Genomic DNA, 72,089 nt, shown 5'->3' with positions numbered 1-72,089 from the left:
TTTTGCCTTCTCTTCTCTCTCTCTTTTGCTTATGTTAGCCACCAAATATGCTAGTCACTTGCTGTAGCTCCACCTCATACCTTTGCTTTACCTATAAGCTTAAATAGTCTTGATCGCGAGGGTGCGAGATTGCTGAGTCCCCGTGACTCACAGATTTCCTTCCAAACCAGATGCAGGGATCGATGATACCGCTCCAGACGATGCGCTTGAGCTCAAGTGGGAGTTCGATGAAGACTCTCGCCGTTACTATGTGTCTTTCCCAGATGATCAGTAGTGGTGCCCAGTTGGGGCGATCGGGGACCATGTCGCATTTGGGGGTTGATCTTTATTTTGGTACCATAGTCGGACCATGAGTGTATTGGATGAATGTAATGACTTATTTATGTATTTGTGTGATGTGGCGATTATAAGCCAACTATGTATCTTTTCCCTTTAATTATGTACATGGGTTGTTTGCGAAGATTACCTCACTTGCGACATTGATTTCAATGCGGTTATGCCTCAAAGTCGTGCTTCAACACGTAGGAGATATAGCCGCATCGAGGGCGTTACAAGTTGGTTATCAGAGCCTTCCCCGACCTTAGGAGCCCCCTGCTTGATCGAATCGTTGGCGTTGTTGAGTCTAGAAAAATGTTTTGAGTCATTTAGGAATTAAATATCAGAGAGTTAGGAATTCTTTTTACTCCCTAGTCCCTTCATCGCTCTGGTGAGGCATCCTAACGTAGAGTTTTGACTCTTCTCTTCTCAAATTTCACTAAAAAAATTTCTAGGATCACGCGGGTATCTTGGAATCGTTCCGATGGTTTTGTGACAAGAACATTGTTCTCGGTGCCTCCTGTCATTTAGGGGTTGTGGCAGTGTCCCGGGGAGTTGAGCTCCGAGGTGTTGTCGTCACAATTTTATCGTTGAGATTCTGGAGTACCTGAGTTTCGCCGACATCGAAAATCTCTTTTATGCAGTTGTTGGTGAGATAACCTTGACGCCACCCAGTACTGGGGCGGGAGTTCGGGAGTATTGCCATAACTTGTATAATGGATGCTTTTCAAAGGTTGAGGTAAATGATTTCCGAAGTTTTTCTCGGTTATGTGTTGAAGGATGGATACAGCTGGATGTAGGATTTGCTAGCTTTGGTTGAGATATTATGCTTCCCCTGTATCCCCAACACCTGATTGCATAACCAAAAAGGTTCGGGAGTTTCATAGGTGGGAATTCTTGTATCTCTAGTTCTTCTTCTGCGGATATTTGGTTTGGGATTGGGTAATCCTCACCAAGTATTTGCTCTTGTCCGTACCTTGTTGTTTTATTCTTCTACCTCTTTCTAGTGGCTTCTCAATTTATGGAAATGTGACCATTTCAATTGGAATGCATTCGTTCATTTTCTTCGGATGTGAAGACTATATGTTGCAATTTCAACCCGTTTGATTTAGCTTCAATATTTGTCTGTGAATATGCTAACGGATGTCACCCTCTTCAGGATGGCTCCTGCTAATGGCAACATTCAGAATCAGAATCAGGATCCACCACCACCACCTCCACCTTCGGAGGCATGGCAAGCTGTGATGTCCGCTACCAATGCAAACAGGCAGCTGATCATGCAAATTCTGCAAGAGCGCAACCAGGGCCATGGCAACAATCAGAATTAGTTTGCTACACTCAACCAGTTCCTCGCTAATCAGGAAAAGACCTTCATCAATTGTGTTGAGGCAACAGACGCTGATGATTGGCTCGTGGACATATGCAAGCATTTCGAGTGCAGTAGCGTCAGGCCTGAGGACTTTGTAAAGTTTGCCTCCTTCCAACTCAAAGACCAAGCTGCAGAATGGTTTCAGCAGTACAAAGATTCCAGAGGAGGCCGTGTGATTACCTTGGATGAATTCCGTCAAGACTTCAAAGCTCATCACATTCCTCAGAGTGTGGTTGAGAGCAAGCGTGAGGAATTCCGCAACTTGAAGCAAGGCACTATGTCTATTTACCAGTACAACATCATGTTTCAGAAGCTCGCCCGTTTCGCTAAGCAAGACGTCCCTGACGAGAAGAGCATGATATATCAGTTCAGGGGTGGTCTCAGAGAAGAACTCCAGCTAGCTCTTGTCCTCTTTGAGCCCAAGAAGTACGATGAGTTCTACAATATGGCAATGAAGCAAGAGGCTGCCCAACTGAAGTGCGATGCTTCCAAGAAGCGAGTCAGAGATGCAACTCCTTCTTCCTCAACTCAAGTGGCTAAGCAGCAAAAGTATTCGCTACCTCCTCCTCCGTTCCGTCAGCCTTATCAGCAGAAGAGCAAAGGTGGCAGTGGATCTTCCCACCCACCCAACCCTTGCTTTCAGAACAAGACTTCGTCTCAAGCTCCAAGATCAAGTGCTCCGTAGCACCGTCCTCTTTCAGAGGTCACGTGCAACAAGTGCCAACAGAAGGGTCACTATGCCAACAAATGCTTCAATCAAAGGCGTCTTCCTCCTCCTCCTCCTCCTCCTCCTCCTCCTGTGAGATATGCAAGTACCGCAGTGGTCAAGCATAACCCCAAGCACGCCAAGGTCAACTTGTTGAACGCAGCTCAGGCAGAGGACTCGTCAGATGTGATTATGGGTAACTTTCCAGTTAACTCTACTCCTGCAAAAGTTCTTGTTGACACTGGTGCATTGCATTGTTTCATGTCAAGATCATTTGTTTCCAAGCATGACTTCGTTTCGCAAATGTTGGTTAAACCAATGGGGAGTTGTTTCTCCGGCTATGTCTATGAGGGCTACTTCAATAGTCTCGGATGTTTCTATCATGATGGGCGATTTCAAGTTTCTGGCTTCTCCAATGGTCCTTGGTAACTCAGATATTGATCTTATTCTTGGAATGGACTGGCTTTCTAAGCACAAGGCTCAGCTTGATTGTGCTGCCAGGCATATTCAATTGACTCATTCGTCCGAGGATGTAATTGTCTTTGCCGCTAATGATGATACCATCCGTCTATTTTCTCTCAATGAGAAGGGTGAGCTGGATGCCATCTCTCAAATTCCGGTCGTTTGCGAATATCAAGATGTCTTTCCAGAAGAGCTTCCAGGAATGCCTCCGCACCGGCCAGTTGAATTTGTCATCGAGCTTGAGCCTGGCACGGAACCTGTTTGCAAACGTCCTTACAAGCTTGGACCTGAAGAGTTGAAGGAGCTGAAGAAACAACTCGATATTCAAGAGCGAATGGGTCTCATCCGACCTAGTTCTTCTCCGTGGGGTTGTGGAGTTCTTTTTGTGAAGAAGAAGGATGGAACGGACTGACTTTGTGTCGACTACCGTCCATTGAACAAGAAGACTAATAAGACCAAGTACCCACTTCCCAACATCAACGATCTGTTTGAACAACTCAAAGGTTCTCAAGTATTCTCCAAGCTTGATCTCCGTATGGGCTATCACCAGATTCAAATTCGTGAGCAAGATATCCCCAAGACAGCATTCAGAACAAGCTATGGTTCATATGAATACACTGTCATGTCTTTTGGCCTCGTCAACGCTCCTCCGACTTTCTCTCGCATGATGAACTTCATCTTCAACCCCTACACAGATGACTTCGTCTTAGTCTACCTCGATGACATTTTGGTCTTTTCCAAGAACAAGGAGGATCATGCCAAGCACTTGCGTTTGGTGCTGGATAAGCTCAGAGAACATCAGTTCTATGCCAAGTTTTCAAAGTGCTAGTTTTGGCTCGATGAGGTTCTCTACCTTGGGCATATCATTTCTGCCAAGGGCATTGCTGTGAATCCTGAGAAGGTGTCTGCAATTGTGAATTGGGAACCACCTCAGAACGTGAAGCAACTTTGCAGCTTCCTTGGTCTCGCAAGCTATTGTCGAAGGTTTGTTGAGAACTTTTCAAAGATCGTGAAGCCTCTTTCCAACCTTCTCCAGAAGCACGTGAAGTATGTTTGGTCTCCTGAATGTGACATCGCTTTCAACACCCTGAAAGAGAAATTAGTCACTGCTTCAGTTCTGACTCCTCCTGATGAATCCAAACCGTTCGAGGTCTTCTGTGATGCCTCTCTTCAAGGTCTTGGTGCAGTGTTGATGCAAGAGAAGAAAGTTGTGGCCTATACCTCTCGCCAGTTGAAGCCCAGTGAAAAGAACTACCCCACTCATGACCTCGAATTGGCGACAGTTGTGCATGCTCTTTTGACTTGGAGACATCTCTTATTGGGAAGAAAAGTGGACATCTTCACTGACCACAAGAGTCTCAAGTACATCTTCACTCAGCCTAATCTCAACTTCAGGCAGACTCGTTGGGTCGAAATGATTCAAGAGTATAATCCGAGCATCGAATATACTCCAGGCAAGGCCAATGTAATTGTTGACGCATTGAGCAAGAAGGCTTACTGCAATAGTTTGATTCTCAAGCCTTACCAACCTGAGCTTTGTGAAGCTTTCCACAAACTCAGTCTGCAACTTGTTCCTCAAGGTTTTCTCACCAACCTCCAAGTCTCTCCTACTTTGGAAGATCAGATTCGCGAGGCTCAACTTCTTGATGCTATGGTGAAGAAGGTGAAGATTGGGATTGCCAAGAGTCAACCCAAGTACAAGTGCTATCGTCTTGATGATAAGGATTATCGGTGTCAAAACCAGCGGATCTCGGGTAGGGGGTCCCGAATGTGTGTCTAGGCCGGATGGTAACAGGAGGCAGGGGACACGATGTTTTACCCAGGTTCGGGCCCTCTCGATGGAGGTAAAACCCTATGTCCTGCTTGATTAATATTGATGGTATGGGTATTACAAGAGTAGATCTACCACGAGATTAGAGAGGCTAAACCCTAGAAGCTAGCCTATAGTATGATTGTTGACGTGTATGTTGTCCTACGGACTAAAACCCTCCGGTTTATATAGACATCGGATAGGGTTAGGGTTACATAGAGTCGGTTACAATGGTAGGAGATCTGAATATCCGTATCGCCAAGCTTGCCTTCCACGCCAAGGAAAGTCCCTTATGGACACGAGACGAAGTCTTCAATCTTGTATCTTCATAGTCCTGGAGTCCGGCTGAAGGTATAGTCCGGCCATCCGGACACCCCCTAATCCAGGACTCCCTCAGTAGCCCCTGAACCAGGCTTCAATGACGACAATTCCGGCGTGCAAATTGTCTTTGGCATTGCAAGGCGGGTTCCTCCTCCAAGTACTTCATAGAAGATTTTGAACACAAAGGTAGTGTCCGGCTCTGCAAAATAAGTTTCCACATATCGCCATAGAGAGAATAATATTTACACAAATCTAATCTGCTGACGCACTCCATAGTGTGACATCACACCACGGCCAAGCTTTTATTCGAACCGTTTTACTGTCCCATCTCAGCGCGTTATGCGAGGCGGTTTCCTTGGCTTGTCTTGTTAAAGCAGAGATCGTGTCCCCTTATTCTTGGATTCTCATCAATACGGGCGTGGGTAACCCAACCGTGCCTTTGATTATGGCGCTTGGGAGATAAGCGAGTTTTACCAGGCTAGTGGGGACATGTAGTTGCGTCCACCCATATAAGGGGATAAGGATCCACCTTTTCACCTACGCCCTCTTCCTCCTTCGCCTATCCATTCTTGAGCACTCGAGCTCCAGCGCCCAAGTCTGCACTCCTCACCTCAACCTTCTCCAGCCATGTCCGGAGCGGGAGGCAAGTGGATGGTCTCCTCCATCACGGAGGGACATATCAAAAAGCTGAGGAAGGCCGGATACCTGTCTAACGACATCGCGTACCGGTTCCCCGAAAAGGGGCAGCTCATCCCCACCCCTAGGCCCCATGAGCGGGTGGTGTTCCTCCCCCATTTCCTCCGTGGACCGGGCTTCCCTCTCCACCCATTTGTCCGGGGGCTCATGTTCTACTACGGCCTGGATTTTCACGATCTGGCCCCGAATTTTGTCCTCAACATCTCGGCGTTTATCGTCGTGTGCGAGGCTTTCCTCCGCATCCGCCCCCATTTCGGCCTATGGCTCAAGACCTTCAACGTCAAGCCAAAGGTGGTGCGCGGCAACCAGGCGGAGTGCGGAGGTGCCATGGTTGGCAAGATGGCCAACATCCTATGGCTCGAGGGCTCCTTTGTGGAGACCCTGAAGGGGTGGCAATCGGGGTGGTTCTACATCACCGAGCCGCGCGACACCGAATGGGTCGCGCCCCCTAAGTTCCGGTCCGGACCCCCAACGCGGCTCATGTCCTGGAAAGAGACGGGCCTGTCGTGGGGTAGCAAAAAGGAGGTGACCGGAATACAAACATGCATCCAATCCCTGGGGAACAAGCAGCTCAGGCTTGTCAATGTAATCCAGGTTATGCTCATCCGCTTGATCCTCCCGTGCGAACAACGGGCTTTTAACCTGTGGGAGTTTGATCCGGCGCGGCACCAAACTTTGAGCAGGCTCTTCGACACGACATATGAAGATGCCTGGAAGGTGCTCTTCAAAGGCGCCGAGGCTCTCGCATCTGTCACCGAGGATCATGGATATGGCGCGCAGTGTCACGCTAGCGCGGTAAGTTTTTTGTACCTTTTACAGGGCACTAGTTTTTCATAGTTCAACTCTATGCGGGATATAAGCTCCCTTACCTTTGACAGGATTGGCAGGCGAAGTCCGGGCAGATCAACTGTCCGGCTCCTCTGCCCGAAGGCCCAGCGGACGCTCAATTGGCGAAGCTGCTGGTTCCGGCACCATATGTGGTGCCGGAGAAGAAGGCCGCGAAAAAGGCTGCGGGGACTCGAAAGAGTGCCCGGCACCAGGAGGCATCGGATCCATCATCCGACGGTTCCGAGGCGCACTCCTCCCACGAAGATGAGGAGGAGGAAGAAGAGACCCCTCCCCCTCCAGCGAGGGAAGGGAAGAAAAGGAAGACCGCCCCAACTGGGGAGGCCAAAGGGTCCAAGAAGGGGAGAATCCCTCCTCCGGACTACTCCACCAACGCCGATGGCGGTGAAGAGGAGTGGCCGCCCAGGGCCAAGCCCCTGACGAAATCGTAAGTATCCGGATACCGGAGTGATTTCATAGTATTCGTTTATTGCACAACTTTCCCTTATGTCGAATATGTTTATGCAGCCCACCCAAAGACCGACTCGACGCGTCGTCGAGCGGCTCACTGGACTCGTCGGACATGAACTCGCTACCGACGGCTTCCTCCCCCCGCCCTACGGACGACACCGAAGTGTTGTCTCAACAGGGTCCAATCCGGGAGGAGGTGGTCCTGGAGGCGACGCAAGGTGACCACCCGGACCCCAGGAGTAAAGGGGACGAAATCCCTGAAAGTGCAACTATCACTAGGTGGTTTTGGTAATTCATCACAACATATAGCTCATTGAGCTAATACTATTCCAAGATAATTATTTCAGGAAAGCTCAATGATTGGCATGGCATGGATGTGAAAGTGGAACCCTCAAAATGCTAAGGACAATGGATTGGCTCAAGCTCAAAAGCTCAAGACTCTTCATTTTATATTTTAGTGATCCAAGATCACATTGAGTCCATAGGAAAAGCCAATACTATTAAGGAGGGATGAGGTGTTGCTTAATGAGCCTCTTGCTTCATGTGCTTAGTGATATGCTCCAAAAACCCTCAACTACTTTCCCATATCCACATATGACCTAAACTCTAAGCCAAACTCGGTCCTACCGATTCTTCCTATCCGGCGCCACCGAGTTTCACTTGTCATTAGCCACTGCCAAACCCTAGCAATTCGGTTCTACCGATAAGGATCTCGATCCCACCGAGATGAGGTTGCAAACTCTCTGTTTCCCTTTCGTAACTTTTCGGTCCCACCGAAAGAGCGAATCGGTCCCACCGAGATTGCAATGTAAACTCAGTGTTTCCCCTTTGTAACTTTTCGGTCTCACCGAGTTCCACTCGGTCTCACCGAAAGAGCAAATTGGTCCCACCGAGTTTGCCTGACCAACTCTCTGGTTAGCTAATTACCAAATTCGGTCTCACCGAGTTTGTGTAATCGGTCTCACCGAGATTACGTTATGCCCAAACCCTAACCGAATCGGTCCTACCGAGTTGCATGTCGGTCCCACCGAAAATCTCTAACGGTCACTAGGTTTACATTTTCAGCCCGACCGAGTTTATTGATTCGGTCCCACCTAGATTGGAAAACTGTGTAACGGTTGGATTTTGTGTGGAGGCTATATATACCCCTCCACCTCCTTCCTCATTCGAGGAGAGAGCCATCAGAACACACACACCATTCCAACTCATATGTTATGAGAGAGAACCACCTACTCATGTGTTGAGACCAAGACATTCCATTCCTACCATATGAATCTTGATCTCTAGCCTTCCCAAGTTGCTTTCCACTCAAAATCTTCTTTCCACCAAATCCAAATCCTGTGAGAGAGAGTTGAGTGTTGGGGAGACTATCATTTGAAGCACAAGAGCAAGGAGTTCATTACCTACACACCATTTGTTACTTCTTGGAGAGTGGTGTCTCCTAGATTGGCTAGGTGTCACTTGGGAGCCTCCGACAAGATTGTGGAGTTGAACCAAGGAGTTTGTAAGGGCAAGGAGATCGCCTACTTCGTGAAGATCTACCACTAGTGAGGCAAGTCCTTCGTGGGCGATGGCCATGGTGGGATAGACAAGGTTGCTTCTTCGTGGACCCTTTGTGGGTGGTTGCTTCTTCGTGGACCCTTCGTGGGTGGAGCCCTTCGTGGACTCGCGCAACCGTTGCCCTTGGGTGGAGCCCTGTGTGGACTCGCGCAACCGTTACCCTTCATGGGTTGAAGTCTCCATCAACGTGGATGTAGGATAGCACCACCTATCCGAACCATGGGAAAAACATCCGTGTCTCCAATAGCGTTTGACTTCTCCAAACGCTTCCCTTTATACTCTTGCAAGTTGCATGCTTTACTTTCCGCTGCCCATAAACTCTTTGCATGCTTGCTTGAATTGTGTGATGATTGCTTGACTTGTCCTAAAATAGCTAAAATCTGCCAAGAACTAAAATTGGGAAAAGGTTAAGTTTTTAATTGGTCAAGTAGTCTAATCACCCCCCTCTAGACATACTTTCGATCCTACAAGTGGTATCAGAGCCTTGGTCTCCATTTTCTTGATCTCCATAGCTTTTGGTGGTCATAGCCTTGGTTTCACAACCTAGGAGAGTATGGCGTCTAGCGAGGGAAATTATCACCGTAGAGGTCCTTACTTTGATGGTACTAATTTTGCTAGTTGGAAGCATAAAATGAAAATGCATATTCTTGGACATAACCCCGCTGTTTGGGCTATTGTGTGTGTTGGTTTGCAAGGTGACTTCTTTGATGCGAGAGAACCAAACCGTGAAGCTACCGCGGATGAGTTGAAGATGTTGCAATACAATGCTCAAGCTTGTGATATTCTCTTCAACAGATTATGCCCCGAAGAATTCAACAAAATCAGCCGCCTTGAGAATGCAAAGGAAATTTGGGACACTTTGATTGATATGCACGAAGGTACCGACTCCGTCAAGGAATCCAAGTTGGATGTGCTTCAAGCCAACTTGACAAGTTCAAGATGAAGGATGGTGAAGGTGTCGTTGAAATGTACTCTAGGCTTGCTCTCATCACAAATGAGATTGCCGGCTTAGGAAGTGAAGAGATGACCGATAGATTCATTATCAAGAAGATCCTAAGAGCCTTGGATGGAAAATATGATACCGTGTGCACATTGATCCAAATGATGCCCAATTACAAAGATCTCAAGCCAACGGAAGTGATTGGAAGAATTGTTGCTCATGAGATGTCACTTAAGGATAAAGAGGAACTTCACAACAAGTCAAGTGGTGCCTATAAAGCCTCATGTGAAGCCCCTACATCATCAAGTGAGAAACAAGACTTCAATGAAGAATTGAGCTTAATGGTGAAGAACTTCAACAAGTTCTACAAGAGTAGAAACAAATATAGAAGCTCCAAGTCAAGGTCCTACAATGACAAAAGATCTTCTAGTCGAGAGAGAAACTGTTACAATTGTGGAAGACCCGGACACTATTCCAACGAGTGTACGGCTCCCTACAAGAGAAGAGAAGATTCTCCAAAAAGAAGAAGCAAAGGATCACCACCAAGAGAGAGAAGGAGTAGAGATGATTGATATGAATGAAGATACTCATGGAGAAGCAAGGATTCGGAAAGGAAGGAAAAATCATCAAGGAGCTACACAAGACGAAGACATCAAGATCATGTTGGTGAATGGGTATCCGGCTCCGACTCCGACAGCCACTCCGAGAGAAGTTATCACTCCGACTCCGAAGATACTCAAGATGAAGGTGTTGCCGGTCTAGCACTTGTGTCAACCAACTCCTACGACATATTTGACTCACCAAATGAAGGAATTGGAAGATGCTTCATGGCCAAAGGTCCTAAGGTAACACACCCCGAGTATGTTGATTTCAATAGTGATGAAGATGACTTGTTAGGTGATGATTTGCTTGGTGAAAACTCTAGTGATGAATACTATGATGAAAGACCAATTAATCATGCTAATCAAGATAAAATGAATGACAATGATAAGGAGAAGATTGAGGCTCTAACTAAAGAACTAAAAACTCTTAAGTTAGCTCATGACACTATCTTCGAAGATCATCGAGAACTTTTAAGAGCTCATGAGAAGCTACGCTTTGAAAAGCTCAATCTTGAGCAAGAGCATGAGTTCTTAAGGGCAATCAATGATGATCTCCGCAAGAAAAGTTCTTCTTACATTGCCAAGCGTTTACTCTTATCCACTTACATGCCTCAAGTCAAATCTAACAAGAAAGATACTTCCGCTAGTAGTAACAATGATCATGCTAAATCCAATATTGTTGCTTCTAGTAGTTCTCTTGATTCCACTAATGATTCTCTTAGCCAAGTTACACTTGAGCAAGAAAATAGCTTATTTAAGGGAATTATAGAGAAAGGAGTGTACAAAAGCCTTGCCGGGAGTAAGCAATTCGAGGAAATTGTGCGCAAGCAAGGAATGCACCGGAAGAATCAAGGTATTGGTTTTGAACGAAAGTTCAATGCCAATGGAGTTGAATGGGAATAAGATCAATACCCCAAGACAAAGTTTGTCCCTCAACAAGAGAAGTTTTTCAAGGGGACACAAGCTCAAGATGATCTTCCACCACAAGACTACGAGCGAAAAGGCAAGGACAAGCTTCAAGAGGAAATTGATGCATTTGAAGAAGCTCCTAAGACCTTAGTCAAGTGGATTCCCAAGACTACCTCAAGTTCCACTTCAACAAGTACGACTACAACTCCAAGGATTCCCATCAAGATGATGTGGATCCAAAAGAAGAAGAACTAGAGAGTTCTTGAGGGTGACTCCGCCAACATACTTCACTCTTATCATTTTGGCAAGAACAAGTGCAATCAACTTCCACATCTTGCACTAGTTCAAGGAGTCACAAACCCTCTTGTTGGTAAGACAAGGGACAAGGTAACCTAAAAGTTTTCATGGACATCATCTTTTGTGTGCATCACTCTATGTCTATGGATATCCTTGTTTGTTACTTGTGGGACTAACCCATGTAGGTATTGAAAGTGCAATTCACTCAAATGGATAGCTCCAAGAGATCTACATCAACATTGAGCATCCACATCTTCAATGTCTACATGAAGTCATCATCGACAAAACCCAAGGTTAGTTCATCCCTCTTAGGGGGGATATCACATGTAGGGGGAGCTTTACTCTAAGACTGAGCTAAAGCAACTCTAAAGATGTGAACAAAACAATGCTTTATGTAAAAGTGGTAACCCCACTTGAGCTTAAACGATGAGTATGACCTACGATCAAGTGTTCTCACTTGACTCCTAAGTCAATATACTCATATATAGATGACCTAGTCATCGCAAATTGCTTGATAGATGCTAGAATTGGTTGTGCATGCCTTGCCACATATTTCATTTGCCATCTTATTGTGTGAGCATGCTGGTTGCATATTTTACTCATTTGAGGACATCGACTTGTTGCTTTGATTGTTTGGCTTTATCTTCTTTTGCCAAGTGGATGGACAAGAATGCCTAAGAACCTCCTCTAGCTATCTATGCTTTTCTCGTCTCAAACTCTATTCATGCCGCATCACAAAATTTGATCAAGTCAGATTCGAACCACTCTGTGTGACGAGCGCTCGGAGTCCCTGATTCGTCATAGACTTAAACTTCCGAAACCTCTTTATGATTCTCGGTCTGACCGATACTCCACTTTCGGTCCTACCGAGATCATTAAGTTGATCTAAGTTTTCAATCTCGGTGCAACCGATTTGAACCTTTCGGTCACACCGAGTTTCAATAACTGCATGTAGTTATGAATCTCGGTGCCACCGAGTTGTTCCACTTAGTCACACCGACAGGGTCGGGCTATATATAGTCACGGGTAAAATTTGGAAATTTCTCCGAACCCCTTCGCCCGCGCGATAGCCTGCTCTGCCCCCGAGGTCTCCGGATCGTCTTCTCGCCGCCAGCAGCCTCCAGTCGCTGGTCTCCGTCGTTGTCAACGGGATTTCTGCCCAGTCGTTGCCGCCGTAGCAAGTCCACGCCGAACTAGGGTATGGACTTGATCTTTGTGCTATTCCTCAATCTGATTCCTAGCACATTGTGACCATATTGTTTCTAGCCACGTTTGATAAACTTCTATCCAGTCAAAATGCTCATAGATTAGGTTTGATTCGAAAATTCTAGGTTTAGGTTTCCGCCAAAACCATCTCGGACCCACCGAGTTGAAAAACTCGGTCCCACCGATTTGGCTTATGCCATTGCACAAGTAAAACTCGGTCTGACCGAGAATTACTATTGGTGTGACCGATTTTTGAACTCAGTGAAACCCTAGCAGTCTCGGTGCCACCGAACTGTGACTCGGTCTGACCGAGTTCACTAGTTTAGGTTCCAAAACTGCTTCAGTATCACCGAGTTTGAAAATCGGTAGATCCGAGATGATTTCAGTGGGAAACTAAAACTAAGTTTTTGGATAATTCTTTTTGCAAAAATCTCTGCATTTTGTGATGCTCATTCACTCTATCTCTTCTATAATCTATTCACAGGGTCAGCAGTCAGTTTGCAGCATGTCAGACCAGAGTGGTAGCCAGAATCTGTCAGAGCAGCAAGTGGTGATGAGTGAGGGCACTAGTCCCTCCAGTTCATCTGATGATGGCAGCAGGAGCACACCCAGCAACCTGCCTAAAGCTGCCACGAGACAAAGGAAGAAGAAAACCTCAGATTCCGAAGATGAGGACTGTGTGGCAGAGGAAGAGGCCACCTCCAAGAGAGTTGAGCCAGCTCAAGGCTCAAAGCCAGGCCTGAAAATCAAGAGGCCAGCAGGCAGGCAACCCATGTCAAAGGCTAGAGCCTCAACTGAGAAGCCTGCTCCCATTGAGCCCGTTGCAGCTGAGGGCAAGAAGAGGAAAGAAAGAGTGAAGAAGACTATAGCCAGAGTGCTTGGGAAAGCCTCCATCATGGTAGAAGAGGAGGAGGAAGAAGAGGCAGCTGCACCAGCGCCCAAGGCAGCCAAACTTATGGGAGATGCCATAAGGTCAGGGGGAGCTGCATCCAAGCCCAAGGAAGCACCTAAGGCTGCATCTAAGCCTAAGAGTGCACCAAAGAGAAACACAAGAAGCATCCCAGCCACTGAGAAGAACAAGGCCCAAGTACCCGAGACTGTTGCAGAGGAAGAGGAAGAGAGTGTCCTTCGGAAGCTCAAGCCCAAGATCCCAGACCACAACGATGCTCATCATGTGGCTGAGGATATGAAGCTCAGGAGAGACTCAGGGCTCAGGAAGTGGAGAGAAGCAGATCCATATGCTTCTAGGAGAAGGACTGCAGTGGACTACAGATTTCATACCAAGGAGCAGCAAGATTTCTATGAGACAGTGCTACTTGACAAGAAGCCAATCATATGTGACATGAGATGGGTCGACTGGACCTATATCAAGGACAATGAAGAGTACTACCCAGGAGTTCAGGACAGCTTCAAGGCGTGTGGAGTAGAGGACTTTGTTGGGAAGAAGCTCACAAAGTGGAACGAGGAACTCATCATGCAGTTCTACTCCATAGCTCACTTTTATCCGGATGGTAGGATCACATGGATGTCAGAAGGTACAAGGTACAACTCTACTGTTGAGGAATGGGCGAAGCTGATCAATGCCCCAGAGGAGCAAGCAGATGACTTGGACATTTATGCCAAGAAAAAGATGGACCACAACTCCATGTCCAACATGTACAAGGAGATTCCGAATGAAGCACTTGACACATTCAAGTTTGGCTCAGTGCATTATCTGCTCTCAGGATTGCCTACGATCAACTGGATCCTTAGGCACACCCTTCTGCCCAAGTCTGGAGATCACAAGATGATCAGAGGTCACGCGATCAATTTGCTTCATGTTTTTGACGTGCCTCAAAAATTCAAAGTTATGAGCCTCATAGTGGAAACGATCAAAAGGACTGCGGCAGATCAGAAGAGGAGTTGTGGATATGCCCCTCAGATTCAGGAGCTCATCAACTCCAAGATGGGCACGGGCGTATATTTATTGGATAAGGAACACCTGCCCATCCGTCCAGATTTCGAGAACAATGAAGTTGTGATGACAGAGAATGAACCATCATCTGCCCATGCACAAGCTCAGAAGGAGAAGGCGAAGAAGGAGAAAGCTGCCAGGATGCCTACTCAAGCGGAGGCATCTGATTACTTCCTGAAAACCAAACAAGAGCAGCTCAGTTACTTGATTGCGTCCACCCTGCGGATTGAGCAGAGTATAGCCACCCTGACTCGGAACCAGGCGAGCTTAGAGAGGATCATGGAACAAAGATTCTATGACTTGGACATCAAGGTGACAGAGATACAGACTGCCGTGGAGCAGCTCCAGGAGGACATGAATGAGAGGAGAGGCAGGACCACGACTCATGCTTTTTCTAGAGTGCCACGAGGCCCGAGGTCGTCTGCCGTGCCAGTCGCTGACACCAGAGCCACCACTTCAGCACCAGCTACAGCCTCAGCTCCAGCATCTACTTCAGCTCCAACTCCAGCGACTACTTCAACATCTACTGAAGCCTTCGTCCTTGGAGTGATCCGGACTCCACCACCACCAGAAGATCAAGCCTGAGCGTCGATCTAGTGCTATGCATTTTCTAGGAACTTTTTGGTAACTTGTTGCCAAAGGGGGAGAAGATGTATAGATCATAGGCTTCGAGAGAGAGTGTGTTGCTTTTCTCTCTTGCTTTATTTGGTGTGTGTTTTTCGAACCTTGTTTGCTTGTGTGTGAGATACTACGTCCTTATGCTTGTGAGACATCGATGATCATGTGTTTGATCATAAGCTACACTTAATGCTTGCTTAAATATTACCATTCTATCTATCGTTTGTGATCATTCACTATTCTTGGTGATGAGTGCATGCATTTCAATCTCATCATTTTGAGCGCTCCACCAAGATGTATGTGACATGGAAGAGTAACCCATGACTCTAACTCTTTGTGCATTTGCAGTCCAAAGCAAATTTTAAATATGCACAAATTTAGGGGGAGCTCTTACTTATCACATACTTCTCAAAGCGACGATATATTTCATGCTTATTATCTTTTGTCGAAGCTTTGATCTATATGTTGTCATCAATTACCAAAAAGGGGGAGATTGAAAGTGCAACTATCCCTAGGTGGTTTTGGTAATTCATAACAACATATAGCTCATTGAGCTAATACTATTCCAAGATAATTATTTCAGGAAAGCTCAATGATTGGCATGGCATGGATGTGAAAGTGGAACCCTCAAAATGCTAAAGACAATGGATTGGCTCAAGCTCAAAAGCTCAAGACTCTTCATTTTATATTTTAGTGATCCAAGATCACATTGAGTCCATAGGAAAAGCCAATACTATTAAGGAGGGATGAGGTGTTTCTTAATGAGCCTCTTGCTTCATGTGCTTAGTGATATGCTCCAAAAACCCTCAACTACTTTCCCATATCCACATATGACCTAAACTCTAAGCCAAACTCGGTCCTACCGATTCTTCCTATCCGGCGCCACCGAGTTTCACTTGTCATTAGCCACTGCCAAACCCTAGCAATTCGGTTCTACCGATAAGGATCTCGGTCCCACCGAGATGGGGTTGCAAACTCTCTGTTTCCCTTTCGTAACTTTTCGGTCCCACAGAAAGAGCGAATCGGTCCCACCGAGATTGCAATGTAAACTCAGTGTTTCCCCTTTGTAACTTTTCGGTCTCACCGAGTTCCACTCGGTCTCACCGAAAGAGCAAATCGGTCCCACCGAGTTTGCCTGACCAACTCTCTGGTTAGCTAATTACCAAATTCGGTCTCACCGAGTTTGTGTAATCGGTCTCACCGAGATTACGTTATGCCCAAACCCTAACCGAATCGGTCCTACCGAGTTGCATGTCAGTCCCACCGAAAATCTCTAACGGTCACTAGGTTTACATTTTCGGTCCGACCGAGTTTATTGATTCGGTCCCATCGAGATTGGAAAACTGTGTAACGGTTGGATTTTGTGTGGAGGCTATATATACCCCTCCACCTCCTTCCTCATTCGAGGAGAGAGCCATCAGAACACACACACCATTCCAACTCATATGTTCTGAGAGAGAACCACCTACTCATGTGTTGAGACCAAGACATTCCATTCCAACCATATGAATCTTGATCTCTAGCCATCCCAAGTTGCTTTCCACTCAAAATCTTCTTTCCACCAAATCCAAATCCTATGAGAGAGAGTTGAGTGTTGGGGAGACAATCATTTGAAGCACAAGAGCAAGGAGTTCATTACCTACACACCATTTGTTACTTCTTGGAGAGTGGTGTCTCCTAGATTGCTAGGTGTCACTTGGGAGCCTCCGACAAGATTGTGGAGTTGAACCAAGGAGTTTGTAAGGGCAAGGAGATCGCCTACTTCGTGAAGATCTACCGCTAGTGAGGCAAGTCCTTCATGGGCGATGGCCATGGTGGGATAGACAAGGTTGCTTCTTCGTGGACCCTTTGTGGGTGGTTGCTTCTTCGTGGACCCTTCGTGGGTGGAGCCCTTCGTGGAATCGCGCAACCGTTTCCCTTGGGTGGAGCCCTGTGTGGACTCGCGCAACCGTTACCCTTCGTGGGTTGAAGTCTCCATCAACGTGGATGTAGGATAGCACCACCTATCCGAACCACGGGAAAAACATCCGTGTCTCCAATAGCGTTTGACTTCTCCAAACCCTTCCCTTTATACTCTTGCAAGTTGCATGCTTTACTTTCCGCTGCCCATAAACTCTTTGCATGCTTGCTTGAATTGTGTGATGATTGCTTGACTTGTCCTAAAATAGCTAAAATCTGCCAAGAACTAAAATTGGGAAAAGGTTAAGTTTTTAATTGGTCAAGTAGTCTAATCACCCCCCCTCTAGACATACTTTCGATCCTACAATCCCCCAGGGCTCCAAGTCCGGTCCTAGGCTGGACACCGCTCCGGAACCTTCAAAGGTTCCAGAGTCCGGCGGGGAACCTCCTTCCAAGAGGAGCAAGCCCACCGCGGCGGCGACCTCCGTCCAACCGGAGGCGCCGGACAATATGTTGGCGGCGCTCCAAAGCGCCTCCAATGACGAGGGGCACCGCACTATTATGAGTGCGGTGATCCAGAAGGTTCAATCCGCCAAGAGCGGACTGACTGAATCTTGTACAAGCCTTTTAACAGGCTTTGAGGTAAGTAAAGAATGTGTAAATAACATTACCACATAGACAGTAGCCCCTGATGCTTTGTTTGGCATTCGGAAAGAAAAGCCGAATAGAGGATCAAATAAAAAATCGCAGGAGTCTAAAAAGAGTTAATATGCGTGTGCAGGCTTCCCTGCTGGCGTCCGCCGCACTGACTGCGGAAGTGGACGTGCTAAAGTAGAACCTCGAGCGGTGCGAGCAAGAGCTCGGACGTGCCAAGAAGCAGCTCGAGGACAATGAAGGTAAGAAATACCTTATTTAAATAAAATATATGTATATATAAAAAGGTGCAATTGCAAATAATGACAGGATTATCATGGCTATTGTAGGGGCCACATCTGAGGTGGCGACCCTGAAGCAAGCGCTGCTCGAGGCCGAGAAGAGATCGGCCGCGGAGCGCACTGAGCGATAAAAGTATGAGGCCGAGGTTGGCAAGGTGCGGCAAGAGCTCCAAGCTCTCATGGAAAACATGAGAGTTTGGAGCGTGACTCAAGGGCGCGAGCGTCCGAGCTCGCGGCGGCTACTGAAAGTGCCAAGTCTGCCAAGGCCGAATCCCAGAAGACCCTCCAGGAGTTGGATGAGGTGAAGAAGATAGCGGCGGGTAAGGCATTCTTTATGCAAAGTAAACACATAAGCGTGAGTTACTTGTTACTTACCCGAATCCGGAGTTCTCCAGGCGCGTTCGCAGATCTTCCCCGAAGTGTATCTGATGCCGCCGCATTCTATCGAGCCGAGGAGGGCAGCTCGACGGAGAAGGTGTTCTGGTCTCAGTACGCTGAGGCCGGACATCCCGTGCCCCTGAGCGACCAGTTGAAGCAACTGTTCGAGCTCCACAAGGCGGCCGAACAGGCCATGAAGGGCCTCATAGTTCGGCTGTGGTCTGGAGAGGCTCAGCCTGGGAGCTATTTCGGGCTGGTGCGGTGGCTGGTGGAGGCCTGTCCGAGGCTCGAAGTCATCTAGCGCTCCGTCTGCATTGAAGGTGCTCGTAGGGCCCTTGCCCGTGCGAAGGTTCACTGGGGCAAGCTGGATGCTAAGAAGCTTGTGAAGGATGGGCCACCGCCGAGGAAAGAGCATCGCAAGCCTGAAAATTATTATAAGGATGTTCTGAAGGGTGCCCGCCTTGTGCCGGAGGAATGTTCTATGGATGTAATTTTTGAGAAAAACTCGCTCATTTTATCTTGTGCACTAAAAACTTGTTCATATGCGCTTAAGCAATGATGTTAGAATTTAAAATATTACCTTCTGTGCGGCTGTTTATCAATTCTGAGAGATGACGAGTCGTCGGCTTCTGCCCCCGTGCCACTAGTGCTAGGGTGTTCGGGGATAAACCCGAGGGCTCTTTTTCCCATGTTTGGGTCCTTCGAGGGAGGCGCTCAGCCCAACGAACAAGGCAATCGGACTATAATGCGTGAACACTCTCACTTAGCCATAGAATTCTATAATTTTAAATTTCGGCGAAGCCCCTGGTATTCGGAAGACCGAGTTCGGGGCGCTATCCACGCCTTGGCCGGACAGAGTCGGCTCCTCGCCCTAAACGGCATAAGTCTTTAAGGACTCGAAAAGACCTCTCGAATAGCGACCAGCTCTCGCCTCATCATGACGGTTAGTTTTAGCTTTCTCCACTGAGGTGCTCGACCCAGCTCAACCGGGGCACAATCGCAGTGGTTCTCCTAGTGCTACCTTAGCCGATATAGCGGAACGTAAGGCACCAAAACATAGGAGCCGGGCAAACCCAACTATTGACCCAAGACATGATTCGGAGCCGATGCATATAATGCTATAAGTTCGGGGTGCCGCACTTGTTGAAGTGTTCAGACTTCTCACACCATGTTGAGGGGTACTGAATCCCATGGCGTATTTTGTCCGTACCAAAGTGTACGGGTGCGACATGTCGTTAAGGAACATATATAAATATAAAAAACGGTAATGCAAAAATAGACAAAAGGTATGAATTGTTTATTAAAAAGAGATGTGATCAAAGCAGAACGATACAAATAATGCCATAAGCAAAAGGTTGGACTATGTAGCGTGTCCGCTCCAGGGGCAAGCTGTGGAATAATATGTGAAACAGGTATACTGCTCGTGATAGAGACCACCTGGGAGTTCCGTAATGCGGCGCGGCTTGTCTGCTTCCCTGGTTCTTGCATCATTTGTGCGACAATTGAACTGCCGCACAGGCCTTCCGAAGAGTGGAGTCCTGAAAGTAAGAGAAAATTAAAAAATCGGCAGCCCCTGGTATGGTTGAAGCCGTGTTTTGGGCGTGCCGTGATGGTGCCCCTCCCCCTGTGCCCATGGTATCTCTAGAGCGTAGTTATGTACGCGAAGTACTGGCGTCGCCTTTTTGCGAGGGTTGGGGTTGGGGCCGCATTGCTACGCCTGCTCGGATCGTGCCAGGCGGTCTTGTTGTAGGTAACTCCGGGCGCGCTTGATGGTGTCCGGTCGTTTAGTGGCCGGACTGGGGAACTGCCTAAAGAGGCTGCTTTGAACTTCCGCCGCAAGGGCCGCCGTGTGCTCCTCCGTTCGGAGGGAGCGTTCGGTGTTTCCATTGACCGTAATTACTCCTTGAGGGCCTGGCATCTTGAGCTTAAGGTATGTGTAATGCGGTACCGCATTGAACTTAGCGAATGCGGTTCGCCCGAGCAGTGCATGGTAACCACTGCGAAACGGGACTATGTCGAAGATTAACTCCTCGCTTCGGAAATTATCCGGAGATCCGAAGACCACTTCAAGTGTGACTGAGCCTGTACAGTTGGCCTCTACACCTGGTATTACACCTTTAAAGGTCGTTTTGGTGGGCTTAATCCTGGAGGGATTTATGCCCATTTTCCGCACTGTATCCTGGTAAAGCAGGTTCAGGCTGCTGCCGCCGTCCATAAGGACTCTAGTGAGATGAAATCCATCAATAATTGGGTCTAGAACCAATGCGGCGAAGCCGTCGTGACGGGTGCTAGTGGGGTGGTCCCTTCGATCAAAGGTGATCGGGCAGGAGGACCATGGGTTGAACTTTTGGGCGACTGGCTCTATCGCGTATACGTCCCTTAACGCACGCTTCTACTCCCGCTTGGGGATGTGGGTTGCATATATCATGTTCACCATCCGCACTTGTGGGGGAAAACCCTTCTGTCCCCTATTGTTCGATGGCCCGGGCTCCTCGTCGTCATCGCTATGCAGCCCCTTGTCTTCGTTTTCGGAGTTTAGCTTGCCTGCCTGCTTGAACACCCAACAATCCCTGTTGGTGTGATTGGCCAGCTTTTCAGGGGTGCCATGTATCTGGCATAAGCGGTCGAGTATTCGGTCCAAACTGGACGGCCCCCTAGGATTCCTTTTGAATGGCTTCTTCCGCTGACCGGATTTAGAACCTCTGAATCCGGCATTAACTGCCGTATCCTCAGCATTGTCGCCGTTAATGCGGCGCTTCTGCTTGGTTTGACGCGACCTGCCACCACTGTCCCTGGTGTCCGAATTACCAGGGTTTTTGGTTATATTGTTGCTACGAGCAAGCCAGCTGTCTTCTCCCGTGCAAAAGCGGGTCATGAGTGTCGTGACTGCTGCCATAGATTTCGGCTTTTCCTGTCCAAGGTGCCGGGCTAGCCACTCGTCACGGATATTGTGCTTGAAGGCTGCTAGGGCCTCAGCGTCCGGACAGTCGACTATTTGATTTTTCTTTGTTAAGAACCGTGTCCAGAATTGCCTGGCCGATTCATCTGGCTGCTGAATTACGTGGCTTAGGTCATCGGCGTCTGGGGGTCGCACATAAGTGCCCTGGAAATTGTCGAGGAATGCGGCTTCCAGGTCCTCCCAACAACTGATTGATCCTATTGGCAAGCTGTTAAGCCAATGCCGAGCTAGTCCTTTAAGCTTGAGTGGGAGGTATTTGATGGCGTGGAAATCGTCGCCGCGGGCCATATGGATATGAAGGAGATAATCCTCAATCCATACCGCGGGATCTGTTGTGCCATCATATGATTCGATGTTTACGGGTTTGAAACCCTCGGGGATTTGATGATCCATTATTTCGTCTGTGAAGCAGAGTGGGTGTGCGGCGCCTCTGTACTGGGCTATATCATGACGTAGCTCCAGTTAGCCTTGTCTACTGTGTTCGGCCCTGCCGAATTTGTGGCCGGCATGACGGATGCCGTCTCGAGCCGTGGGGCGCCCACGCGATCCGTAGATCGATCTTGTTTGTTTAGCCTTGTCCTCCAACATTTCTCGTAAGTCCGGCGCATAGTCCTGTGCCTTGGTACGGGGTGTGGCTTGAGTGGAGGGCCGAGAGGCCTCTCTGTCACGGCCACATGGTGGCCGGTCGGCCGCATCGAGTGCTTCCTCCTCTAATTGGGGTAGCAACCTGCGCTTTGGGTAGCTCTTGGAGGGGCGTTCGAGTTTATGCTCTTCGGCCGCAAGGACTTCAGTCCATCTGTCAACTAGCAAATCTTGATCAGCTCTGAGCTGTTGCTGTTTTTTCTTGGGGCTTCTTGCCGTGGCCATAAGCCCGCATTGAAAACGCTCTTGCTCGACGGGATCCTCTGGCACGACGAATTCGTCGTCGTCGAGGCTTGCCTCGTCTTTGGAGGGAGGCATATAATTATCGTCCTCGACCTCTCTGTCTGCCGCTCTCTCATGAGGGCTGGTTTCTCCATCCTCCTGTGCTAAATTTTGCTGGAGGGGGTTTTCTTCGGCGCTTTCCGAAGTATTATTATCTCCCGTGCTGGAATCACCGTGTTTGTTTTGGCGGGATTTTGAGCGGCGCCGCTGACGTTGGCGCTTAGGCTGTTTCTTGGAGGGGTCATCCTCCGCTGTTCCATCGCCATCTCCCTCTTTTGGGGTGTCCACCATGTATATGTCATACGACGAGGCGGCTTTCCAGGGCCTAGTAGGCGCTGGTTCTTCATTATCTCCTTCATCGGCGTCCATACCGTCGATGTCTTCGTAGTCGAAGTCGAGCATGTCGGTTAAGTCGTCGATAGTGGCTACAAAGTGGGTGGTGGGTGGGCTTTGAATTTCTTCATCGTCCGAATCCCGACCTCACTGGCCGCAGTCCGGCTAGGGCTCTCCTGATAAAGAGAGAGACTTCAGTGACTTCAGAATATCACCAAAAGGCGAGTGCTGAAAGATGTCCGCGGCAGTGAACTCCATGATCTGCGCCCAATCGGATTCGATAGGCTGGGGCGTGGAGGGTTCGGAGTCCGGCTCCTTGGAGTCATGAGTCTCGCGTAGTGCGGGGCTGGTGTTCGGCTCAATCGCCGTTGGGATCGCAGCCCCCGAGGTGGCGTCCAACCGCCCATCCTCGATCGGCGCAGTTGGCTCCGAATTAGGGACCGGAACCGATGTGGGTGCGGCCTCCAGGGCACTGTTCGGCGGTAGAGCTAGATCATGCTCGTCGGGACAGTGCAGCGCTCTCGGCACTGGCTCGAATCCGTCGAAGATCAAGTCCCCGCGGATGTCATCCGTGTAGTTAAAACTTCCGAATCTGACCTGATGGCCAGGGGCGTAGCTTTCGATCTGCTCCAGATGGCCAAGTGAATTGGCCCGCAGTGCGAAGCCGCCAAAGACGAAGATCTATCCAGGGAGGAAGGTCTCACCCTGGACTGCATCGCTGTTGAAGATCGTAGGAGCCATCGGGCCTGATGGCGACGGCACAGAGGAACTCTCAATGAAAGCAGCAATGTCGGTGTCAAAACCGGCGGATCTCGGGTAGGGGGTCCCGAACTGTGCGTCTAGGCCGGATGGTAACAGGAGGCAGGGGACACGATGTTTTACCCAGGTTCGGGCCCTCTCGATGGAGGTAAAACCCTATGTCCTGCTTGATTAATATTGATGGTATGGGTAATACAAGAGTTGATCTACCACGAGATCAGAGAGGCTAAACCCTAGAAGCTAGCCTATAGTATGATTGTTGACGTGTATGTTGTCCTACAGACTAAAACCCTCCGGTTTATATAGACACCAGATAGGGTTAGGGTTACATAGAGTCGGTTACAATGGTAGGAGATCTGAATATCCGTATCGCCAAGCTTGCCTTCCACGCCAAGGAAAGTCCCTTCCGGACACGGGACGAAGTCTTCAATCTTGTATCTTCATAGTCCTGGAGTCCGGATGAAGGTATAGTCCGGCCATCCGGACACCCCCTAATCTAGGACTCCCTCAAGGATACTCTATTCTTCGAGGATCACATTGTTGTGCCTAAAGGTGACCTTCGTAAAGTCATTATGAACGAGGCTAAAAATTCACTCCTCTCCATCCACCCTAGAAGTACAAAGATGTACCAGGACCTCAAGCAGTCGTATTGGTGGACTCGAATGAAGCGTGAGATTGCTCAGTTCGTGAATGAATGTGATGTCTGCAGAAGAGTGAAGGCAGAACACCAACGAACATCTGGTCTCCTCCAACCACTTGCCATTCCAGAATGGAAGTTTGACCACATTGAGATGGACTTCGTGACTGGGTTTCCAAACTCCAAGCATGGCAATGATGCTATATTCGTTGTCATCGACAAACTCACTAAAGTGGCTCATTTCCTTCCTATCAAAGAATCCATCACAGCAGCTCAATTGGCAGAGCTATATACCTCTTGGATTGTCTCTCTGCACGGCATTCCACAGTTGATTTCTTTAGATCGTGGCAGCATCTTCACCTCCAAGTTTTGGGATTCTTTTCAGAAGGCCATGGGCACCAACATCCGTTTCAGCACGGCTTTTCATCCCCAAACTAGTGGCCAAGTCAAACATGTCAATCAGATCCTTGAAGATATGCTCAGGTCTTGCGTTATCTCTTTCGGTATGAAGTGGGAAGATTGTCTTCCATATGCCGAGTTCTCCTACAACAACAGCTTTCAAGCGAGTTCGGGCAAGGCCCCATTTGAAATTCTCTATGGCAGGAAGTGTCGTACTCCTCTTAACTGGTCAGAGACTGGTGAACGTCAACTTCTTGGCAATGACTTGATCACAGAGGCAGAAGAGATGTGCAAAGTCATTCGTGATAACCTCAAAGCAGCGCAATCGCGCCAGAAGAGCTACTATGATAGTAAGCATCGTGATTTGGCTTTCGAGATCGGAGACCATGTTTACCTCCGCGTCTCTCCAATGAAAGGTACTCGTCGCTTCGGTATCAAAGGGAAGCTTGCCCGCAGATACGTGGGTCCTTTCAAGATCGTCAGCAAGAGAGGCGATCTCGCCTATCAACTTGAGCTTCCCTCAAAGTCAAGTGGTCAACTCCGCAAGTGCTTCAAGGCTCTTGATCGCACCGTCAACTTCGAAGATATTGATCTCCAAGAAGACCTTTCTTATCGTGAGCACCCCATTGCTATCCTTGAAGAGACTGAGCGCAAGACTCGCAACAAGTCAATCAAATTCCTCAAAGTCAAGTGGTCACATCATTCCGACTGTGAAGCCACCTGGGAACGCGAGGATCACCTCCATTCTGAGTACACAGAGTTTTTCCAGTCCTAGATCTCGGGACGAGATCCTTTCGTAATGGTGGAGTGTTGTATCACCCCGGATGTAATTTACCTTATCTGTACTCCAACTCTTGCCGTTTTCGGCACTAAGTTATTTTATTCCTCGTTGTCGGGTTTTTGTCTCCGTGTGTTGTTATCTTTGTCATGCATCTCATATCATGTCATCATGTGCATTGCATTTGCATACGTGTTCGTCTCATGCATCCGAGCATTTTCCCCGTTGTCCGTTTTGCATTCTGGCGCTCCTATGTCCTCCAGAGATATTCGATAAAAGATCCAAGTCCACCTCCTTTAAAAAGGCGGATGAAATAGTCAAATTCCTAGTCCATCCAACGGACCCTACAAAAACAGCTTCCATCGGGGCACAATTAAACCATGACGCTGACGCCGCACTGCAAGAGTTCCTACGCGAGAACTGGGACATTTTTGCCTGGCACCCTTCAAACATGCCAGGAATCCCACGCAGGCTGGCTGAACATAGCCTAAATATCCTAAAAGGATTCAAGCCAGTCAAGCAGGCTCTTCGACATTTCTCCGAGCCTAAAAGACAAGCCATGGGAGAGGAACTAGCCAATCTATTGGAGGCCGGATTCATCAGAGACATAAAACATCCGGACTGGCTAGCAAACCTGGTGATGGTGCCAAAGAAGGACAAATCCCGGCGCTTGTGCGTCGATTTTAAGGACCTTAATAAGGCCTGCCCAAAGGATCTCTTCCCCCTCCCCCGCATCGATCAAATCATCGATGCTACCGCAGGACACGATTCATTGTGTTTCCTCGACGCATACTCTGGCTACCATCAAATCAAAATGGCAGAGCTAGACCAAGCCACAACGGCATTCATCACACCATACGGCCCATTCTGCTTCAACACAATGCCCTTCGGGCTAAAAAATGCCGGTGCAACATATCAGCGCATATTCAGACATGCCTGGTAAACCAGATTGGCAAAAGAGTGGAGGCATACGTGGATGATGTGGTCGTTAAAACCAAGCATGTCGAAACCCTAGTAGACGACTTGAGGGTCACATTCAACAACCTCTGAACATATGACATCAAGCTCAATCCGGAAAAACGTGTTTTCGGCGTACCAGCAGGAAAGCTCCTGGGATTCATCGTTTCCAGTAGAGGTATTGAAGCTAATCCAGCCAAAATCCAAGCATTGTCACAGTTGGCTACCCCAACTGACCTCAAACAAATACAAAAATTAACTGGATGCATGGAGGCTCTAAGCCGCTTTATCTCCCGCTTGGGAGAAATGGCATTACCCCTTTATCGCCTCCTACGGCGCACCGAACACTTCGAGTGGACGGACGCCGCCACGGCTGGACTGAACGAAATAAAAGCCATATTGGCAACAAACCCAGTCCTGGCCGTGCCAAACACTGGCGAACCAATGCTATTATACATTGCGGCAACTCATCAAGTAGTAAGTGCAGTGTTTGTCGTCGAGCGAGAAGCGAACGGACACAAATTTCCCCTTCAAAAGCCGGTTTACTACATGTCCACAATCCTTACCCCATGCAAATCACAGTACCCGCATTATCAAAAGATAGCGTATGTGGTATTTATGGCATCCCAGAAGCTGCGACACTACTTTCAAGAGTGTTCGATAATGGTAGCCTCGGAAGTACCACTCAACGATATTATAAACAACCGCGACGCGACGGGCCGGATTGCCAAATGGGCCATTGAGCTCCTCCCGTTCGACATAACTCACAAACCGCGGCGAGCTATTAAATCGCAAGTTTTGGCTGACTTTGTCGCTGAATGGACGGAAGCCGAACTCCCTAAAGAGTACGGCACATATTCAAACTGGATCATGCACTTTGACGGCTCCAAAATGTTGGCTGGTCTGGGGGCTGGCGTCGTTTTGACGTCCCCAATAGGAGACACCATTCAATACGTACTGCAGATAATGTATGCAGACTCCAACAATGTAGCTGAATATGAGGCCCTTCTCCATGGTCTCCGGATGGCAGTATCCATGGGCATTCAATGCCTAGAGGTGCGCGGGGATTCAAACCTCGCGATATCCCAAATAAATGGAGACTTTGATGCCAAGGATCCAAAAATGGCCGCTTATCGCAATGCCGTCCTAAAAATGTCAGCTCGGTTCAAAGGGCTCGAATTTCACCATGTGGCTCGGGAAAACAATCAGGCGGCGGATATCCTCGCCCGCATTGGCGCCAAACATGATGCGGTCCCTCCCAACATTTTTCTGGAAAGGATTTTCAAGCCATCCGTAGCATGGGAAGGGGACACCGGTAACAACAGTCCGGACCCGGCCAAAATACCCGATACCGAACTCCCTGACACAATCGGAGGCTCCACCACCGAAATAACACAATCAGCCCACGAAATAATGCCCATTATTTCCCTGTGGACAGAACTATTCCTGGCCTACTTAACTAGACAGGAACTCCCGGAGGACCAAAATGAGGCACGCTGCATAGTGCGGCGATCAAAGGCCTACAGGGTCCATGAGGGAGAATTGTACAAAAAAAGTGCTACCGGAGTCCTTCAACGGTGCATCTCCGAAGAGGAAGGACGGAACCTTTTGGCAGAAATTCATGCCGGACTCGATGGTCATCACGCCATAGCCCGGGCTCTTGTGAGCAAGGCCTTCCGTACATGATTCTATTGGCCAACGGCCTGGGCAAACGCACAGGACTTAGTCCAGCGTTGCGCCGGTTGCCAGCTCTTTGCAAATCAAAGCCATATGCCACCCACTGCCCTCTGAACAATCCCCATTACATGGACCTTTGCGGTCTGGGGGCTTGACATGGTTGGACCCCTTAAAGGTGGAACCCACAAGAAAAAATACTTATTGGTCATGGTGGATAAATTCACCAAATGGATAGAGGCCAAACCGGTTAAAGCAGCCGAATCCGGACCGGTGATAGATTTCATATCCGGGGTTGTACATCGCTACGGCGTCCCCCACAGCATCATCACTAATAACGGCATGAACTTCACGGACGATGAGGTAAAACTCTGGTGCAGAAAAATGGGCATCAAGCTCGATTATGCTTCAGTCTACCACCCACAAACCAACGGTCAAGTCGAACGAGCAAATAGTCTTATAATGAGCGGCATTAAACCCAGACTAGTGCGCTCCTTAACAGAGTCTGACACACACTGGGTAGAGGAGCTCGACTCCGTACTATGGGGGCTGCGGACCACGCCGAATCGTAGTACCGGATACACACCATTTTTATGGTGTACGGCGCAGAGGCAGTCCTGCCCTGTGACATAATTCATGACTCACCTCGAGTGCGCATGTACGAAGAAAGAGAAGCCGAGCTTGATCAGCAGGACAGTCTGGACACCTTGGAGGAAGAACGCGCCGTAGCCAAAGCTTGTTCCACATTTTACCAGCAACAGGCTCGCAGATACCAAAGCAGAGAAGTACGAGCCAAAACTTATAACATTGGCGAACTAGTTCTCCGGCTGCCGGATAAGAAAAAGAACAAGCTAGAGCCCAAATGGGAAGGTCCCTTCATCATCGACCATGTTCTGACCGGCGAAGCGTACCGACTGCGGGATGTATCGACTAGTCGACTCGAGCCGAACCCATGGAACGCAGCCAGGCTCCGAAGATTCTACGCCTAGCACAGGACTTTATGTTAGTCCCCTCCCTTTGTCCATTTTCTGCATATGCGTCGTCTGTCTTGTTTCCCTTTCTTTCTTTTATTCCTCTAGGCCTTCAAGGGTCACCTTGTGCCTCACTTGTACATTACAGAGGTGCTATCCTCACTATCTACACCTGGGGGCTCCTTTCACAGAAGCTTAAATTATTTACCTGGGCATCACGCCCAACACATGCGTTATACTTCCGCATGTACCTTTTTTCACCATTATATGCATCGATATGACTTAAGTTTTGGCCAAGCTGGGTTGCCTGGCTCTTGTATTTATGCCCTACGTTCCCGTTAATTCGGCTAGGGCATAAGGGGAGCACCTCTGCGATTGTTACCGTCGGGTCAGCCGGACGTGTACCTCAGACTGGGTGAAGCTGAAAGCTAGCGTTCTTAAGAGAATAATCGATCGGTGAACAAAAGATGACTTTTATTTATTAACCATATCTGCCCCTAGACGTTTTTACTGCGCTTCTTGTCGCAGTCCGGACATGCACTTTAGGGCATGCCTACCCAGGGAAAGGAACCCTTAATGGAACTATTCTCTCTGGAAGATGTTTCTTACTACCCATGTAATATAACATAACTAGTTGGGCACTTGTCTGATAAAGCACTAATGACCCCTACGCCTGGTCTCCATGCATGCCCCGGTTCTTATATAACCGAGAGGGTATTCGGATACACTCCGGACTGTTGGGTCCCGAGGTTGAAGCGAAAAGGTCCGCCACGACAAATGATCTACAATCCGGCTAGAAGGCATCATATATGTCACTTTACAATTACATAGTCAATTTGACTGGTTGAATTCCTCTTCAATGCCCTCAAATAGGCTGTCTAGTCTACAGTCCTATTGGGAATACTTTGCGGCCAATTCTACTTGCCCGTACACTAAATTCACAGGGATCTCCTTGCCGCCAGGCCCCACAGGTCCGACTTCGGTCATGTGGTTCGGGTCAGCCTTCGTGTACCGTGTCTTCAACATTGCCCAAGCCTCCCTGGCGCCCTGACGGCAGGCCGGTATCTTCCATAATCGGAAACGCCGCCATGCTCCCTTCAGCATTTCTGCAAGCTCTCCAAGGCCTTCGGGTATGGAGATGGACGGCCACAAGGCCTGGGCAACGCCTTGCATCACCTGCCGAACTCGTTCGTGCAACTGTGCGAGCTAGGGAAGAAGATCACCCGTTCAACTCGGCATCTCCTCGGCAGGACGTCCTATTAGCATAACTACAGACATAACTCTGTCAGCCAGATTCCTCGCCGAACTCTTTTTCAAATTTCGTTCAAGCACTTACTAAATATGCCGCGTCGAAGCCGCCGATTCTCCTTAACAAAATCCGACAGTTGGGCACGAACATATTTTAGTTCCACGCCCAGCTTGGTGTTGGCGTCTTGGAGATCATTCTTCTCCTGTCTCACCCGCGTTAGCACACTCTCACCAGCCTTTAGCTGGCGCATGAGTTGCTGCTTATCCGGATTCACTCCAGCGTCATCTGCAATTTTATCGTCAGATTTGCATATAAAGCCGCACTCTAATATGATACTTATCATTTGACGGATATGTTACCAACGGGGGTCTCTTTGGGCTCCCCTGCGGCGGACAGTGCGGCCTAAAGTTGGGCTTTGCACTCTTCCAGCTCCTGGCACAGTTGAGTATTCTTTTCTGTAAGAACCTACATAAAAAATGATCCTTAAATCAGTTATCCTAACTGTTTCAAGTCTCAGGGGCTACTGATATATATAATCATCAAATTTTCTCACCCGTATGTCTTTTACATACTGCTCCGTGGCTCTGGCTAGACCATTTTGAGCGGCACGGAGGTGCGCATATCCCGAGTTGAAGGCATCCAAAGCCTCTTGGGAGAAACAAGCGTCACGAAGAACAGTCTAGCGACGCCTATGGTTCATGGCACTTTCCACCTCGGAATGGGTGGCAGACAGTCTATCCGTGTCCTTTGTCGGAGGAGCACCCGGTGCACGCCTTGTACTCGTTCCCACTCCTGAGTCTGGCCTTGGAGCCTGTCTTGTGGAGGCGCGGTTGGTAGCCTCTCCGGGTATAGTCCGGCGAGCGCTCTTTCTCCTGAAAAGAAGGCATGGGCGTTAATATGCCTCTGTAAATAATGTCTTGCAATAAAGACAGCACGCTATACCACTGCGCCGGTGCCTCAATCCGGACTGCGGATCTTTTCAGCCTGCCTGGCCTAGCGGCCCCTTGTTGGGTGGTTGCCACAGGCTCGGCCTTCTGCCCCGAGGACCTCCCCTGCAAAACACGGCTGTTATACGGCAATAAGAAAGAGCACAAGGACGGATCCCTTTTTAAGTGCTGGGACTTTGGTCTCAGTCACCTGTGAGGCTGGAACTAGCCTAGGGTAATCGGCCGTAATGGCCACCAAGGTATTATCATTACTCCCTTGGTAAAATACCCCGTCGATCAGCTCCAGGGATATGTCCGGATCCTCCTGGGAGGCCGGGTCAAGGGACCGTCCAGGGTCCTCGGGCTGTGGAGGAGGGCTGTTTATCTCCTTTACTGCCTGGCGCAGCTCCTGCGATGGAATCACTAGAATGAATACTTAAACTACGGGAATACGAAACGGATGGGCGAGAAAAAATCTCCGCTTACCCAGCTCGGAGGATTGTACATGGAGAATCCGCCCTGCGGGTTGACACGGGGGGAATTCCTCCTCTTCTCCCTTGTACAAAGTGGACAAGATCTTTATTAGATCAGCAGCCGATCCCGGCCCTTTGCGGCCGTGGCGGGTGGCGTCATCCTCCCCATTGAAGTCCCGCATAGGGTGGCCTCTATACTGGAGCAGCTGCACCCCCCGCATAATGCATATAGCCATGACCTCGATCATGGTCAATCCAGATCGAGCTAAAGAACTTATCCGGCTCATCAGATAAAGAATGTCCCGGTCGTCTTCCTCCAGGGGGCTCCGTGGACGCCAGCTCTGGCGCTTCTTCAAAGGGGAGTTGTCAAACTCGGGAAGGCCAATCCGAATAGGGTCCGGAAGGGGGACATCTTCTATATAAAACCATTCTGAAGGCCAGTCTTTGGACGTCTTCTTCGGGGTCCCGGATAGGTATCCGGTCCCAGCGATACGCCACACTTCGGCTCCGCCCACTTGATATATTGATCCCTTCTTAGAACGGGGCACAAGGCAGAACAACTTCTTCCATAGAGCGAAATGAGCCTCACAGCCCAAAAATAACTCGCAAAGGGCTACGAATCCCGCGATATGCAGCAGGGAGGCAGGCGTAAGGATGTGCAGCTGGAGGCCATAGAACTCCAGAAGCCCTCGGAGGGATGAATTGGGAATCTGAGCCCTCTTACCAGATAAGGTACATGGCATACCCGCTCTCCCTTGGAGGGATTGGGATGGCTCTCCGCTTGCTCTCCGCCAATATAAGTGGCAAGCCCGGCTCGAACCGGGACCAGATACGCTGGGGGAAGAAATCCCTTGGACTGAAGCATCACCAATTTGCTGTGCGGGATGGCACATCTCTCCCAATCTCTAGGCTTGGAACTAGGGGTGCGAGAGGAGGAGCTGCGTCGACCGGCCATGATGGAATGGATCTCTGTCAGGTACGCTCTGATGAAGACTCGGCAAGGGAGGATGATGTGATTTGGATCTGAATCCTCATCTTTTTAAATAGGCGGCTCATTTACATAGCTAGGGGGGTAAATGTGAAAACACCCTGGCTCTTCACATTCGCTCGACACATGGAAAGTGGCCATTATTGGGCGTAGAAGCCAAGAAGTACAAACCATCACAAGAAACCGGACATTATTTCGACAGGTACACAGAATTTGAGGAGGAACCCGCCTTGCAATGCCGAAGATAATACTGCGCGCCGGACTCGTCGTCATTGAAGCCTGGTTCGGGGGCTACTGTGGGAGTCCTGGATTAGGGGGTCTCCGGACAGCCGGACTATCTCCATTGGCCGGACTGTTAGACTATGAAGATGCAAGATTGAAGACTTCGTCTCGTATCCGGATGGGACTCTACTTGGCGTGGGAGGCAAGCTAGGCAATACGTATATGGATATCTCCTCCTTTGTAACCGACCTTGTGTAACCCTAACCCTCTCCGGTGTCTATATAAACCGAAGGGTTTTAGTCCGTAGGATAACAATCACAACATACAATCATACCATAGGCTAGCTTCTAGGGTTTAGCCTCTCTGATCTCGTGGTAGATCTACTCTTGTAACACTCATATCTTCAATATTAATCAAGTAGGACGTAGGGTTTTACCTCCATCAAGAGGGCACGAACCTGGGTAAAACTTCGTGCCCCTTGCCTCCTATTACCATCCGGCCTAGACATACAGTTCGGGACCCCCTACCCGAGATCCACCGGTTTTGACACCGACATCGCCGTTGTGCCTCCGCCGACGCGCCGCGGGTCGCCTCCGCCGCCGCCGCCGCCCATCACGGATCCGACGACCCCAAGCCCAGCCGCCGCCTTCCCTGCTACTCCGGCCGGTTCTCCGGCGAGCTGGCGCCGCCACCTTGATCTGCATGCCCCGAAACCCTAGATCCAGTTTCGGAGGTGATTTTCGTCTAAGTCTTTTTTCCTGATAAATTTTATGCCATCTTCATCATGTCGTAACTCTGCATCCGTTGCTCCGATTCGTGCGTGTAGCATACCAAAATGTTCGTCTCGACGAGTACATCATTTCATCTCATTGAATTATTTTCATTTGAGCTCATCTTGATGCCCAAAATTCTGTTGGAAGAGGGCTATGTGAGGAAAGTTGCAGATCTGTTTCAGCAAATGGCCTTTTGTCATTTTTGCCATGATTAATGTGTGCATTCTATGATCCTGAGCTCTACATGTTTTTTGTTAAATGTCATGCCATCTTTATAGGGGTGTATGCCATATATTTTTGTGATATTTGTGGTGACTAGCACAAGCATGCAAAGTAGTGTAATCGTTGATGCTGATTTCAGGGACTTAGTATTTCACTAAGTCCTTGTCCTGTTTTTGCTTTTATGCCATATGTTCATGTTGTTTCCTAGTGATCCGTGTCTCTTTTGAGGATGATCAGTAAGGATGTTTTGTTAACATTGTGGTGGTCTATCCATCCATTGCTTTGTTTGCAATTATGGAGCACACTAGCTTGAGTCAATCGAGCTCTACTTTTGCTATAAAATGATCCTGGCAGATTGTTAACATGTTTAGCGATTTTGCCGAGGATGTTGCTATTGATCCGTGCATGCTATGTTGTTGTTCTTGCCATGTATAGCTTCTATGCTATGTCTTCTTGATGGGTGTATGCTTAGTTTGTCATGCCATGCTCTGTAGTGAGTGCATCGAGCTCGTAAACATGCCTACTCGTTAACTGTTTTGCATGCTCTAGTTTTTCACTAAGTCTGAATCTGTTTATGTTTTTTGCCATGTTCACATGCTTGCAAATGTATTTTCTGATCCCTTTTGGCTCAAGGTCACTAAAGGACTTTTGTTAAGTTCTTAGAATAGCTTCATGCCATGACTTTCTTTGCCATGTTAAGTTCCTGTAGCTTGTAGTTTTCATGTTCTAAAGATTGCTTCCTGATGATAAATTCCAGACTTGTGTTAATTTCACTAAGTCTGAAACCTGTTATCATTTGCACTTTTGCCATGCTGGTTTGAACATGTTAATGGATGACTTAGCCGTAGCTCAGTGTTCATCTTTTGTCAAGCATAATGAGTGGATCCCTGCCATGTATTTTGTTGTCATGTTTGAGTGATGCAACATATTTATCTTGATGCATTTAGTTGGTTACTTGCTGATTATCGCAGACTGGTGCCATATTTGTTTTGCTTGCCATTTCCAAACCGTGCATCCGATTCCGGTGATCTTTATATCAATTTCAACCGAAATCACCTCAACTTTCCAGTGGCACTCTTGGATTTCCAAGTTGAGGCCAGGTTCAATCATTCCTTTCCAAATCATGCATATGCATCACATATCGCATCCCGCATATCATACCATGTTTGCATCATGTTGCTTGAGCATTGCACGTGGTTGATCGTGCTCCTTTTGCTTGTTGTTCTTGTTTGGGTAGAGCCGGGAGACGAGTTCGTGAACGAGGAGCCTGTTGAGTTCGCTTACGAGGATCAAGGCAACTCTGAGTACTTTGCAGGCAAGATGACCATACCCTCGAAATCACTTCTATATTTGCTTGCTAGATGCTCGCTCTTTTGCTATGCCTTTGCTATGATGCCTACCACATGCTTATCATGCCTCCATATTGCCATGTCAAACCTCTAACCCACCTTGTCCTAGCAAACCGTTGTTTGGTTATGTTACCGCTTTGCTCAGCCCCTCTTATAGCGTTGCTAGTTGCAGGTGAAGATTGGAGATCGTTCCTTGTTGGAACATTGTTTATTGTTGGGATATCACCATATTATCTTATTTATCTTAATGCACCTATATACTTGGTAAAGGGTGGAAGGCTCGGCCTTATGCCTAGTGTTTTGTTCCACTCTTGCCGCCCTAGTTTCCGTCATATCGGTGTTATGTTCCCGGATTTTGCGTTCCTTACACGGTTGGGTTATAATGGGAACCCCTTGACAATTCGCCTTGAATAAAACTCCTCCAGCAAGGCCCGACCTTGGTTTTACCATTCGCCACCTAGCCTTTTCCCCTTGGGTTTCATGGACTGAAGGGTCATCTTTATTTTAAACCCCCCGGGAAAGTGCTTCTCTAAGTGTTGGTCCAACCCAGAGCACCGTGCGGGGCCGTCCCTTGGCAACTTGGGTTACGTTGGCTCCTGTACGCTTAGCTTACCTGGTGTGCCCTGAGAACGAGATATGTGCAGCTCCTATCGAGATTTGTCGGCACAGCAGGTGGTCTTGCTGGACTTGTTTTACCATTGTCGAGGATGTCTTGTGACCGGGATGCCGAGTCCGATCGGATTGTCTTGGGAGAAGGAATATCCTTCGTTGACCGTGAGAGCTTGTGATGGGCTAAGTTGGGACTCCCCTGCAGGGTTTTGAACTTTCGAAAGTCGTGCCCGCGGTTATGGGCAGATGGGAATTTGTTAATGTCCGGTTGTAGATAACCTGAAACTTAACTTAATTAAAATGCACCAACCGCGTGTGTAGCCGTGATGGTCTCTTCTCGGCGGAGTCCGGGAAGTGAACACGGTGTTGGAGTAATGTTTGACGTTGGTTGTTCTAGGATCACTTCTTGATCATAGTTGTTCGACCGTGCTTTTGCCTTCTCTTCTCGCTCTCTTTTGCGTATGTTAGCCACCAAATATGCTAGTCGCTTGCTGCAGCTCCACCTCATACCTTTGCCTTACCTATAAGCTTAAATAGTCTTGATCGCGAGGGTGCGAGATTGCTGAGTCCCCGTGACTCATAGATTTCCTTGCAAACCAGATGCAGGGACCGATGATACCGCTCCAGACGATGCGCTTGAGCTCAAGTGGGAGTTCGATGAAGACCCTCGCCGTTACTATGTGTCTTTCCCAAATGATCAGTAGTGGTGCCCAGTTGGGGCGATCGGGGACCGTGTCGCATTTTGGGGTTGATCCTTATTTTGGTACTGTAGTCGGACCATGAGTGTATTGGATGAATGCAATGACTTATTTATGTATTTGTGTGACGTGGCGAGTGTAAGCCAACTATGTATCTTTTCCTTTAATTATGTACATGGGTTGTTTGCGAAGATTACCTCACTTGCGACATTGCTTTCAATGCGGTTATGCCTCTAAGTCGTGCTTCGACATGTAGGAGATATAGCTGCATCGAGGGCGTTACAGCTTTGTAATGAACATGGTCATATAACCATCCGATGCAAATTGTTTCATGATCTAATCGTTTCCAAAAATTGTGATGACTTGATTTCTCTTGCACATCATAATGAACTTAGTTTGCTTATGGGTTATGAAGAAACGAAACGTATAACTAACTATCTTCCAGAATTTGCCTGTTATAAACTCCTTGGTTTTGATCTAGAGGAAATTTATATGTATTGTGCGGTGAATTGCATTGAAAATCCTTATATTGCCAACTACATAAAGAAAAGAAAACAAATAGAAGATGAAGAGAATACTAATGAAAGGGAAGAGACTTCCCAATACCCTCCTATTATTTCTTATGATGAATCATGTAACAAGGAGCAGCCTCCTATTCAACCAATCTCATTAATAAGGAGCTCCAAAAAGAGGATTGTACCCACACATGATGTGGTGAATAAGAAGAAAAGAAAAAGGAAGAGAGGTAAAAAGATATCTCCCCCAAATAATGCTGCTACCATTACTATTGTGCCTCATGAAAATATAATTGTGGAAGATAATGATACTTCTTATGATCTTGAAAATCTTTTTGGCACTTGCTTGGAAGAATATGATAATTGCTATACTATTGGTGCTATCCATACCATTAATGATGAGAGTGATTATGCTTATGATATGAAAAGGCCCAAGCTTGGGGATGCTATGTTTGATAAAGATGATGTTTTTGAGAATATATTTGCTGCAATTAATGTTTGTCCCAAGATTGGGGATGATACGTTTAATGAAGACGATATTTTTAGTCTCCCAAGTTTTGATATGCAAATTTAGAATGATGATAGCATGCCTCCTACCTATGATGATTATTGTGATGATACTTATGCTATAAAAAGTAGTGATTATATTTATAAAACTTGTCATGATTATGGTTACCCCTTTTCTGAACATTACTCTTTTAATGTGGAAACAATTTATAGTATTCGAGTTTCTTATGATACTCCCACTATTCCGAACGAGAAGAATTTTGCTTATGTGGAGAGTAATAAAATTTCTATGCTTGTAGATCATGAAAAGAATGCTTTAGGTGCTGGTTATATTGTTGAATTCATTCATGATGCTACTGAAAATTATTATGAGGGAGGAATATATGCTTGTAGGAATTGCAATAATATCAAGTTTCCTCTCTATGTGCTTAAAGTTTTGAAATTATGCTTGTTTTACCTTCCTATGCAACTTGATTCTTGTTCCCACAAGTTGTTTACTCACAAAATCCCTATGCATAGGAAGTGGGTTAGACTTACATGTGCTAGTCATATTCTTCATGATGCTCTCTTTATGTTACAATTCTTACCTTTTATGTGAGCATCATTGAAATCATCATGCCTAGCTAGGGGCGTTAAACGATAGCGCTTGTTGGGAGGCAACCCAATTTCATTTTAGTTCCTTGCTTTTTGCTCCTGTTTAGTAATAAATAATTCATCTAGACTCTGTTTAGATGTGGTTTTATGTTTTAATTAGTGTTTGTGCCAAGTAGAACCTTTGGGAAGACATGGGTGAAGTCTTTATGATCATGCTGTAAAAAACAGAAACTTAAGCCTATAGAGTGTTCCAGAAGTATACGTTTGATCCAGATTACTACAGACTGTTCTGTTTTTGACAGATTATGTTTTTGATGTGTTGTTTGCTTATTTTGATGAATATATGAGTAGTATCAGAGGGTATGAACCATAGATAAGTTGGAATAAAGTGTATATTACACCAATATGAATTTAGAATGAGTTCACAACAGTACTGTGATTTATTTTCTTATAATAACGGAGCTTACGAGTTTTCTATTAAGTTTTGTGTTGTGAAGTTTTCAAGTTTTGGGTAAAGATTCGATGGACTATGGAATAAGGAGTGGCAAGAGCCTAAGATTGGGGATGCCCAAGGCACCCCAAGGTAATATTCAAGGACAACCAAAATCCTAAGCTTGGGGATGCCCCGGAAGGCATCCCCTCTTTCGTCTTCGTTCATCGGTAACTTTACTTGGAGCTATATTTTTATTCGCCATATGATATGTGTTTTGCTTGGAGCGTCATTTTATTTTCTTTTGTTTTGATTTCTGTTTGAATAAAATACCAAGATCTGAAATTAATAAATGTTAGAGAGTCTTCACATAGTTGCATAATTATTCGACTACTCATTAATCTTCACTTATGTCTTTCGGAGTAGTTTGTCATTTGCTATAGTGCTTCACTTATATCTTTTTAGAGCAAGGTGGTGGTTTTATTTTTAAGAAATAGATGAACTCTCATGCTTCACTTACATTATTTTGAGAGTCCTAAACCGCATGGTAATTTGCTTTGGTTATGAATTTAGTCCTAATATATGGGCATCCAAGAGGGATATAATAAAAACTTTCATATAGAGTGCATTGAATACTAAGCGAAGTTTGATACTTGATAATTGTTTTGAGATATGGAGATAGTGTTATCAAAGTTGTGCTAGTTGAGTAGTTGTGAATTTGAGGAATACTTGTGTTGAAGTTTGCAAGTCCCGTAGCATGCACGTATGGTAAACGTTGTGTAAAAAATTTGAAACATGAGGTGTTATTTGATTGTCTTCCTTATGAGTGGCGGTCGGGGATGAGCGATGGTCTTTTCCTACCAATCTATCCCCCTAGGAGCATGCGCGTAATGCTTGGTTTTTGATGACTTGTAGATTTTTGCAATAAGTATGTGAGTTCTTTATGACTAATGTTGAGTCCATGGATTATACTCACTCTTACCCTTCCATCATTGCTAGCCTCTTCGGTACCATGCATTGCCCTTTCTCACATGAGAGTTGGTGCAAACTTCGCCGGTGCATCCAAACCCCGTGATACGATACGCTCTGTCACACATAAACCTCCTTATATCTTCCTCAAAACAGCCACCATACCTACCTATTATGGCATTTCCATAGCCATTCCGAGATATATTGCCATGCAACTTTCCACCGTTCCGTTTATTATGACACACATCATCATTGTCATATTGCTTTGCATGATCATGTAGTTCACATCATATTTGTGGCAAAGCCACCATTCATAATTTTTCATAGATGACACTCTTGATTCATCGCAATCCTGGTACACCGCCGGAGGCATTCATATAGATTCATACTTTGTTCTAGTATCGAGTTGTAATCATTAAGTTGTAAATAAATAGAAGTGTGATGATCATCATTTTCTAGAGCATTGTCCCAAGTGAGGTATAAAAAAAGAGAAAGGCCATAAAATAGAGAAGGCCCCCAAAAAATGATAGAAAAAGAGAGAAGGGACAATGCTACTATCCTTTGCCACACTTGTGCTTCAAAGTAGCACCATAATCCTCATGATAGAGAGTCTCTTGTTTTGTCACTTTCATATACTAGTGGAATTTTTCATTATAGAACTTGGCTTGTATATTCCAACAATGGGCCTCCTCAAGTGCCCTAGGTCTTCGTGAGCAAGCAAGTTGGATGCACACCCACTTAGTTTCTTTTGTTGAGCTTTCATACATTTATAGCTCTAGTGCAGCCGTTGCATGGCAATCCCTACTCCTTGCATTAACATCAATCGAAGGCATCTCCATAGCTCATTGATTAGCCTCGTTGATGTGAGACTTTCTCCTTTTTGTCTTCTCCACATAACCCCCATCATCATATTCTATTCCACCCATAGTGCTATGTCCATGGCTCGCGCTCATATATTGCGTGAAAGTTTATAGGTTTGGGATTACTAAAGTATGAAACAATTGCTTGGCTTGTCATCGGGGTTGTGCATGATGAGAGCATTCTTGTGTGACGAAAATGGAGCATGACTAAACTATATGATTTTGTAGGGATGAACCTTCTTTGGCCATGTTATTTTGAGAGGACATAATTGCTTAGCTAGTATGCTTGAAGTATTATTATTTTTATGTCAATATGAACTTTTATCTTGAATCTTTCGGATCTGAATATTCATACCACAATTAAGAAGAATTACATTGAAATCATGCCAAGTAGCACTCCGCATCAAAAATTCTGTTCTTATCATTTACCTACTCGAGGACGAGTAGGAATTAAGCTTGGGGATGCTGATATGTCTCCAACATATCTATAATTTTTGATTGTTCCATGCTATTATATTATCTGTTTTGGAAGTTTATGGGCTTTATTATATACTTTTATATTATTCTTGGGACTAACCTATTAACCCAGAGCCCAGTGCCAGTTTCTGTTTTTTCCTTGTTTGAGAGTATCGCAGAAAAGGAAAATCAAACGGAGTCCAATTGACATGAAACTTCACGGAACTTATTTTTGGAAGGAAGCCTCGAGGAAGCCACGAGGTAGGGGGCGCGCCCACCCCCCCTGGGCGCGCCCTCCACCCTCGTGGGGCCCTCGTGGCTCCCCTGACGTACTTCTTCTGCCTATATATCTCCATATACCCTAAAACGATTGGGGAACACAATAGACCGGGAGTTCCGCTGCCAGAAGCCTCCGTAGCCACTGAAAACCAATCTAGACCCATTCCGGCACCCTATCGCAGGGGGGGAATCCCTCTCCGGTGGCCATCTTCATCATCCCGGCGCTCTCCATGACGAGGAGGGAGTAGTTCTCCCTCAGGGCTGAGGGTATGTACCAGTAGCTATGTGTTTGATCTCTCTCTCTCTCTCTCATGTTCTTGATTTGGCATGATCTTGATGTATCGCAAGCTTTGCTATTATAGTTGGATCTTATGTTTCTTCTCCCCCTCTACTCTCTTGTAATGGATTGAGTTTTCCCTTTGAAGTTATGCTATCGGATTGAGTCTTTAAAGATTTGAGAACACTTGATGTATGTCTTGTCGTGCGTATCTGTGGTGACAATGGGATATCACGTGATTCACTTGATGTATGTTTTGGTGATCAACTTGCGGGTTCCGCCCATGAACCTATGCATAGGGGTTGGCACATGTTTTCATCATGATTCTTCGTTAGAAACTTTGGGGCACTCTTTGAGGTTTTATGTGTTGGTTGAATAAATGAGTCTGAGATTGTGTGGTGCATATCATATAATCATACCCACGGATACTTGAGGTGACATTGGAGTATCTAGATGACACTAGGGTTTTGGTTGATTTGTGTCTTAAGGTGTTATTCTAGTACGAACTCTAGGGCTGTTTGTGACACTTATAGGAATAACCCAACGGATTGATTGGAAAGAATAACTTTGAGGTGGTTTCTACCCTACCATAATCTCTTCGTTTGTACTCTGCTATTAGTGACTTTGGAGTGACTCTTTGTTGCATGTTGAGGGATAGTTATATGATCCAATTATGTTATTATTGTTGAGGGAACTTGCACTAGTGAAAGTATGAACCCTAGGCCTTGTTTCAACGCATTGCAATACCGTTTGTGCTCACTTTTATCATTAGTTACCTTGCTGTCTTTATATTTTCAGATTACAAAAACCTTTATCTACCATCCATATACCACTTGTATCACCATCTCTTCGTCGAACTAGTGCACCTATACAATTTACCATTGTATTGGGTGTGTTGGGGACACAAGAGACTCTCTGTTATTTGGTTGCAGGGTTGCTTGAGAGACACCATCTTCATCCTACGCCTCCTACAGATTGATAAACCTTAGGTCATCCACTTGAGGGAAATTTGCTATTGTCCTACAAACCTCTGCACTTGGAGGCCCAACAACGTCTACAAGAAGAAGGTTGTGTAGTAGACATCAGTTCCCAATTCACAATTTCATACACCTTCTCGGGATTAACACCGATGCCCTTGGCGGAGATGACATGACTAAGGTAAAGAAGTTCGTCAAGCCAGAACTCACACTTGGAAAACTTCGCATAGAATTGATGCTCTCTGAGTTTGTCGAGCACCAATGTCAAATGCTTGGCATGATCCTCCTTATTCTTGGAAAAGACCAAGATATCATCAAGATACACCAGGATGAAATCATTTGTGTAAGGGTTGAAGATGAAGTTCATCATGCGCGAGAACGTTGGAGGAGCATTGACAAGGCCGAAAGACATGACATTATATTCATAAGAAGCATAGCTTGTTCTGAGTGCTGTCTTGGGGAAATCTTGTTCACAAATGTGAATCTGATGATAACCCATACGGAGGTCAAGCTTGGAGAATACTTTAGCACGTTTAAGTTGCCCGAATAGCTCATTGATGTTGGGAAGTGGATACTTGTTCTTTATTGTCTTCTTGTTCAATGGACGGTAGTCGATGCAGAGTCGTTCCATTCCATCCTTCTTCTTGACAAAAAGGACACCACAACCCCATGGTGATGAACTCGGTCTGATCAGACCCATACGCTCTTGTTCATCGAGTTGTTTCTTCAACTCCTCTGGTCTAAGCTTGCAAGGACGCTTGCAAACAGGTTCCATGACAGGCTCAAGATCAATAACGAATTCAATTGGCCGGTGAGGAGCCATTCCCGGAAGCTCTTCTGGAAAGACGTCTTGGCATTCACAAACGACTGGAATCTGAGAGATGGAATTCAACTCGCCCTTCTCATTGAGGGAATACAGTCGTATGGTTTCGTTCGAGTGGCATAGATTATCACCTCCTCAGAAGAGTGTGCCAATTGAATTTCCCTGGCAGCACAATCAAGTTGAGCATTGTGCTTAGAAAGCCAGTCCATGCCAAGAATTAGATCAATATCTGAGTCACCAAGAACAATTGGAGAACACAGAAATTTATAGTTGTCCATCTCGATAGACACATCAGGAGCTATTAAAGTAGAGCTCAAGCGTTTACCCGAAGAAATGATAGCCAATGGTTTGCCCAAAAGTGAAGTAGTGAAATCATGCTTGGCAAAAAACGGTCTTGACATGAAACAATGCGATGCACCAGTGTCAAAAAGAACTTTTGCGGGGATAGAGTTAACTGGAAGGTTACCCATGATCACTTATGAAGAATCCTCTGCCTGAGCTGCGTCCATCATGTTCACCTTAGCATGCTTGGGATTATTCTTGACCGCTGCATTGCTAGAAGATCTCACAGGAGGAGGAGGCGGAAGGCGCCTTTGGTTGAAGCACTTATTTGCATGGTGCCCTTTCTGCTAACACTTGTTGCAAGTAACCTCTAAGAGCGGACAATGATAAGGAGCACTTAACCTTGGAGTTTGAGACTGAGCTTTGTTCTGATGGCCTGGGTTGGGTGGGTGGGAAGATCCATTGCCACATTTGCTCTTCTGCTGGTAGGGCTGACGAAACGGAGGAGGAGGCAACCAGAACTTCTGTTGCTTAGCTACCACTTGTGAGGAAGAAGAAGACTGAACTGCATACCTGACTCTCTTCTTAGAAGTCTCAAACTTGAGCTGAGCAGCTTCTTGCTTTAATCCATGTTATAGAATTGATCGAACTCGGTCGGCTCAAGAAGCACGAGAGCTAACTGCAGATCCTCTCTGAGGCCACCTCTGAATTGATAGATCATACTCTTTTCGTCAGGAACGTCTTGTTTAGCGAAGCGAGCAAGTTTCTGAAACTGGATATTGTATTGATACACAGACATGCTGCCTTGCTTGAGATTGCGGAACTCCTCACACTTGCTCTCAGCCACACTTGGTGGAATGTGATGAGCTTTGAAGTCTCAGTGGAAATCAGCCCAGGTAATCACACGACCTCCTCTGGAATCTTTGTATTGTTGATACCACTCAGCAGCTTGGTCCTTGAGTTGAAATGAAGCAAAATTGACAAAGTCCTCAGGTCTGACATTGCTACATTCAAAATGCTTGCAAATGTCCATGAGCCAATCGTCGGCGTCTGTGGCCACGACACAGTTGCTGAAGGACTTCGGCTGCTTTGCGAGGAACTAGCAAACTGAGGCTGATTGTTGCCTTGGCCTTGATTTCCTTGGTTGTCTTGCCCTTGGTTGCGCTCTTGCAAGAGTTGCAAAAGCATCTGAGTGTTGGCGTTGGTGGCTGCCATGACAGCTTGCCATGCCTCCGGAGGTGGAGGTGGTGGCGGAGGGTTCGACTGTTCCCCATCATTGCGGTCCGGATTCTGACGCTTTGGAGGAGCCATCCTGAAGAGGGTGGCATCCGTTAGAATTTTTGAAAGACAAATAGACAAGCTGAATCAATGGATCGAAATTGCAACATGTATTCTTCACAATAAACATTCGAACAAGGATGAATGAATGAATTCCAAAGTAAATCATCACACGTCCATTAAGTTGAGAAGCCACTTCGATAAAGGTAGATGAATAAAGCAACAAGGTACGAATATGAACAAATAAGTGGTAAGGATTGCCCAATCACAAACCAAATATCTACGGGAAGAAATACTAGAGCTACTTGAATTCACACCTATAAAACTCCCGAAACATTCTGGTTATGCAATCAGATGTTGGGGATACAGGGGAAGCATAGTATCTCACCCAAACTAACAATTCCTACATCCAGTTGTATCCATCCTTCAACACATAACCAAGAAACCTTCGGAAATCATGTACCTCAACCTTCGAAAAGCATCCATTATACGAGTTATGGAAATACTCCCGAACTCCCGCCCCAGTACTGGGTGGCGTCGAGGTTATCTCACCAACAACTGCATAAAAGAGATTTTCGATGTCAGTGAACTCATGTATTCCAGAACTGCAATGATAAAATTGCGATGACAACACCTCGGAGCTCAACTCCCCGGGACACTGCCACAACCCCTAAATGTCATGAGGCACCAAGAACAATGTTCTCGTCACGAGACTATCGGAACGTTTACAAGATACCCGCGTGATCCTAAAAAAATCATGAAATTTGAGGGGAGGAGAGTCAAAACTTCTACCTCGGGAGGCCTCACCAGAGCGACGAAGGGACTAGGGAGTAAAAAGAATCCAACTCTCCGTTATATATAATCCTAAGACTCAAAACATTTTGTTCTAGACTCAACAACGTCAGCGATTTGATCAAGCAGGGGGCTCCTAAGTCGGGGATGGCTCTGATTACCAACTTGTAACACCCACAATGTGGCTATATCTCCCACGTGTCGGGGCATGACTTAGAGGCATAGCCGCATCGTAGTTTTGTCGCAAGAGGGGTAATCTTCACACAATCCCATGTACTGAATAAGAAAGGGATAAAGAGTTGGCTTACAATCGCCACTTCACACAATACATAAATAATTCATACATCATCCAAATACACTCAATGATCGACTACGGTCAAATCTGAATTAAAAGGAAGATAAACCCCAAATGCTAGATCCCCGATCGTCCCAACTAGGCTCCACTACTGATCATCAGGAAAAGAAACATAGTAACGGCCCGAATCCTCGTCGAACTCCCACTTGAGTTCAGTAGCATCACCTGCACTAGTATCCTCAGCACCTGCAACTGTTTGGAAATATCCGTGAGTAACAAGGACTCAGCAATCTCACACCCGCGAGATCAAGACTATTTAAGCTTATGGGTAGGAGAAGGTAGTGAGGTGGAGCTGCAGCAAGCATTAAGCATATATGGTGGCTACCATATGCAAATGAGAGCAAGAAGAGAAGCAACGCAACAGTCAAGAAGCTAGAAGTGATCAAGAAGTGATCATGAAACTACTTACGTTCATGCATAACACAAGACCATTTTCTCTTCCCGGACTCTAACAAAAAGAGAGCATCATGGCTACACACGCAGTTGATTCTTTTCAATTAAGTTAAGTGTCAAGTTCTCTACAACCGGATATTAACAAATTCCCATCTGCCACACAACCATGGGCACGACTCTCGAAAGTTTATACCCTGCAGCGGTGTCCCAACTTAGCCCATCACAAGCTCTCACGGTCAACGAAGGATATTCCTTCTCCCGGGAAGACCCGATCAGTCTCGAAATCCCGGTTACGAGACATTTCGACAATGGTAAAACAAGACCAGCAAAGCCGCCCGATGTGCCGACAAATCCCGATAGGAGTCGCACGTATCTCGTTCTCAGGGCACATCGGATAGGTCAAGCTACGAGTAAAACCAGCGCTCAAGTTGCCCCGAGGTGGCCCCGCAGGTTGCCCGGTTCGGACCAACATTCAGAGGAGCACTGGCCTGGGGGGTTTAAAATAAATATGGCCCCTGAGTCTGCAGAACCCAAGGGAAAGGTATATGGTGGTAGGTAGGCAAATGGTAAAACCAAGGTTGGGCCTTGCTGGAGGAGTTTTGTTCAAGGCGAGCTGTGAAGGGGTTCCAATAACACCCAACCGCGTAAGGAACGCAAAATCAAGGAACATAACACCAGATGACGGAAACTAGGGCGGCAGGAGTGGAACAAAACACCAGGCAAAAGGTTGAGCCTTCCACCCTTTACCAAGTATATAGATGCATTAAAGTAAATAGATATAATAATGATATCCCAACACTATCCATGTTCCAACATTTAACAAACTTCAACTTCACCTGCGACTAGCAATGCTATAAGAGGGGCTGAGCAAAAGCGGTAACAGAGCCAAACAACGGTTTGCTAGGAAGGTGGGTTAGAGGCTTGACATGGCAATATGGGAGGAATGATATAGCAAGTGGTAGGTAGCGCGACATAGTGATAGAACGAACAACTAGCAAAGCAAAGATAGAAGTGATTTCGAGGGTATGGTCATCTTGCCTGCAAAGTTCTCAGAGTTGTCGAAAGCTTGATCCTCGTTAGCATACTCAAAAGGTTCCTCGGTCACGTACTCGTCTCCTGGCTCTACCCAAGGCAAGAACACAAGCAATGGAACAACAATCAATCACGGTGCAATGCACAAGCAACATGATGCAATACATGGCATGATATGAAAGACATGATATGTAATGCATATGCGTGCTCAGGAAGGGAAAGAAAGATCAAGGCATAAACTTGCCAAACCAAGTATGCTGCTGGAAAGATGAGATGATTTCAGTTGAAATCGATATAAAGATAACCGAAAATGGATGCACGGTTTGCAAATGGCAAGCATCACAAGAATGACGCAAATCTGCGATTAACAACATGATGCCACTTAGAATGCAACAAGAAACTAAGCTACTGCACTCAAAAATGACATCAGGAAGCAAAGTTTAGAGCAAGCAAACAACATGCTACAGGAACATATCATAGCAAATAAAGGCATGGCATGATTTTAATAAATGCACAGAACAAAAGTCCCTTACTGAACATGAGCCAAAAGGGCACAAAAGATATGATGGCACCCATGTAAACATAGAAAGTTTTATTAACAGTTTCAGACTTAGCAGAAAAACACAGTATGGCATAAACAGATTTATGATGGCAACTTTGCGAGCTCATGCCACTTACCACAAAGCATTGAATGATGACATAAGCATACCAAGAGCAAGATGACATGTTCATCAAGCTAACCATGGCAAGAGCAAATTAATAGGATGCATGGATCACTATCAACAACCATGGAAATATTGATTAACATGTTAACAATCTGCCAGGGACATTTTATATCGAAAGTAGAGCAAGAAAACGACATGGTAGAGCACTACATAATTGCAAACAGGGGCATGAATGGATAGATCATAACCACATGTTCAAAACATCCTTACTGAAGTATCCCAAAATAAGCATGAATCTCAATGTAGCATCAAGTTTACATGGCATCAAAATAACAACAGGGAAAAGACTGAGCAAAATCCTAAAGTCCCTGAAAACAGCAACATCACGGAGCCTAGTTTGCATGCTTGTTCTAGTCACCACATAGATCACAAAAATATACGGCTTGCACCTCTGTAAAGGCGGCATGTTGTAGTTCAAAGCACATGTAGACCTCATGCTCATATGATGCACACATCAAATGCAACAAAAATGACAAATCATCATGATCTGATTAGTACCAGCAGCTAACATTTTATAGCACTCTTGCATCAATGAATATGGCATCATAATAGACAGTAACATGCATGGAAATACTTCTAACAAGAATAGCTCAACGAGACGAACAATTTGACATATCATATGCATGATTTGGAGCCACGGTCACCGAGATATAGCATGTTGAACAGAGCATCATAATGTTAGGGTTCAAGGACTTAGAAAATATTTCGACCTCGAGGGAAAGTGGACGGTACGGTGCGGGATGGAGCGTATCCGAACGCTGTTTGAATGGCTTCTTGGTGGATCTCGTCCCGATCCGGGGGCGGCGGATCCGGCGATGCTTCGGCGACGGGCAAGGCGGCAGCGCCGGCGGGGTGTGTTCGGTGATGGAGGGGTGCGGCGCCGGTGAAGGGGAGGGCCAATGGCGCGGTCGGGCGGCGGAGATGTCGGGCGGTGGCCGGCTAGGCGTTCTTGTGGCGGCGGCGGTCGTGCAGGAGGCAGTGCCGGCGAGCTCGCTGCCGGGCGGCGACGGCGCCCGGACGGAGGCGAGGCGACGACAGGCAAGGTGCGTGGGGGCGCGGGCGGCGAAGCGGTGGCGGCGGCGCCGGAGACCAGGAGGCGGCGGCCCGTGGGCGGGGAGGACCGGATCTGGGCCTACGGGCCGGTGGCGGAGGTGGGAGATGCGCGGGACACGTGGCGGCTCGTGGTTCGCTAGCGCGGAGGCAGACGCGTCCAGCCGGAGTGGACACGTCAGGCGGGGCGGTGGAGTGTGGAGCTAGGGTTTGGACTGCGGATTTGGACGGGGGAGGCATATTTATAGGTAGATGGAGATAGGAGTGTCCAAATAAGGTGCGGTTTTCGCCCACACGATCGTGATCCGACGACGGAGGACATGGAGATGGGTTATTGGGATGTTTTGGAGGGGGATGCAACACACAAGGGGCTTTTGCGGTCACCCGGTTAACCGTTGGAGCATCAAACGGCCTCCAAATGGAACGAAATTTGATAGGCGGTCTACCGGTGGTGTACCAAGGCCACATGACAAATCTCGACCAACTCCGAGAACATTTTACTTCTGCTCATGAAAAGAGACAAGAGGGGTGCGCCGGGTGCATGTGGAGTGTCGGATTGCGAAATGGACAACGAGGAAAGTGCTCGGATGCATGAGACGAACACGAATGCAAATGCGATGCACATGATGACATGATATGAAATGCATGACATGAACAAAATGCAAAATGAAAGACAAAAACCCAACCACGAAGGGAAATCTCATAACTTAAAGCCGAAATGGCAAGAGTCGGAGTTACAAATATGGCAAGTTACATCCCGAGTGTTACATCGGCGCAGCGCCCTTGGTCCTGGGCACGGCCTTGTCGGCCGGGCAAGCTGCCGCCGTGGTCCTGAAGGTGAGTTTGAGGGCCGCCAAGGATTCCTTGGTGTCTCCGGACACGGTGACGATGTCTTTGCTTCCTGGCATCTTCATGAGGTTGTAGGCAGGATGGGTAGCTGCCATGAACTGGGCCAGCCGGGTACCTGAGGATGGCATTGTATAGTAAGCCGATGCGTGCGATGTCGAAGTCGATTAGCTTGGTGCGGTAGTTGTCGTGCGTGTCGAAGGTCACGGGGAGACGGATCTGCCCCAGGTGGTTGGAGGAGCCGCTGCCGACTCCAGAGAAGGGATTGCTGGGGCGGAGCTGCTCCAGGCGTACGTGAAGGAGACTAAAAGCCTCCACGGAGAGTACGTTGAGGTCGGCGCCGCCGTCGATGAGGGTCTTAGTGACGGCTACGCTGCAGATGGTGGGCTTTGGGAGCACGCATGAACCGACGATGGTGACTGGGTGATCCCCCAAGTCGAAGGTCAGGTCGGCCTTGGGCGCCGCCCAACCCGGGGGAGCCCCCTGCCACGTGGAGACGGCGCTGATCTGGTTAAAGAACGGCTTGGTGTGACGGTCTGAGGGCGGCGCCTGCAAGCCACCGAGGAGAGCCGCGGCGACGGGGGGTGCTGGTCCCCCGAAGCGCGCGATGAAGAGGTCACGCAGCTCCTCCCAGGAGGCCACAAAAGATTCCGGCAGATGGAGGAGCCAGGCGCGCGGCAGCCAGCGAGGGCCATCAGGAGCCAGTTGGCCATGACTTTACCATCACCCCGTACCTCCAGGACTGCCTCCTCGTACACCAACAGGAAGGTTGCCAGATCCGCCGCACCATCTTAACGGGGCGGCATCTCCGGCTTGAACTTGTGCAGCCACTGTACCCGTCGCAAGGCGGGGGGTGAAGGCCTGAAGCCCCACGGCGCTGTGGAGGGCGCCTGTCGATCCAGTCGGAGAAGCGGCGGCGTCCATGAGAGTCGGTCGAAGCGGTGAGGCCGTCGGGGGGCAGAGCTTCGGCGCACCCCTACCTAGCGTGCCAAATGTCGGATTTCGAGTTCCGGCAAAACCCTTGTGGTTTGAACACTGGTGTGCGCACGAAGATCTCCCCCTCTCTAGATCGCACACATCATGATCTCATGGCCTAGCTTGACGAACCCAAGGAACATGAGATGCAAGAGTTGATACTGGTTCAGGCCACCGATGTGGTGTAATACCCTACTCTAGTGTGGTGTGGATGGATTGCCTCTCGGGTTGAGGATGAACAGTTACAAGGGAAGAACAGCCTCCTGAGGGGAGGTGTTTTGTGCTTGGGGAGTTGATGCGGTCCAGGATCATCTCAGAATATGCCTCCCTACAGTGGTGGCTAGACCTATTTATAGAGGCCCGGATCCTCTTCCCAAATATTAGGCGGGAAGGGATCCCACAACGGCCAATTTGAAGGGGGCAGCTAGTACAAGCTATCCTGACAAAAGTAGTCTTCGCCTGCCAAAGGCTCTAGCGGTGACGCCGCCTTGGGCTCCACGGTGACCTCCGTCTTGCTGTCCTACTGGTCTTGGTATTGTTGCACCGATATGGAAACCTTTACCTGATGCCTCAGGAGTCCTCTCCTGCGCTTTCCCGTTTAGCACCAAAGAGGAAACGAGGACACTGCGCGCTAGCGCCCGCCTGGCGCCCGCCTGGTTCCAATCGTCATGGCTTGCGTCACACAAACCTCGCGAGGTGTCCCTTGCCTCGATCTCTCCGCCCTTCGCGAGCCAGCCTAGTGAGGCCGCCCTGAAGAGGTCTTGTGTTGTCTGCCTCGCGAGGGTCTTGAGTGTTTGTTGGTGAAGATGGGTCGTACAGGGCCGCTGATGGAGCCACGATGTGGGCCGCAGGCAAGCAAGTCTGGGGACCCTCGTTCCCAGGACGCCAACAACCACAAATAGCAACATTCCTTAGGGAAGGCTTTAGGTGAAATATTTACCAAGATAACTCCAACGAAGAGATTGATGGATTTAAAATACCTCATTCTTGACAACATGAATCATGAAACATGAACTCAAATTGTCAAGAATGACATAACACCACCTCAAATGATAAGGTAGAAAGAATTGCACTTCGAAATGCAAGATGAAGAATGCTTGAGTACATCCAAAAAGAATCTTGAAGAACTCGTGAAGAATGAATGAAATCCTTCACAAACCACCATGTTGTGCCTTCGTGAGAACACCGGTAAGAAAAGAATGATCAAATGAAAGGAAAGAGAAGTTGAAGACACAAGGTGAAGCCTTGCAATGATTAAGATGGAGCTTCATGAGTAGATAACCGAGAAAACTTGGAACTTCGGAAGAGAAATACGAACAACTTGAAATTGAGAATTTCCTCATCGTGGACAAACTCCGAAGGAAGGGATTAATCACTTGGGTGAAAGAAGAATAAGAATTATGTTATGCTTATCCTTCATCAACTTAAATTTATGGAAAGCAATGTATTTGGCATACTACTTATTCTCGTTGAAAGGAATAAGAGAGATATAGTGCAAACTTGAGGAAGGTCTTCAATGAACCACCGGCAGGATTTTAGAAAGATTGAATGAATTGATGTGATAACGAAGGAAGAGAAATCTTGAACGAACCACCGTAAGAATTGAAAATGAAAGTAGCGAAGGCACAATCACCGGGAAGAATTGAAAAATGAATAAAGATACTTGATAGAATTTAGATACATGAGAACGAATAGATCACGAGCTGACTAGAGAATACTTGAACGATGCACCGGAACAATTGGGGAATGAGAGCTGAACGTTGAGAACGAAAAAATCCAAAATGATGGCCTTCGTAGGAATAAAATGGAAAGAACTCATGAAATGCTTTGGATGGGTATGAAAAGAATTATCTCGATTGGAAATGATTTGAGAGGATGGCATGAAGCTAGAACCACGAATCTTTGAGAGAACGGATAAGATTTGCAGGAAATCTCTTCCTCGGACTTCTGTGTTGAGAATGATGATTAGAAACACCACCATGAATTGTTGAGGCACTTCGGAACAATAAAGAATATAAATGTTGAACCAACGATGAAAAGAGTTTGAAAGCGATCTTGGAGAAGTCATCTGACTGATGATGATTCATTCTTACGTCAAACTTTGAAAAGATTTGAGAATAACTCCGGAAAATTAAAAGAGTCAGGTAAGATCCTGGGAACAACCTGTGGGTTAGGACCCACTCAAAAGAAACACCATTGGAAAACATTGCTTAGGAAGCGATAATGCACCGGAAGAATGTCTTGTATGAGATAACAACCTCAAAATACCTTGAACGGATTAAGAATGGAATCATGAATCTTCCGAGATATCTTCAACACTCCAGATATGAACTGGGAGAGGTGAATAAATAAGAGAGCCTTGGATAAGAAATTCACATGGTAAAATATGTGAAACAAAAAGTAAGAGATATGATCAACACTGAAGCTTGAAATTAATCCACCCGAGAAGAAAACGAGTGAAGAATGACAAACTTGAAGCTCCCTTAGCATCTTCATAAGAAACACTAAGTAAAAACATTAAAGGAAAAGAATGAAGAGACTTCACTCAATAAAATGGATACTTGATTAAGGATTGCGGCTCCATGAAGAAAAAGGGTGGGAGGGCGGGAAAACAAAGGCAACTTGGGACGAATGAAAGAAACATTGTTGTGAAGAACTGATAATTGATCTAGCAGAAATTGATAGGATATGATTAACTTGAAGAGAAGCACAACGGTTGGAAAAGAATTGACATGACAACCTTGATGATCAAGAAGGATTAGTATTCACATAGAAATATGAGAACACCGCTTGGGAAAAAGGTATGGAATCAACACTTGACATTGAAGAAACTCGAATACCACAACTCAAAACAAAACAACGGACAGGCTTGCAGAATAAGCCAGAACAAACATATGATAGAGATTTCATCCGAAATTTTCATGTTGGGGCCCGCACGGGCTCGATCGTACGGCACCATCATGTACAAGGCAGTGCACATGACATACGAAGCATCCCCGAGTCAGCATAGCCAAGGACTCTTTAAGACACAACGAGACCAATGTAAAGCCAACCGTGGGTAGGCGGACCACTAGACGTCGAACCCCAATCTCATATCATGCATCAGTCGGAAAGATATCCTAGGTAACTACTTGAATTCCCACCTATTAACTCCCGAAACTTTCTTGTTATGCAATCTGGTGTTGGGGATACAGAGAGGCACAAATATCTCACACAACTAACAAGCCCTACGCTCCAACTATATCCATCCTTCAACACATAACCAAGAAACCTTCGGAAATTGTGTACCTCGGACCTTCGAAAACATCCGATATACTAGATGTGGCAATACATTTGATCACTCTCTCTAGTACTGGGTGTCGTCAAACTACTCTCACCACAAAGAGTATAGAAGTATTTTCGATGTCGGTGAACTCTGGTATTCCGGAACTGAAACGATAAGCACTGTGACAAAAACACCTTGGAGCTCAACTCCCTGGGACACTGCCACAACCCCTAAATGTCAGGAGGAACCAAGACAGAATCGCCATCACAATGATATCGCAACGACCCAACAATACCCGCGTGATCCTAAAAAAATTGAGTGAAAAAGATGAGAGTGAAGTCAAAAATCTACGTCAGGATTCCTCACCAGAGCGTCGAAGGGGCTGAGAAGTAAAAAAGAATTCCTACTCTCCGATATAACTAAGACTCAAAATAGTTTTATTCTAGACTCAACAACGACAGTGGTTCAATCAATCAAGGGCGCTCCTGAGGTCGGTAAGGCTCTAGTACCAAATTGTAACACCCAAGATGCGATTATATCTCAATCACGTGATGAACTCATGATCGGGGCACAATCGCATTTTGAGCACATAGCAAGGTGGATATCATTACAACATACCATGTACTGAATAGATGAGAATACAAGATAAAGGCTTACACTCGCCACAAGTTACAACATTCATACAATAATACATCAATACATCGCAACCATCATACAGAAGAGCAGGATCCGACTACGGATGAAATCAAACGAAAAAGAAGAATGACATCCACCATGCTAATCCCAGGCTCCCCGACCCGGAACCTATCCCTTGATTGAAGAAGCAGAAGAACTCCAAAACAAGAAAGCATCACACTCGTGTTAGATCATCGCATTAGCTGTACCCGCAACTGTTGTTGTAGTAATCTATGAGAGCCATGAGGACTCAGCAATCAAATTACCATGGGTATCAAGACTAGCAAAGCTTAATGGGTATGGAATGGATAAGTGGTGAGGTTGCAGCAACACTAAGCATTATATGCTGGCTAACTTACGAGTACAATAGTAAGATGAGAAACTACGCAATGGTCACGAACTAGTAATGATCAAGGAGTGATCCTGAACTACTTACGTTCAAACATAACCCAATCGTGTTCTCTTCTCGAACTTCCTCGAAAAGAGATAGTCACGGTTATGCACGCGGTTGGTGTATTTTAAAAAAGTTTACTTCAAGTCCTCTACTACCAGACATTAACAAATTGCCATCTGCCACATAACCGCAGGCACGACTCTTGAAAGTTTAAACCCTGACGGGGTGTCCCAACTTACACCATGACAAGCTCACGATCCATGGAGACAATCCTCCATCGCGGGACCCTCCGATCAGTCTCGGAATCCCGGTGCACAAGACATTTAAACAATGGTAAAACAAATCCAGTAAGACCTCCTGATGCACCGACCTAGCCTGATAGGAGTCGCACGTATCTCGTTCTCAGGGTACATTGGATGGGCAAGACGTCGGGTTGGCTAAGACCCTGGTTGCCCTAGGGGCGCCGGACATCGCCCAGTTTGGACCAACACTCATGTGGAGCATTGGCCCGGGGATTGATTAAGAGTCCTCGGGTGCTAGCCCGTCCCTATGCAAGATTTTAGTTATTATTAGGAAAATGGTAAAACCAAAGTTGGGTCTTGCTGGAAGAGTTTTATTCAAAGTGAACTGTCAAGAGGGCCCCATACCCCTCACCGTGTTAGGAACGCAAAATCAAGGAACATAACACCGATATGACAGAAACTATGGCGGCAAGAATGGAACAAAACACCAGGCATAAAGTCGAGCCTTCCACCCTTTATCAAGTATATATGTGCATTAATTAGTAAGAGATATTGTGATATCCCTTAATATCCATGATATCCATGTCCCAACATGGAACAATCTGCACCTGCAACTAGCAACGCTATAAGAGGGGTTGAGCAAAGCGGTAACATAGCCAAACATGGTTTGCTACGATGGTGAAAAGGTTAGAGGCTATCATGGCAATTTGGGAGGCTTGATAAACAAGTGGTAGGTAGCGCAACATAGCGATAGCATCGAGACAACTAGCATAGCAAAGATAGTAGTGAGATCCAAGGTGACGGTCATCTTGCCTGAAATCCCACTAGGAAGAAGATCGAGTCAATGAAGAAGACGAACTCACGTAGTCGAACGAATCCTCATAATCGCAACATGTCCGGAACTATCGAGAAGAAGAACATCCGGAAAGAAGCAAACAACATAGTAAACAACCATCACATAAACATGACATGATGCACAACCAAGTACAATGCATGTCCGGTTTAATGAGGCATGGCATGACAAAGTGCAACAAACAATATTACAAAGTAAGTGGAGCTCAATATGCAACGAGTTGCATATTGACGAAACACCACATTCAATTATTTAGTTCGCTCTCGTTTATGTACCCAACAATATTAAATGTTGTTAAACATGGCAAGAGGTGAAGCATAAGTAAACTAACTATTTAGGCAAGCTTAAATGAGGCCGGAAATAACAAACAACAATTCCGGAAAATCCCCATATGCATAATTCGAATTTGGTACTGATCTGCCCTAAACCATATTTTAGAGTTGTTAAACATGCAAAGTAAGTGCATCAAGTTAATCTATGCATTTTTCTACCCCATTTTCATATAAAGTTTATTTAAAATGGAGCTACAGTTATTTACTTATTAAATAAATCATTTTAGCATGGCATTTGAGCAAATTTAAACAAACAGAATTTTACACATTTTTAACATGGATGAAAGTGGCATACTATGAAAGTACATGAAAAACTAAGCATTTTACATATATAAAACATTTTAATCCAATGCACAGTTTGCGAGTTATTATATGCATGAACAATGAGGGTTTTTCTGTAAAACTATAGTTCCTGGAATAATTAGGCAAATTCGCAGACAGGAAAAAAATAGCTACGGGCCGAAACTGGAGGCTAGGGACCTGCTCACATTGGGCCAAACCCAGTTGGTGCAGATGCTGGGCCTTCGAGGGAACCTGGGCCGGCCGTGGCTTGTGGCCCATGAGGAAGCAAGTCGCGAGGCTGGGCTCGGTCAACTGGAGCGGGGCTGGAGCAGTTCAACGCGAAGCAGGGGAGGCAGCAAGCGCGGTCGATGCTTGTCGTCTCCCTCGCGTGTGGAGGCCAACCGAAGCAGTAGCAAGGCGGCCGAAGGCTTGAAGATGGCGCGGCGGGGGACTTGGCAGTAGGATCTTGAGGCTCCAGCGGCGAGGTTCGGTGGGGAAGCAGGTCAACGAGGCAGGGCCGTGGCGGTCCACGCGAGGCAGGGGTGTGTCCTCCTCCCCGTAGAACAAAGCAGAAGAGGGGCTGGGAACCTCCATCGAAGCATACGGGGAACCCCCGACGAGGAGCGGACAGCAGACAGCGGGAACGGGGCGGAGTCTGGCCGCCGGCGATGGATCCAGGCCCGATCCAGGCGGGCGCGGCGGCAAGGGCTCCAGACGGCGGTCGGAGACCATGGCGGGGTTCCATGGCGGCGACCTGGTCAAACGGGAGAAAAGAGAGATGAGGCATGAGAGAGAAGGGAGGAAGAGGGGGAACGGTGGTGCTAATCTGTTGTGGTCCGGGGACGAGCTCGCCTCGATCTGGATCGGGGGTTGCTGGCGATGGGTGGAACCGCGGGGCTGCGGAAGGCTCTCTGGGTCGTCGGATCTGAGATCTGGCGGTCCAGATCGGGTGGGGTTTGGCTGGTGGATCTGGCCAGGTGGAGGAAGGGGACTGGGTGCGTGCGGATTGCGAGGAGAGCGGTGGCGGCTGTGGGATTGGAGGGAGTTGGCCTTCCTAGGATTTAGGTTAACTAGAAATGGAATAGGGGAGGCCCCTATGTATAGCAGGTGGATGAGAAGAGGGACTATGAGGGTTATCTGGACCCTCCGGTTATAATCGGACGGCCCGGGACAATTAGGTTAGGGTAGATCAAATAAGAAACTGAAAATATTTAGGGGATGGTCCAAATCCAACGGTGATGACTGAGTGGGTCGGGATCGGGTAAGTTTTTGGACGTGCACGATGGGGTCTGTGCACTGTGCAGAGAGGTAAAGCGGTCAGAAAGAGGGACTCGAAAAACCCGGTTGGTCTCGAAACGATCAACGAAGGCAAGGAGGACGCAGCAACTACGAACGGATGCAAGCTTTTATGAAAACAATGTGAATGCAATGCAGATGATAACATGATGAATGCAACAAACAAATAAAACACACGCAACAATGAAATAACTGGAAGGCGTCTGGAGCGTCGGTCTCGGGTCGTCACTCTCTCTCTCTCTCTCTCTTTGTGTGTGTGTGTGGGGGGGGTCTTTCTAGTTTGCATGCATATATACTCCATGTATAGAGCTCTCTCGCACACTATGTATGATTCTCTAGTGCAAGCTAAATATCTTGGGTGCACTCATCATACGCACACAAATTCCCTGACTCGTTGCCCGTAACTCTCTCATGCACCACTCTGCCGTCTCGAAGCTCTTCCCTCTCTCTCTCAAACTCTCCATCTCCCTGGGTCACACATACACATACATATCTCACTTGCACTCGATAGACCCATCTAAAACTCTATCTCTCCCTCATTCTCTCTCCATCTCACATGCACACACGCACAATCTCATGCCTAGCCAAGTATGATGGTCTCTCACTTAATTGTAGGCACACACACAGTCGCCCCTATATGTATATGACTAGCTAATTCTTAGTCTCCATCACAAACATGTGCATGGTCTATCTCGATTTCTCTGGGGGCATCTTTCTATCGCACACGCACCTCGTCCCTCGATCTTCCACCCATAAAGTCCCCTCACGATCTCGAGGGGATCTCTCTATCACAAACACACCCTCTCTCCCTCCCCATGCGTCCATCTTCTCCATGCGTCCCTCTCGACCTTTGTTCCTTGTTGGCCAAACCTCTATTGGACATGTGCTATAGGGGTGTATCTCTCCGTTGCAAACAATCATGCACTAGTTATCTTTGTGTATCTCCTCACCTCGCTTTTCTATCTCGGAGATGCATGTGTGATACCTTTGCATAAGAAATGAACACACACACTCTCCCTCTCTAATTTATTGTTTGTTGTCCCTTTCTCTTTCACACACATACTCTTTTTGCACACTCACTCATTCTCCTTCACACGCACTTGATCTCTTTCAACTTAAGCACTCTCTTCGGTCCATAGCATATAGATTTATTGAAAAGTCAAACATCACAAAGTTTGACCATGTACATGAAGAAAAACATTTACATCTAGAACGGCAAACATATACCATTAGATTCATCATGAGATGTAGTTTCGTATGATGTATCTTTGGTATTGTAGATATAAATAATATTTGCGTAAACCTGGTCAATGTTTCCAAAGTTTGGCTTCTAAAAAATTTATATGAAGTGCATTATCGAGCGGATGGAATATCTCTTTCCCCCTCCCAGCTATCTGACACACCACTCACCCTTATCAGGGCTCCTCTATCTCTCTCAAACTTTATATCTCCCTGGTTCACACATACACATGTCTCGCTCGCACAACATGGACCCGCCTAATACTCTCCGCCCTTGTTCTCTCTCTATGTGACACGCACCCCCTAAGTACCATAATCCCTCACTCCATCATAGGCGCGTGCACTCCCCCCCCCCTAAGTATGACTATCTCTCACTAGCCATCAGGAACGCATGTTTCCATACGTTTATCTCGATATCTCTCGGGGTATCTTCTATCGCGCGCACACCTTGTCACTCGATCTCCCATCCATGTAGTCCCATCACGATCTCTAGGGGATCTCTCTATGACAAACATACACTCTCTCCTCCACATGTCTGCATTTTCTCCGTACGTCTCTCTCGACCTCTCTCCCTTGTTTGTCAGACCCCTCTTGGCCATGTGCTAGGGGTCTTTATCTCTCAGTTGCAAACAACCACACAGTATCTCCTCACCTTGCTTCCTTTGTCGAAGATCCATGTGTGATATTGCATAAGACACACACGCTTTTTCTCTACTTTTATCATGTGTTGTCCATGTCTCTTTCACACACGCACACACAATTTTTTTAGTCACTCTTTCTATTTCACTCTCTCTCTCTCTAGTTAGGTACTCTCTCACGTCCATAAGCATATGGATGTTTGCTTATGGATGCTTTGAAAAGTCAAACCTCAGAAAAGTTTGACCAGGTATATGTGGAGAAAAACATTTACATCTGGAACGATCGTTAGATTCATCACAACATGTACTTACTTCATACTATCATTTATCTTTGGTATTGTAGATATAAGTAATTTCTTTATAAACTTGGTCAAAGTTTCAAAAGATTGACATAAAATGTAGGCACTACATTATCGAACGGAGGGAGTAACTCTTTCTCTCTCTCTCTCTCTGCTATCTCTCATGGGCCTCCCCTCTCACTCGAACTCTCTATACAGAGGGATTATACGGTCACTGTGTCAGCGTATAGCTCTGTATATTGTTTAGTTGACCGGTCAACCAGTCCACATGCTGCCTTGTCAGCTCGTGTTCTCTATCTTTGTGTGTTGGACCATGTGGCAGTGGGTGAAAATATGTAAACTAGAGGCTCATCTGACGCGCGGTGAAGTAAACAAAGTTGAAACCACTCGGGGTAGCACCCCGCACGCTAGTAAATTGAGGGCACACTTCTTCTGCATGAAGGACACACTCGCGCACACTTCACCACTGCGCGGCGGCAAGCACAGAAGGACGCACTCGCGCACACCGAGCACACAACACACACACACGTGTACACCGGCATCGCCGCCGGCTGAGATGGACGGCGAGGCAGCCAACAAGCAGAGGCGGCTCGAGCCAAAACCGCATCCGGCGAGCCTGGACTTCATCAGTAGCCTCCCCGATGACATGATGCACGTCATCATCGGCCTCCGCCCCGCCAAATCTGTAGTGCGGACCACCTTGCTCTCCTGGCGGTGGCGCCCCCTCTGGTGCCGCGTGAAGGAAATATGCCCTAGAGGCAATAATAAAGTTATTATTTATTTCCTTATTTCATGATAAATGTTTATTATTCATGCTAGAATTGTATTAACTGGAAACATAATACTTGTGTGAATACATAAACAAACAGAGTGTCACTAGTATGCCTCTACTTGACTAGCTCGTTGATCAAAGATGGTTATGTTTCCTAGCCATTTACATGAGTTGTCATTTGATTAACGGGATCACATCATTAGGAGAATGATGTGATTGACTTGACCCATTCTGTTAGCTTAGCACACGATTGTTTAGTATTCTGCTATTGCTTTCTTCATGACTTATACATGTTCCTATGACTATGAGATTATGCAACTCCCGTTTACCATAGGAACACTTTGTGTGCTACCAAACGTCACAACATAACTGGGTGATTATAAAGGTGCTCTATAGGTGTCTCCAAAGGTACTTGTTGGGTTGGCGTATTTCGAGATTAGGATTTGTCACTCCGATTGTCGGAGAGGTATCTCTGGGCCCACTCAGTAATACACATCACTATAAGCCTTGCAAGCATTGCAACTAATGAGTTAGTTGCGGGATGATGTATTACAGAAAGAGTAAAGAGACATGCCGGTAACGAGAATGAACTAGGTATTAAGATACCGATGATCGAATCTCGGGCAAGTAACATACCGATGACAAAGGGAACAACGTATGTTGTTATGCGGTTTGACCGATGAAGATCTTCGTAGAATATGTAGGAGCCAATATGAGCATCCAGGTTCCTATTGGTTATTGACCGTAGACATGTCTCGGTCATGTCTACATAGTTCTCGAACCCGTAGGGTTCGCACACTTAAAGTTCGATGATGGATATATTATGAGTTTATGTGTTTTGATGTACCGAAGTAAGTTCGGAGTCCCGGATGTGATCACGGACATGACGAGGAGTCTCGAAATGGTCGAGACATAAAGATTGATATATTGGAAGCCTATATTTGGATATCAGAAATGTTCTGGGTGAAATCAGGATTTTACCGGAGTATTGGGGGTTACCAGAACCCCCCCCCCCCCGGGGGGGGGGGGGTTAATGGGCCAAGATGGACCTTAGTGGAGAAGAGGAGGGGCGGCCAGGGCAGGCCGCGCGCCCCCTCTCCCTCTAGTCCGAATTGGACAAGGAGGGGGCGACACCCCCCTTTCCTTCCTCTCTCCCTCCTCCTTCCCCCTTCTCCTACTCCAACTAGGAAAGGAGGGAGTCCTACTCCCGGTGGGAGTAGGACTCCTCCCTGGTGCGCCTCCTCCTGGCCGGCCACCTCTCCCCCCTTGCTCCTTTATATACAGGGGCAGGGGGCACCTCTAGACACAACAATTGATCTCTTGGATCTCTTAGCCGTGTGTGGTGCCCCCCTCCACCATAGTCCACCTCGATAATATCGTAGCGGTGCTTAGGCGAAGCCCTGCATCGGTAGAACATCATCATCGTCACCACGCCGTCATGTTGACGGAACTCTCCCTCAAAGCTCGGCTGGATCAGAGTTCGAGGGACGTCATCGAGCTGAACGTGTGCTGAACTCGGAGGTGCCGTACGTTCGGTAGTTGATCGGTCGGATCGTGAAGATGTACGACTACATCAACCGCGTTGTGCAAACGCTTCCGCTTTCGGTCTACGAGGGTACATGGACAACACTCTCCCCTCTCTTTACTATGCATCACCATGATCCTGTGTGTGCGTAGGAATTTTTTTGAAATTACTACGTTCCCCAACAGTGGCATCCGAGCCTGGTTTTATGAGTAGATGTTATATGCACGAGTAGAACACAAGTGAGTAGTGGACGATATAAGTCATACTACTTACCAGCATGTCATACTTTGGTTCAGCGGTATTGTTGGATGAAGCGGCCCGAACCGACATTACGCGTACGCTTACGCGAGACTGGTTCTACCGACGTGCTTTGCACATAGGTGGCTGGCGGGTGTCAGTTTCTCCAACTTTAGTTGAACCAAGTGTGGCTACGCCCGGTCCTTGAGAAGGTTAAAACAACACTAACTTGACAAACTATCGTTGTGGTTTTGGTGCGTAGGTAAGAACGGTTCTTGCTCAGCCCATAGCATCCACGTAAAACTTGCAACAACAAAGTAGAGGACATCTAACTTGTTTTTGCAGGGCATGTTGTGGTGTGATATGGTCAAGGCATGATGCTATATTTTATTGTAGGAGATGATCATGTTTTGTAACCGAGTTATCGGCAACTGGCAGGAGCCATATTGTTGTCGCTTTATTGTATGCAATGCAATCTCCCTGTAATGCTTTACTTTATCACTAAGCAGTAGTGATAGTCGTAGAAGCATAAGTTGGCGAGACGACAATGATGCTACGATGGAGATCAAAGTGTCGCGTCGGTGACAATGGTTATCATGACGGTGTTTCGGAGATGAAGATCACAAGCACAAGATGATGATGGCCATATCATATCACTTATATTGATTGCATGTGATGTTTATCTTTTATGCATCTTATCTCGCTTTGATTGATGGTAGCATTATAAGATGATCTCTCACTAAATTATCAAGGTATAAGTGTTCTCCCTGAGTATGCACCATTGTGAAAGTTCTTCGTGCTGAGACACCACGTGATGATCGGGTGTGATAGGCTCTACGTTCAAATACAATGGATGCAAAACAGTTGCACACGCGGAATACTCAGGTTAAACATGACGAGCCTAGCATATGCAGATATGGCCTCGGAACACTGAGACCGAAAGGTCGAGCGTGAATCATATAGTAGATATGATCAACATAGTGATGTTCACCATTGAAACTACTCCATCTCACGTGATGATCGGACATGGTTTGGTTGATTTGGATCGTGTGATCACTTAGAGGATTAGAGAGATGTCTATCTAAGTGGGAGTTCTTAAGTAATATGATTAATTGAACTTAAATTTATCATGAACTTAGTACATGATTGTATTTTGCTTGTCTATGTTGATTGTAGATAGATGGCCCGTGCTGTTGTTCCTTTAAATTTTAATGCGTTCCTTGAGAAAGCAAAGTTGAAAGATGATGGTAGCAATTACACGGACTGGGTCCGTAACTTGAGGATTATTGTCATTTCTACACAGAAGAATTACGTCCTGGAAGCACTGCTGGGTGCCAGGCCTGCTACAAATGCTGCTGATAACGTTAAGAACGTCTGGCAGAGTAAAGCTGATGACTACTCGATAGTTCAATGTGCCATGCTTTACGGCTTAGAACCAGGACTTTAACGATGTTTTGAATGCCATGGAGCATATGAGATGTTCCAGGAGTTGAAGTTAATATTTCAAGCAAATGCCCGGATTGAGAGATATGAAGTCTCCAATAAGTTCTATAGTTGCAAGATGGAGGAGAATAGTTCTGTCAGTGAACATATACTCAAAATGTCTGGGTATCATAATCACTTGACTCAACTGGGAGTTAATCTTCCTGTTGATAGTGTCATTGACAGAGTTCTTCAATCACTGCCACCAAGCTACAAAAGCTTCATGATGAACTATAATATGCAAGGGATGAATAAGACAATTCCCGAGCTCTTGAAAGTGCGTTATATCGACTAGAGGGGGGGGTGAATAGGCGATTTTTATGAAAGTCTTCAGAACTTGGGAGTTTTGAAGACAAAGGATAAAATTAAACCTATTACCACGCAGCGGAAGGTAGACTACACTAGGCAAACCATAGTCAAGTATTCAATGAAGTGAAAGCACAAAGACTAATAGCAGCTAGGTAGTAAGGATCAGGTAGGAAGATATTGTGAAGCCAAACAGAACACGCAGTCACTCAGTGAAGACAAATGATAGAGCAAACATACAATGACTTCACAAGGAGGAACAGTAAGTAAAGTGAAGTGAAGATGAAACCAGTGACTCGTTGAAGACAATGATTTGTTGAACCAGTTCCAGTTGCTGTGACAACTGTACGTCTGGTTGAAGCAGCTAGGTATTTAAACCTTAGGACACACAGTCCCGGACACCCAGTCCTAACACGCAGCTCAGGACACCTAGTCCTCACCGTATTCTCCTTGAGCTAAGGTCACATAGACCTCGCCCAATCACTCTGGTAAGTCTTCAAGGTAGACTCCCAAACCTTCACAGACTTCGTTCACCGGCAATCCACAATGTCTCTTGGATGCTCATAACGCGACGCCTAACCGGCTGGAGGATGCACAGTCCTCAAGTGTAATAAGTCTTCAGATCACACAGACAAGAAGACTTAAGTGATGCCCAATTCTCTCTGGCTCTGGGTGGTTAGGGATTTATCCTCACAAGGAATTCTCTCTCAAAGGCTTCGAGGTGGGTTGCTCTCAAACGACAAAAGCCGTACTTTCAATCTGAGCAGCCAACCGTTTATGGTTGTAGGGGGTGGGCTATTTATAGCCACTTGGCAACCCGACCTGATTTGTCCGAAATGACCCTGGGTCACTAAGAAACTGACACGTGTTCCAACGGTCAGATTTCAAACTCACACGGCAACTTTACTTGGGCTACAAGCAAAGCTGACTTGTCCGACTCTGGACAAGATTCGCTCTCATAGTCTTCACTCGAAGACATAGGTTTTTTGGTTTAGGCATCACTTCAGTCATTATGACTGGTTCTCTTGGACCCCACTTAACAGTACGGTGGTTCCTATGACTCAACATAAAAGAAAAAGAACTACGAAAGATCTAGGTCTTCGAGCTCCATAGGCTTCATATCGTGTCTTCTCTTGTCATAGTCTTCAATGTGAATATCTTCATATACCACCTTTGACTTCAATGTCTTCATAAAGTTTTAGGGGTCATCTCTGGTAGTAAAACCGAATCAATGAGGGACTTCTACCTGTGTTATCCTGCAATTCTCACAGACACATTAGTCCCTCAACTAGGTTGGTCATCAATCTCCAAAACCAACTAGGGGTGGCACTAGATGCACTTACAATCTGCCCCTTTTTGGTGATTGATGACAAACTAGTTGAAGTTTTCAACGGGGAATATATTCTATGAAATTGTAAAGAATAAGGAATTGTCTTCATAAGTTGCAAGGGCTCCCCCTGAAGATGTGCATATGAGTTAATTTGCTTTTGGAATGCAAATGCACATGGAAGGTTGTACTTGTGGAGATCCACTTCAACTTATGATGACAATCCACTATGCATGTGAAGGTATATGAAGATAATGACATGCATAATGGAAAATGGACGTCTGCAGAATGAGCTAAGTGCGGAATTTATCGTCGCACATGCGGAATTTATCTTCGCAAAACAAGGTGGCAAATAAGTAGCAGACGACCATCTAGTTTAAGTGTTACAACTCATAAGAACCAAATGTAGCAAAAAAACGAGATTTGTAAGCACGAAGCAAAATATAAGGCACCCGCCCATATGGACCCGCTTGAAGACTATCAATCTCATATGCTTCTCCCCCTTTTGTCAGTAATGACCAAAAAGGTTTGAAGACATAGAGCCTCTACTCGTTCCCATGAGGAGTAGGTGAAGTAGCAGGGTTGTTGGTGTTGTTTGGCGGTGCAGAAGAGCTTGGAGGTGCTGAAGGAGGTGGCGGTGAAGTAGCATCATCTTCTTCCTCAATAATTCTGGCAGTGACTGTGGCAGCAGAGGAAGAGAACTCAGAGTCTTCAAGGGATGGAGTTCCTAGCAGCACAGCCCTTCAAGGAGGTGTGGAGTCAAACTTGAATCTCTCAGTGAAGCCATCCTCTTGAAGATCAGCTTCAGAAAGCATCATCATTAGCCCTTTCCATGTGCGGCGACAGGTTTCATGGGCAACGAAAGCATTCTTGGTGGCAAGATTTCGAGTGCGATTAACATCCACCAAGAGGCTTTTCATCTGACGCTTCAGCCAGTCATGATGCCTATCTTGTTTCTGATGTAGGGCCACAAGAAGCTCTCGGTCGTTGAGAACACGAGTGCGCTTCTTGGGTCTTGAAGCAGTGGCACTGTCAGTGGCTTCAGTGGAAGCAGGTTGTGGTGCACGTGTAGTGCCAGCCAAAGGATACACCCGAGAAACTGCTTCAACGCCTTCAACGTTCTGTGTAAAACTCTGATGTTCTGCATTCTGAAGACTTTGAGGTTGCTTGGCAGGCTCAGAATATATGGCTTCAGTAGACATGTCCACGTCAGGCAAGAAGATCCGATGGTTGCGGGCTGAGGGATGATACGAGATGGCGGAGTGTAGCTTGATCAGCCGCATGACCCAAGGGGCGTAGAACTTCAAACCAAACAGATCAATGCCTGATGCAGCAAGTTGGCGTATGAAGAAGTCCTGTGCATTGAAGCATTTGCCATGAAGTATATAGAAGAGCAAAGTCTTCATTGCACCCTGAAGCTTGGCATTTGGAGAGTGCCCTTTGATAGGCCAGAGAGTTCGCCTGATGATGTGATAGATGGTTCTGGGCAGGTACTCAAGGTCTTCAACGAAGAACTCTGTGGGATACGCAACATCTTGAGGCAATGGCTTCATCATGCTAAGCATTTGACTCATATTAGGTTCTGGCCGCTGAAAGATACTCTCATTAGCTTCAGCATGCAGCTGACAGCCTTGCTCGAAGAGATCGCCAGGAGTGGGCAAGCCAGTGAGCTCAATGATGTCAAATGCATTGGCTTCGTGATGAATGTTGCCAGTCATCCACTCTAGGACCCAAGTCTTTGGATCTCTGTTGTATCCTTTGATGTGGAGTGTGGCATAGAATTGTAGCAGCAGCTCTTCATTCCAATGCTCTTCAACAGTAACAAATTGCAGCAGACCCACTTGCTTGAAGCAATCCAACGCTTCTTCTAGATAGGGCAGACCAGCTATAGCTTCAACGTCAAGGCGCTTGTGTGGGAAGATGCGACCTTGGTTGTAAAGAATGCAAGAGTAATAGCTTCGCTGAGGATAGCTCCAGAACCGATCAGATGATATCCTTTCCCTTGAGTAGGGGTTCCTGGAGCTATCGAAGAACGTGTTGTCTGCCCTGAAGCCATTGATGTTGAAGGAGCTAGGTGCTGATGCAGGACCTGGAAACCTTGGCAGTCTTGGGATTGGCTTCTGGACCTGAGGCCTGTGCTCAACATGATAGTTGAATTGGGGACCGACAGCAGACTCAGGAACAGAAGTGGCGGGATCAGTGGCTTCGTTGTCTTTTGAAGCTTTTGTTGGGGAGGGCTCCACATTAGCTTCATTGTTGGTTGTGGCAGCCTCAGGATTTGCATCCTCCGCTTGACTTGCTGGAGGGTCTGTCACAGGCACGTTCTCCTAGAGAACTGCTTCTTGGTGGAGTAGGGGAGTGGGATCTTGTGGTACTTCTTCTTCTGCGGCTGATGCAGCCGGAATGTCTTCAGCAGAGACTTGAGGCCTTGGACCTTTGCGAAGCCTGCGGAACGCAGACGACGCCTGTGGAGGTGGAGTGGGTTGGGCCTCATAGTCTTCTTCCTCTTGTGGGTGATCCTCCCATGAAGCATCCTGTGCAATTGGCGTCAGTGGACGACCAATGCTGATGAGTTTGCTGTTTTCTAACTGAGGAAGGACTGCATTATCTTCTACATTGTCATGATGGCCAATGTCTTCAGCAGCGATGGGATCAGCTGTTGGAATGTCTTCAGCTTCAGGAGCCTTTGTGGAAGCAGGCTCATGAACTGTCAGTTGACGTTCTGCGTCAGGATGAACCATAGAAATGGGTTCAACTATCAAGGGCTCTGTGGGAGCAGCCCGAGCTTTCTTGGTTTTTCGCTTTTTCTTGGTGGGGGCAATAGGAGAGTCTTCAGAGTGTTTCCTCTTCCTGGCTTCAGCCTCAGCAGTTCTTGTCTTCTTGAGCTCTGAAGCTGTTTATCGGCTCTTTGGCTTCGAGCTAGTCATTCTTGTTGGGAAGACAATTGGAACTGCTTCTTGCCTTGGTGCATCAGTTTCAGCCGTAGCAGGCTTCTTCTTCTTCTTTGCGGCCATCCTGGGGTCGATGCCAGGACACCCAAGTGCTTTGTGCTTCTCAGCCTCATTATAGGCTTGCTCACATCTGTCAGCCAGAGTCTTCATGCGCTCACGCGAACCCTGAGCTTCTGCACGCTTCTTCACAAAGGCTTCCTTGAGCTCGTGCATCATTGTCTTGAAGTTCTTCACTTCTTGCACGCTGAGCTTGGCCATATGCTTCTTGAACTGAGCCTTTTCATAGTCAATTTTCTGCTTCAGTTCAACAATGCGCTGGGCAATAGCAAGTTCTGAAGCAATGGCGCCTTGGAAGGCGACACTGAGGCCAATAGGTAGCTGCAGATCTTCAAAGCTGATGTTTGGCGTGTCAAACCACTCGTCAATGAAGTTGTGGATGATGGTGACATCAAAGAGAGGCAGATCATTGAAGATTTCTGCTTCTTCTTTGCTCTTGATGAGTTGCTCAAGAGCGTCATCTGCGAGATCTTCATCACTTGACAGATCAATGTCGTCATTGCGCAGGATGGCAACAGCTGTTAGCTCTTTGCCAGTGTGAGACAGAGGCATCTTGGCCTTCTGGGGCTTGGAGACGCGTGATAAATCTTCAGACTGCACACTGTCTTCAGGAGGTGCAGTTGCCAATGGCTTCGCCCTTGAGATTTTTGGTGAAGGGGCTGGCTTTAAAGCTTTTGGCTTCTTCAACTGCTTTGGCTTCGGCACTGCAGGCGCGTCATCAGACTCAATGTCAGCCGCAGGCTCATTCACTGCAGTCCCTTGAACCAAGATGTGGGTGATGAGGCCTTCAAGGTTGGCGAAAGGACCGATGACATTGGGTTCTGCATGTCGTGTGCCATCTGCCCTTGGTGCTGAGGGACCAGGGTTGAAGTCTAACCCAAATTTCTTCTTGTTCTGCTTCGCTGAGTTTTGGGCAAACTGGAAGTTGCGCTTGAACAGATTGTCGTCACGACACCAGAGTAGTGATGACGGATGTGCATCATCAGGCTGTGGCCCACAGACCATGCATGGATAGAAGCTTTGGGCAATAGCTTCATCTCTGGACCTGGGTAGAAGGTTCTTGTATAAGATGTCTCCCCATGGTCTTTTGATGGCACTTTTCTCAGCATACTCTTGGGTTGTGAAGCGGTATTTGAACCATTGTTCTGCCCAATAGCGTCGAATCCATTGGATTCAGGTCTTGCGCTGACTATAATCCTCTTCAGGATCAGTCTTATACATTTCTGCGAGTTCATCAGGCAGATCTCTGGATGTTCCGCCACGATGTTGTCTGCCCCCCTTCCTTGCTGCTTTCTCTGAAGCCATAAACTTTAACTTGAAAGGCTTCAAGATGTTCAAAGGCTTCAAAGGCTTTCTCTTGCTGGACCAACAGGAACTGGCTTCAGGAGAATTTATGTGATGCTGTAAGAATTCTGCAAATGAATGCAGACTATGAGAACCAAAGGATTCTCCCACGGACATGTACCTGTGACAGCATTAAGGTGCGAGGGAAGGGGAAGAGGTCATATGCATTCTCAGAAGATTTTGAAGATAAATCAGTTTAGAAGACATTGACCTCATCGTGCGAAGACATTCACTCATAGATAAGAAGTTGGTTCCAGATTTGTACGAACCCACAGATCAGTACAAGTGAGGAATCTAACTACTTTGTGAAGCATAAGTGAATATACTAGGCATGTTATGAGATGCAGTATGAGAGAGATCTAGCTTGTGTGAACAGAAACTGCTTGTGGTAGAAAGTGACAGATCAATAGGATCAACGGTGCTGTAAAAAGGGAGTTTTATTTACCACACTAAGAACTGCTAGACGGAGTGGGAGATGAGGCCGAGCAGTTCACTCTTCCGTGCCCTAACTTGGCGACGGAGGACACCTACGGCGACGGCGGGGAGGACGATGTCCGCGGTTGGAGTGAAGACGGCGTCGGAGAGGTTGCGGTAGCGAAGCACTTCGTCGCCGGTGTTGTCAAGAGCTAGCGGTGGCGCTAGGGTTCGTGCGAGGGTGGAAGAAGAGATAATGACCGCTGTGAGTGTGTATTTATAGGCACAGGGGCGGCACTGTGCTATTACATAGGTGCCCCTGGCGATTCGCATCTGAGGAACCCGTGGCCATTATGCGGAATTTTGGGGTTTGTTCCACGTCCCACGCATGCCTGGATTGTCGGGTGGTCGTTCCTACTTCTCCGGATTTCATGTGGAGGAATGAGCATTGAAAACGGACTTAATGGTTGTCTCTGTATCTTCTGCTGACAAGGACGCAGAGAAGACATTCGACAGTTTCAATAGAATGCATATGACATGGAGAGATAGAGTTTGAGATAGAAAGCATAGAGAAGTTGGGGTCCGATCACATTCACTTAGTTCAAAAGATTCAACACGAAGACATAGCTATAAGTGAATGCTGTAGAGGACAGAACACTAGCATATATATATATATACATCTATAATCAACATAGTGAAGATAATCATGAAAATATGTTGAGTTCGAAGCCAAACCAAATGTGAAGACATTGCAAGGTAACGCCATGAGTGAAACACTTCAAAACATATGAACGTTTGGTGGTGGCGTTACCCACCGTATAGGAAGTATTAGACCTAGACACGGCGCACAATTATCGTGGCGCTCCGAAGTCAAATTCCACATTAATGTATTCACACTTAGAATGTATGTCTTCATTGATTGAAGATATACTTCACTTCGTGTGTTGCACATCTAAGTCATCAATATGCATATGGGTTAGGATGTGTGCCTGATCACAGGACATTTGAGGATTCCAGGATATTTAACTCACACCGTAACTTGCAAAACCTCTTCTCATCCAAGGGCTTGGTGAAGATATCTGCCAATTGCTCTTCAGTGTTGACGTGTATGATATCAATGTCTTCCTTCACAACATGATCTCTGAGAAAGTGATGACGAATTTCAATGTGCTTTGTCTTCGAGTGCTGAACTGGGTTGTTGGCAATCTTGATGGCGCTTTCGTTGTCGCAGTAAAGTGGCACTTGCTTCAGATGAATGCCATAGTCCTTGAGTGTTTGCTTCATCCACAGAAGCTGAGTGCAGCAAGATCCAGCAGCAATGTATTCAGATTCAGCAGTGGAGAGAGATACACAGTTCTGCTTCTTTGAAGACCAACATACAAGTGATCGTCCCAGAAAGACATGTGCCTGATGTAGACTTGCGATCAACTTTGTCACCAGCATAGTCAGCATCCGAGAATCCGACCAGATCAAACTCTGAGCCCTTTGGATACCATAATCCTAGAGTTGGGGTGTGAGCCAAATATCGAAGAATTCGCTTCACAGCTAAGTGATGCGACTCCTTTGGTGCC

The sequence above is a fragment of the Triticum dicoccoides genome, chromosome 4A (assembly GCF_002162155.2).
Source record: "Triticum dicoccoides isolate Atlit2015 ecotype Zavitan chromosome 4A, WEW_v2.0, whole genome shotgun sequence".
Lineage (NCBI taxonomy): Eukaryota > Viridiplantae > Streptophyta > Magnoliopsida > Poales > Poaceae > Triticum > Triticum dicoccoides.
This window is presented reverse-complemented; position numbering follows the sequence as displayed.